General features: G+C 36.6%; 1 protein-coding gene across 2 annotated transcripts; it reads left to right on the forward strand.

Moving 5' to 3' along the window:
- Positions 1–15,130: 15,130 nt before the first annotated feature.
- LOC149807583 (uroporphyrinogen decarboxylase-like) lies at positions 15,131–50,937 on the forward strand. 2 transcript variants are annotated; one of them, XM_089968416.1, is made up of 10 exons: positions 15,131–15,224; positions 18,226–18,331; positions 19,520–19,605; positions 27,286–27,384; positions 34,636–34,797; positions 35,708–35,869; positions 40,347–40,484; positions 42,470–42,570; positions 43,968–44,034; positions 47,581–50,937. In XM_089968416.1, exons 1-10 carry the CDS (start codon positions 15,201–15,203, stop codon positions 47,743–47,745), a joined length of 1,110 nt encoding a protein of 369 aa, XP_089824542.1. In that variant the 5' UTR covers positions 15,131–15,200; the 3' UTR covers positions 47,746–50,937. The 2 variants fall into 2 exon arrangements, with proteins under 2 accessions (XP_089824542.1, XP_089824553.1); XM_089968427.1 differs by having other exon boundaries at positions 15,218–15,338.
- The last annotated feature ends 8,076 nt before the right edge of the window (positions 50,938–59,013 follow it).

A 59,013-nucleotide genomic window follows, 5' to 3' on the forward strand; every position in this document is an offset into this window, starting at 1 on the left:
CTATATTAAAGCTTTAGCCCCCTAGGTCTATTAAAATACCTTAAGTCCTCTTTAACCAGACCAGCATTTTTTGCATCATTTGTTTACACTGTAATATGTTCGGTATCTCGTTCATTCATTTGCAACCCCATATGTTACAGCTTTCTTTTTAACGTTTTTGAGATGGAGTCAAATTTTACACTGGATTAAGTTGAGTTGTCCCTTATAACTGTATCAGTGGTGTCTTTCATTTAATCAAATTACATAAAGATTTTTTTATGGGACATTCCTACAAATGTGGTGAACGCACAATCTGCCCATTATACAGGAAAGACTTATCAGTTAACAATACTCAATGACAAGGCATGGCGCATAAGTCTACCATCGAGCCAAACATTCTGAAGGATCAGCATCTAAACTTTACCACATCCTCCACACAGCCCTGATGTAACTCCAAGTAGTTTTGGACTGAATCCCGTTATTGGGTTCCCCAGAGGACATTAGTTGGTCCACCTCTTTCATTCTCTACATAAATGCCATTGCCGATAAACTACAAGCGACTGCTCGCCTCTTCGTTGATGACTGCGTAGTATGCAAACAGATCGACGACTGCAAAGATCAACTGTGGCAACATTTCGGTGTAGGAGTCCACGTTTAAATGGGACCACAATTAGTAGATGGAGTTGAACATCAAGAAATGTGCCATAACGCAGGTCGCTGTTTTTAAACATTAAAGCATCAATTTACCTAAACTATGGAAGGCCCTTGATGTTGTGTAGCATCATCCATATCATGGATTAAAAATAAGGATCCTGCCATTTAATTTGTGGGGAGGTGCATGTTTGGGCTTGACTGTGATACACGTAGCCAATTATTTTTGTCGCGCGGTTTCAAATACAATAATACACGGAGTGGTAAAAGGCATAGCGGTTAATGTTTAATTGATTATGAGCCTTTAGCAATGTAACGAGCTTGGCTTAGCTCGCTAGTCAATATCATATCTAGTTCCGGCCCAACGTCCAGTTCCGGCTCCCAAGGGTAGGGTTAAGCCTTCGGGAAAAGGCCAGTTTCGGTTACTAGCACAGGGTTGATCCCAACAGTCAGTTCTGGCGTCTAGGCTCAGGGTTGATTCGTGGGCTTTGCCAACCTTGTACAGCGGCATGGCAGAGCCAACGCGATTGTGATAGACTACCAGACAAGCACGGGCTCGAGGCAGACTCTTTGGCATTTCCTAATGTCATGGAGCCTAGTGCGCTCATGTCAGCAGTAATGAGCTAAGGAAACTGCGTGGCCTGAAGATGGAGGTAGCTGTAGCAAACCACCAGACGTCTACAATGAAGAGCCAGAAAGAAGCGTTCAGGTGATGGTCTATTTCCAGAACAACGCTACCGCAGCCATGCAAGTTGATGAAAGTGAACAGGTGGTCGCCCAAACTAGGCATGGTGTACACCCCTAGGGACCCCAAAGTATCGGTAGCACGGCATTACACACCTTCCACCTCTCCATGCACATATATTTACATAACCGTGGAATTTGTGAAAGGGCGTTAGGAATTGCCCCGCCAAGCATCACTGCAAGAGAGAGAGAGAGAGAGAGAGAGAGAGAGAGAGAGAGAGAGAGAGAGAGAGAGAGAGGCAGGGAGGGAGGGAGACAGACAGAGACATATAAAAAAAGACATACAAACAGTTATATTTATACGGGGCTTGACGATATTAGCAACGGTTGTCCCAAATGTTATTAACATAGCCTGTGTCAAACGGATTAGCGCTGTGACGGTAGCGTCTTCACAGTCTAGGATTTCAAGGTCGGCCAGTTTCGTTCTTAACAAGCACTTGACAATCATGCCTCAACCCAACATATAGGCCGCCGATTACTGTTCCGTAGCAAAAGATGTTATCGAACATTTTGGCGTGTGGTGTTATAGACATCTTGCGTTTCACTCGCTACTATCTCTTATGAAAAATAACGGGTGTGCTGACCCAGGGCAAGTAAGATGACATCGCGCTATCTTGCACACCTGTAGCCATCGCTGCACTTGCCTGAACGGCTTGAGTCTCGAAATTTTTCAAGGCCCGGCGTTGTTTCATCACAGCAGCAAATCTTAAACTAGCAGCAACACTTCCTGAGTGTTGAACAGTATTGATTTCTTTAATTTCTTGTGGTTGTTGCGTTGACACGTGAGTTTCTGCTTCGACGTCTCATCCATCTTCTAGATCGCTGTCGCACTGATAGTTTTTTTTAATATTTTTTATTCTGTTTTTATTCAACATGCCTAGTATTATCATGCATGCCTCAATTGGCGCTAGTATCGACCTATCTGAATTAGAGGTGGATTATGATGCTTGTTCCAGTGGCCCAAATAAGTGGATAATCTTCACCACTGCTGCGTACAGACCACTCAGAGACGATCACAGCGAAGCTTTCATCCTGAACCACAGCTCAGCGTCGTATGTGGCATAGATTTTTGCTACCTCTTCATCGCTCTTTGAGGCCTACAGAGGTAACAGGTCAGCATATGCATTATTTCTTCGCTCAGAAGAATCCCGCTCGTGCAGGCAGTGGCACTGATGTGCAAGTGTTTCACTAGCGGCTGTGCTCAGGTGAGGCTCCATATCCATATATTATGATCCATATATTAGTTCTTCAATATCAAGGTTATTCACAGCTTCTTCCAAGGCTCTTATAAAGTTTTGAGTATAGTTCGCTGATTGCTTGACTTCAAGTAGCGCGCAGCCTAAGACCACAACTGTAATGGCATAGCTGGTGACGCAAATAGTATGAAGTCACAATATCGCTTATCATCAAAGGTGGAAAGAAATCGAGAGAACACTGGTGGGTTTATGCGCAGATAGAGCCTAAACTATTTATTCGTCTTTGCAGTAAAATAGTTCTATCCACTTAGTTTCTTCGCCGAAATCGCGTATACAAGCGTTGCACTTTTCCTTGTTTCGGACGCCAGACAGAAAGGCACTATCGTCGAGCTAAAATAGAGCGGTGGTTTTGGCGAGCACACAAAGCAGGGATCCATATCATGACCCTCTAAGGTAGACCAGAAAAGACTCATCTCTTTTTATGCCGCGAAGGACTGTGTGGTGCCCCGAAGCTTGTAGACTGCTGACACAAACTGTCCATTTTATATGTTGAGTTGCCCTTACGCGATGACGTAAAAGTGCATATTTTATTTCCTGTCACCTGGACGGTTTGTTTTCACTTTTTAGCGTGACGCTTTCATTTGCCTTTGGGTGCACCTGCCTGACGCGTGGAACGTTAGACTCGTATTATTTTCCACCCGAATCAGTTTTCCATCTTCTACTTACATGTGGCATCGAGATCCGCAAGCTTCGCGATGTTATTCCAAACGTGACGCGTCTTAATAACTCCTTTAACATTACTTTATCAGTCTCTTCCCACTGTTGGTATCTAACCTGCACCTGAGTATAGATCTGGTTTGGGATGCCATCAATCTTTACTGCATCCTTGTCGTAAAGGGGGTTGTAGAAACAGTGTCGCGTGAGAAATCACCTCTGACTAATCCACAAAGAGCATGCCTATCGCTTTCATACTATTCGCTGACTTGTTTGGGTTGATGTTTCTCGGGGGCCTTTCTCTTGTTCGCCTCTATCCTGCCATGAGAGCTCTGCATTGGTCATGACGTCGAACTCCAGAGAGACACCGTTGCTGTTGCAGTTTGCGCATTTGTTACTGCTTTTGATAACCCCGTTGTAGTCATTAAATGTTAACTCAAATGTGAGGCGATCTGAATGGCTGGACTGATAATATGTCACGTTATCATTAATCAGTTCTAAGTCAAGTGGCAACGAGTAGTGGTTCCCAAACGAGGCTGCCATGCGTTGGGCTCGGTGTCAGGAACATCACTGTCAGCACCGACACGTAAAGCGGTAGTGTTCGTGTTCCAGATCTCCTGGTCCTCAAGGTTGACCAGAAATACTTTCGAGTGTTATTTTTTCGCGCGTTTATTACCTATCGTACGCTATGTGCTGGCAATCACATGAGGGGACGGTATAACATCATCCGAAGCAACGACACATAAACCAGAATCAGATGGTACAAAAGAATGGGTAAAATAGTCAGCTGGAGAGGCTGGCCAGAATGGTAAAAATGCTGTTAGAAAAATCGGTGACGGGTTTGCTCAGATTTTATAGACTAAAAGCGTGTCGCACATACTGAGGTCAGCAGGCAATGTCATCGGCTGTGGTAGAAATACAAGGCAACCATCATGTTGTGTCCGTGGCTGAAAGACAGGTGATATTCACCGACTCAAGTACGCTTGTAAAGCTCTTTGAGATTTCGAACAGATTAGAATGGTTTAACATTTCTGCTGAACAGGGTAACAAAGAATTTCTTGTAGACCTAGGGCCCGAACTGTCGAAGACCACCGCTCTTTATGGGTAATACAATTTTAGGAACAATAGCGCAAGATTCCATACCTGAAATTACTGCAGATTGACCAGGTAATTAAGCACAACGAGCTATTCCCACTCCACCTCCACCCCACCCATCCCACGACACTGCTAGTTATCTCGATCTTGGACTGTTTGCCTCCTTCTATGGGTTTGACTCAGATGGTACTTCTTTAGGACCAGGCACGTTCACGGCACCAAATCTCTCAGTGTTTATCAACATCTCGAGGCTGTCCAGCTCGAGCATCTACACACAACTGAGAGTATTCTTGATCTGAGAGTATTCTTGATCTGAGAGTATTCATAATTAAGAAACAGTATCCTGCTGCAAGTTATTCCTATTTGTGGTGAGTCCCAGGTCAGCATTCATAGTTTCTCCTGTGGAAAACCATACTTGTGCAGATTGTATGAAGGCACCAGCTATAAGCTCTCATTACGCTTTATAGACGATAACACACACTAGTTAATATGCTCGAATGCATTATTACGCTTGAAATTAAGCAACAGTGATTGCCGAGTGCAAATAACAAGAACGATGTGAGTCTACGTGCTTCTGGCTTCATTAGTACATTCTCTGCGGTCATCCCCATTTATCCCCGGTCTGCAGTTTCTTTCGCAAGCTTGTTTGTGCTAGTACTGCAAGCGCAAGAACCAGTCCCGTGTTAAAAGCCATGTACTTAATTCCCAACTGAATCACATCATTTGGTGGCGTTACAGAAACAAATATGTATGCTTTTTAGCACAAGACTATCAAAACATTGGTGGTTTTATACTCAACAATAACAACGGCACACCACAGTCCTGCGCGCCGCTTTTTACTTCATTAATATCAAACGTGAAGAAACGTTAGCGTCGCTTTCAATCCGTGTAAATGGAGCTTTAGTGGCATATAATGGCAGTGCGGTCGTACTCCTTCAAATGAAAGCCTTACCGCTAGCTTTGCGTATATGTTTGGCGCCCGAGACACGATAGGTTGCGAGGGTCTCAATATTAAGGTACAGACGACTGGATTTTAAACTATTCTAAACGTCTCTGGCTTTCGTAGTTTAGAGCACGCGTAGCTTTAAACAAGTGCCATGGGTGTGTAATCAGACATGGTAAGGAACACGAATCATTGGTGCCGCCTCCATATCTTGAATTATTGACGCACTCGCAAAACAAACTGACATCGACAAGGAGTACAAACAAGTGGTGGAAGTGTATATGCGTCAACATTGGGTTGACACTTACCAGTTCATATTGAGATGACATAAGAATTCAAAGCGGAGAGACACTGAGCACTGTGACCACCCGGAGCACCCTAAGCCAACCAGAGGTCAGCTGGGTGTAATTGCGCTTTTGTTGTCAGAACAAAGGCCGCAAGTACCACATCCGGAGGGTGATAGACGCGACTGCTATTGCAAAAGCAGGGTTGTATTTGATAAAACTGAATTCAAGATGATAATATTTCCTTCGAGATATGTATGGTCCATCTTAACTCCTCTTCTCATAGCAAAATGTGGCTATAATTGGAAGAAAACTCGTCTGTCGTATTACCGTCCTCGATAAAAAAAAAACAAACAAAAACAAACAGTATGTAGGTCTGCGGACATAATTAATGGTATATGTGGCTCTCAGTGAGCTTTGTAGTGAAGAAAGACATGTTATTTACAGTTCTAATGATTTTAAGGAAACTTAAATCTTCTTGGACAAGGGAGCTTCCACACCCTCTCGAGATCAATTTACCAACTGTCGCTATACACAAAGATCCAATACCTAATAGATTTTCGCCCCAAAAAGATCTGCGAAGCTCAAACATCTTAACAGGGTGAGGCTAAACATTGGCGCCCCTCTACAAAAAGTACATGCGCGGTGTAAAGTGGTGGATGGTATTGACAATGCAACGATGTTGTTTCACTGGGCACAGGTTTCACGGGGATTGGAATATTGTCAACAATCAGTCCTGTACAAACTGCAATTATTCTTGAAATCAAGGCATTAAGCTGTCGTTCCTTTGTAATATATTTTAATAAAAGACAACCAAAATCCAAGTCTTTGCCGAAAGAAAAATATAATAATAAATCAATGTCAATATATAAAGCTCAACGCGACAACGCCACCTCGGAGAAGAGTTCTAGATTATCCTCAGTAAAGTCGACAAATATACGACCATAAAGGACGATATACGGTCGAATGCGCACAGAATGCATACATTTTGATTGTAATTGACGGAGTGGCAAAACCTATAATACCGCGCAAGAGCCGACGCTCGCGAGTTAATAATGAAATATCTCGCTGGAAATTCGTAATAATCTGTGGTGTACTCATCGAAACAGCGAAAGCAACAAAACCACTGAAATAATAGCCTTCTGACTCTAGTTTTACCCTCAGCACAAATCCGTCATGCTATATTTTCGTAACAGCTAAACACGACGCCACAGAGATACATTTTTGCGCCTGCATTTTTAACACCTCTGAAAGGACAATTGTTAACATTTTCGTTCCGACGGGCTGACTTTGGTGCGCATATATGCAACCCAACCACAACCAACGCTGATACAGTTCAAGTTGTCAATTATTCGAATTCGTCAGTAAGAAAACAGTCGGTGCATAGTTTTGCTAATGAGCCTAAAATGACGCCTCTAAACTGTCGTTGTAGAACAACTAATTATTTAGTGTCTCGACAGTTTGCTATGGGACAGAGGTGCCTACACCCAATATTAACATTGCGTGGGGTCCCGACCTCGCTCTCATATTACTACTACTGTGTTCCAGCTGGTACATACACGCAAAGTAGGTTAATAAACAACTTTCTCTGTTCGGCTGTCACCCTGTACCGTGACCGACTCTAAAAGACCATCTCCGTGTCTGAAAAAGTCATACTCTTACCAGAGGGCAGAGAAGATGACCACTATGGTGGAGATAATTTTAAAGTTATTAACTTGCAGGAAATTATTGCAACCACACCAACACCCTGTTTAAGCCCGCTTTGTGAAGAAAAAAGAAACACCGAATGTCTTAAATTACTGATGAATGTTAGCGTGATCCTAAGACAACAGTTTCACTAAATAGCTGACATTCCTTTTTTTTAACAATATAAAGCCTCAACATTTCATTCAGCCCGCAAAAAATAACATTAATCTGGCGAGTGTGAACGTACCACGTACATTTCCAGTTCATGAAACCTTGAATGATCTGATGTGAAAACAGTCTTGATGTACATTTCCAGTTCATGAAACCTTGAATGATCTGATGTGAAAACAGTCTTGATGTATCACAATGATATAATCCAGAATGTCCTTGAAATGACATTAATGAAAGCAACTTTAAGGTACTTTTATCAGATTGTACCTAGGTGCGCCTAGATGCGATGACTTATGGCTGCATACTGATTAATGTTCTGCAGGCATAGTAAAATTCCTAGTTTAACTGAATAAACATCCAAGTAATTGCATACTCGTATGTTGCGCACGTGGCATTGTAAGAGCCCTAATATACCTGAACGAGTCAACATTCAATGGACTGTGTATCATAATATCGTAGTGTTATAATCATTAGGAAATTGATTTACTAAGATGTAAACCATTTTACAGTGGCTGAGTTGCAGGATTACACTGAAACATTCACAGTTTGAGCCGCCCGGGGGGGGGGTGCGGGGGGCTGGACAAATAGCGTGTTACAACAGTCTATAGGAGGATGACTGGTGCAGGCTAACACTTTAAAGGCTCCATGAGAGGGAGTGAAATCCATCGTTCTCCTTTACATCTATCTACAAGCGTTCATGTTTCACTCGGTTTGTTGATTACGGGAACCAACTCCATGAAAGTGCAGTGAGAGTCCCCAGTTTGGATGCCTTCAAATTTGCCATTCAGCACATAGGATTTAGGACCGACCCTTTATTTTGTGGGCGAGGTTGGTGTGTAGGGCCTAGTTTTTTAAAAATATATTCTGGTAATCAAATAACTTGAAGAAATAGCTCTGATCTATAGGAAAAAAAGAGACTATGATATCCATTATATTAACTGGAAAACATTAATTATTGTGAGGTAAAAGAATATTTTTTATCATGGGTGAGGAGAAACTCCACACCCGGGAAAATTAAATGATCAGCCCTTAAAGTAGATAAGATAACAAAATTATTTGTACAGTATAATGACGTTGCTTTTGTTTATGTGTTGTTGTTTTTTTTTCACCCAAGCGCAATGTTCTATCTCGGCAGTTCAAACTGATTTTTATCAAGTTTTTCTTGAAGTTGAAATAATGGTGTGTAATGTGCACACAATATCATTTGGTAAACATGATACACAATCGGACTCGGATCACAATTATTTTTCCTATAAACTTTCTACATTTGTTTCTTATTACTAAACTTTCCAATGTTTCCATCATTGGTCGATGTTTCTAACTGGGATTTTCCTGGGTTCTTCCTCCGCCAGTTATACTGGCCGCCATGCATAGCCTATGGTGTGATGCAAAATGACGTTAAACCTACAACAACAGCAGCAACAACACTGTCTAAATCCTAATAAATCATATGTAAATCTAAATTACTTTCAAAGATGAACTAAGGGTGAAGTTCTTGTCATAGGTTATCTGACATTTTTTGAGAGGTTGACTGTAAACAAAGCACCGTACAATGGGTTACAGATTTCACTTCCGGATCAACATCACTGCCTCATTACTCTTTGTGCACTGTCCCCGAAATACACAAAGACATCCACACCATAGTAATCATATTAGAATACCTAAATCTAACTCTTACATTACTACCAAAATGTGAGAAGAAAAAAAAAAAAGCTCTAATATTAGACGACAACATTCGTGTACTCAACCGGAAGTAATAATTGTGACCCGAGTCCAATTGGAACATCGCGTCCGTTTCTATCCAATTGGAATCTCCTCGGCTTTTTCCCTTAAGTCATAAGAAAACAATTAGGAAATCTGAATATTGAAAAACCTCAGATATGATCTTAGACGCCAATGCTAATGGTAAACCACAAGTTGCGATAAGCTCTCTGTTAAATTTGACACCCACGCCCTCGAGTCTGAAACAGCTTGTCCAATGAACTGAGAACAACCCCCCTTTTTAAATAATCAACAGGTGGATTCATAGATAGTTAGGTCTCTTACTGTAAATGTGATTTATGTTTTACGAGATTGCTGTCAGTGGCAATTCAGCTTTAAGTTACCAAATTTAGCTGATTTTCTCTGTTTCAAATCCTGCCCCCATCATCCTTATTTTAATTACTTAACTTCTTCGATTTATAAAATATTTTCTGCTTTAATTTTCACTTTTAGCACGTTCATCACCTGATATTTATTTTAATTAATCAATGTGATCGTTATGCATAGCTTTTACAATAAATATGTTATATTTATCTAAATGTACATACATTGTTTAAATATGTTTATCTGCATGTTATATACTATTATACTGTCGTTTGATCTGCTGTTCCTGTCTGGTCCAGAGCTAGTGTTTTCATGTTATCCAGACTAACGGCGTTAAATAAACTTTCTTGCATTTTGCAATAAGTCTAGATTGAAATCTGTATTCCGACCTTCTATTGCTCACAGAAAGGGCGGTAGAAGGAGACGAAATCTCAGTTGGAATATTCTCGGCTTCTCGTTGGAACATACATTGCTCTCCACGAGGTGAATTTACCAAACACGTCAAATTTCGGTCTTATTTCTCAAATTGACAGAACGATCGAGCGCTGTCCCGATTGATATCTGACAAGTCAAAATAGAGTCGTCTTCGATTTTACGGAAAAGGCCGAAAATATTTCGATTTAAATTTCGGATCAAGCGGAGCAAGTCTGCATTTTCCTTCAAATCTAGAAAGAACCCCTGCCAGAGCTCAAAGATATTTTTTTTTAGACACAGGCCCCGGGCTGGTGACTTAAATAAACCCACAAGCCCTGACTGAAATTCCACAAGACTAGACAGTTCTTACATGTTAACTCTCAAGCCGACAGAAAAACCTACCGATTTTGGAGGTATTTCCACACCCACCTCCCGCTCTCATATCTCCCGATTTTCGCAGATAACTCCCGATTATTGCACTATGTCTGTCAATTTTCATTTCTCAAAACAACAACAAAAACCTATACATAAATAAGATATATCATATGCAATCCTCAGATGCCATATTCTATTTATCACTTCTAAATACTGCTGTGATGAAATAATTAATATCACACTACAAAGTTGTTTTTTTTTTCTTCAGTAAATAGAATGGTAAGATAACATTTCAGATTTGTTAAACCCCTACGACAGTACTATAGTAACCAAAAAAATGAATAAATTCTTGTTCACAAATTAGTTTCAATCCCGTGAAATGATCACTGTGAATCCCGAGTAATTTCTCTGCAAACCAAATCGCATCTCCATTTCCGCCAAAGAAACTCGGCCAGTAAACACATGGCATTCCTCTACCGTATATGTAAACTCTAATGACTATGATTACGTTAAAAGAAGGAATAAAACAAAATATACCACGAAGTATATGTGCCCCCAAAGATCTAATTCAGAGTAAATATTTTATTTAATAAACAGTGTTCGTGCCTTAGGAGTTATAAAACCTAAGGAAATAAGGTGGAATATAAAATTTGCGAAAAATAGTTGCCACATGAACGATAACTTGTGACTGCAGGTTTGAACTGTTAAAATGAAGTCATATGCATCAGTTACAATTAAATATGGCATAGTTTATTTGCCAAGCAATTGCTAGTGCTTATACACACACACACACACACACACACACTATAACACATGGTTTCTTTGAAAGCATGTCCGAAGGCAGTCTTTTCACAAGATAAATGCAATGAAAACGATTAATTGTTAATTAGTCACACTGGCCAATGCTTGTGTACTTCAGTTTAACCGTTAGCTATTAATGCAGTTTAGCCACAGGTGACCAGAGTATGAAAATGGGGCATTGTCCTGCGGGGGACGCGTCACGGGGAGAAATGGCGCGTCCCATGGGCGCAATCATCGCCTCTCCCAAGTTCACATTTAAACATGTTTTGTCCTACAGCCATAAAATTTCATGGCTGACTACTACGTGTCCCCCCACCCCCGAAAAAAGTTTCTGCGGATGCCTCTGGCACGTCCTTTGAGAATGTTGCCCTTATTAGACCTGGAAGATCGGTCAATATTTATTGAAACCGGCGCTTAAAAAATGCCGCGTAAAAACCTCCCTATTTTCTGTCCCAATCTCACTATTTTATTAGTTGTTCTCCCTACAAGGCTTTTGAAAAGTTGACAGGTATGCCGGCCTCCAATTTCCACAATCTCAAAATTTTTCCGTTATTTAATATTGTCACACAACGTTGCAATAGCTACAATTCGAATATAAATTTAATACAAATTAATTACACTTGAACACTATTCCCATAACTAAAATGATCATGCTTTGCATTGTATATATGCAGTAAAATCCGACTTAAAAGAAACGCTGCCGATGTTCACAAACTTGTCAAAAATATAAAACATAGCGGCTTAAACATTCACATTCAAGGCAATAATATGTAATAACTTTTCTTCTTGTACATGCATCTATCATCTTTTTGGGTTGTTCCACTTCCAGATCCTACCAATGCAAATTAGCAGAATCGGTTCACCCACATCTCACTAGGCATTGTTAATTTGAAATTTCGATTTTATATCTGACCTCTTTTCCTTTAATTGCCGCTGTTTAAACTGCCAAACGGATAGTTTTAAATTAGTTCCAGTCATTAGAGATTAACGTTTTTACATGCTACATGTAACGGGCATAGACTGAAATTTTTTTAAAAAAATTTTATTAAGATTACTGAAAATTGTTTTCTCGAAACACGATTGTGTCAGGGGGTTTGGGAGTACAAAATCGTATTTTTGGCAAAGCTTCCGTTTAATTAAAATCAGATGTGAATTTCACGTAGGACAGTGGTAATCGGATTTAGGCGTGTTATGGCACGTATGTCAGTAGTAATGGGGGAAATTTAGCATCAATGAAACTTTAGCGTTAAAATATGGGGTTTGCACTTTGGCTTCAGTGGGAATTTAACATGGGGAATATTACCTGGAGGTCAATGGGAATTGAACATTGGGTGGCGTTATGGGGTTTATAGGGTCAAAACTTTTTATAGGGTGAAATGTATTTGTAGGGACAAAGGGTTGATAGGGACAAACATAGACATACAGAAACAAACAAATGCACATCCAAACACACAGAAAAGATGACAGAAATGTTCTAAAGAAAGACTCACAGATGGAATACTCGAAAAAGAAGAGTCTATTGTATAAAAAGGGACGACTTCCAAGAACGACACTTCATTGCGAGGACAAGCGACGAGAAAGATGAATCACTCTACGCAGAAGAAAGAAGAGAAGGAACAAACATCATTGACCTCTGTCACCATCATACCGTCACAGCAAAGTGCGTTCAAGAAGGGAAATGACTCAGTAGACCTAAAAGATTATTTTAGCATCCAAATGACTCGGACAGCGACCTCGTGAAAATTTAGGACGACAACTTTACACCTACACGGTAAAATTTAAAGACTTCGCGTCTGACGTTCCAGTCGAGGAAGTAGCAGGTTTCATTACGGACCTACTTGACTCACTGTTGGAGGAACTCAAATGCCGTTGCCAAGTCAAAGATCGAGGTCGTTTGAGCCTTTCTATGTATCACGACAGTTTGAACTCGCCTGTATGTCTTGGGTTTAGCACACCTGCAGAACTAACTTCTTCCAAACTTTTGAGGGTTATAGAAGACGTGCAAACAATGAGAGAACAATTTAACATCACCGATGGAAATATGACTATTCATATGGCATATGTTGTACCTCCATGGGAAGAAGACGATGACTGCACTTGATCTGCTTACCGATAAGTGTACCTAGCACGATGGACATAACAGCAGATTTACGAATGAAAGGGAGTAGGTGATGGGAAACATCTACGCTGGGACACAAATGGTAGCTGACCAGATTTTCAACAACGTGTGTGACGGATAAAGAGAGAAACCTGAACTTTGTCCTATTTGATTGGTTGTTACTTATTTTGTCTTAGCTTTTTCTTATAAATGAACATTAATTGTAAATACGTTGCATATGAAGTTATTTTAGAAAGGAGTGAACTTTAATTTTAAGCAGTAGTTTACTATAAACAAGAAATAAATAACTCGTAAATAGGTTTGTTTCATGTCCAAATGTTTATGTATTAAATGGATAGTGCTTAGACCAAAGCACAGGCCAGAGAGCCCACGTATATACTTGAATAAATGTTTTGAACCCATACAATAGACTCTTCTTTTTCGAGTCTCTATTCTATCTGTGAGTCTTTCTTTAGAACATTTCTGTCATCTTTTCTGTGTGTTTGGATGTGTATTTGTTTATTTCTGTATGTCTATGTTTGTCTATATCAACCCTTTGTCCCTACAAAAACAATTCACCCTATAAAAAGTTTTGACCCTATAAAACCCATAACGCCACCGAATGTTCAATTCCCATTGACCTCCGGGTAACATTCCCCATGTTAAATTCCCATCGACGTCAAAGTGCAAACCCCATATTTTAACGTTAAAGTTCCATTGACGATAAAGTGCTCCTATTGCTACTTATGTCAACATCTTGAAAGTACATTTCATCATTGCGTCAGCGTGACAAAAGTTTCATCAGGCAAACGTTGCTTTTTCGACAAGATCGACGGGCACCTCACTTGTAATAAAGACGGGCCCAAACTTAAATCAAAGGACCGTCGGGCTGTCAGAATTTTGTTTTAGCTCTGCAGGCTGAAATGTAATTCTCATTGACTGAGAACACATAAGCTTAATCTATATTTCTACAACTACATTAAAAATTATTTTTCGACTTAGTGACTATCGCTGTGTTATGTAAGTCTATTGTGTGTGTTTAAGTTTTGTCTATGATTGTAGATTGTAATGATCATTTGTAAACAACATATTACATATCTAATTTTTGTAAAAGTAGTTAGATTAAATTATTCGGTAATGATCATTTGTCGGCAGAATGTATGCTTGGATCTGTGTTCCGGACAATGTTTTTTCCCTTGAAAAAATATATGGTCTTTCTGATATTTGTTAGGTTATTTGTTAAAATTTAAGTAAAAAGATCTGACGTTTACGAATTTAATGGGAAATCGACCCCATCCTTGTCTTCTTAATTTGTCTTAGGTTTTTGTTTAAAGGTTGCGATCAACAAAATTATTCATTCCTATTTTAAAATCTATCTAGTAGAATCTTATTTATAATTTTAGAGGATTTATTTATTTATTTTTTTTTGTAATTATTTATGGGAATTACAGAGTGCTTATTGAATTTGGACTAAGTCACTATTTGGAGATTCATTCAAGGACATTCTGGATTATATCATAGTGATACATCAAGATTGTTTTCACATCGGCGCATTCAAGGTTACTTGCACCTCAGCACCTTCAATATTGGCATTCATTGGCAACACTCCACACTTTTGGACTTAGGACTTGTAGGGTTATTTGGGATTTAAATTCACAACTGGAAGTTCAGTTAAATTTTTACTTTGTGTTTTCGGGAAATGCTTTATTTATTGAATTTTACAAACCTTGCTGGTTTCAATTTGTGTCTGTTACTTAGTTTAAGACGATAGAGTCGTAACAGCTGTTCGATGTTCCGATTCATTTTCGAATCCCCCCCCCCCCCCACGATCATGTACGGAAAGACCCGAGTATGTCCCGGTAAGGAAGATAACTCTGTAAGATTTCAAACAGAGTATCTTCGACTTTTTCTGTTTCCTTGTCGTTTAAAAGAAAGGGCCGAGAGTTATCCGATTGCACTTAGAGATGTCGGCGCCCATAATCGCAGAGGTGACACGTTGATAAATAATAGATATTCAAACTATTTTGCGGAGATAAATGGGTTCAGGTGTTCAGAATCATAAAATCATGCAAGACTCGATACAACCAACACACTTTTAAGCGGTGACATTATTTACAATTTTAACTTGTGTTATGTAATACATACCGGCAAGGCTGTTGAAGTTCGGTCTCCGCACATGTGGCAAGTCTATAGTCCAATAAATTAACCCCCAAATCTGTATTGATATATTGTGTGGTTTCCGATATGATCTCACGTAAATTTCTTTTGTTTTAAATATATTGAAAACAAACAAAAACAAAACATTGCAAGGTACTGAATCAAATGTATTGAAGACTGGCTCGTCGGCAACATATCTTTCCCAAGTTTGGCACACAGAAATAATTTTAACAAATATTAAATAATAAAAAGGAAACATCTTTGTTTATTTGTAAAAAAAATAGTTTGAAAAGATAGATACGTTTCTATTTATGACGGAGCGAATAAGAATTTAGGCTTTTTTTTCTTTTTCCCAAATCAGCATATATTTTGACTGCAACTGACCATGCTAAATCCTCATGTAATTTGAATTTAATCACACACCAAAGTCAGAGAAAGAAAACATAGCTTATTGTACACTACTAGGACTGCTCCAGTAATATTTCTTTTAAGTTTTAAAAAATGCAACTGCTGAATGTTACAAAAAACGGCAATAGTCTGTGGTTGATTCATTTTGAATTGTACCCAACTTCAGTTAATGAAATTATTTACTTGGCACAAATAAAGTCTCAGACAAAATATAATGTAAGACCTTTAATGCCTTACAAAATTTCAAACCATGCCTTGTGTTATCCATGCATAGGTGACCACAGGGATGTGTGTGTGAGGCCCGTAGGGGGATATATTTATATATTGAATAACAAATTTGTAAGAAATGGGGGGGGGGGGGGCAGGGGCCACTGTGGATGCCCATGTTTATTGCACCTGGGATCTCAAGGGCTTGGGACACTATGTCTGCTAATTTTCATATTTTGGGGACACGCAACATTTTAAAGGGAAACAACTAGCGGTGGTAAGAAAATGAGTGTATGTGTTTGGATATTTAAATATTTGAGTCATATCACTATGATGTCTGCAGTGTGGCAGTTTATATTGGTGTCTTGTACTGGGGCATCATGCTTGCAGACATGTAGCATGATGTCCCACCCAGTCATATTATCCTAATACCAGGCCGACCAGTCCTAACACTAACCTATTAAAGCTGAGCAATTAATGAGGCAGCTGCTAGTACCATTTTTATTAGTCTTTGGTACAACTCTGCCAGGGTTCGAACCCCTGACCTCCTGCATTCGTGGCAGATGCTCAAACCACTAAGGCCATCCAGGTGGTTGTGCATACAAAATGATATAATCCTGTTTGCTTCAACAGTTTTGCCACCTTGACTTTGTTGTCTGCAGCATACTTTCATTTTTCTTTGGACACTTTCATTATTAAAGTAAATGTTTTATTGTGTGCACAGGTAAATCATGAATACATGAACATGTTTCAGTATCTGGTCGTGGCAGAGTGGTCTAAAGCGCTATCCGTTATGGATTACTGCCATCTCACCTCTGTCTGCATGGGTTCGAGTCTCGGATTCGGCTAATGTGGGTATGTGAGAAAGCTTGCCAGTAGTTTCTTGTGGGTCAGTTCTTTCTGGGTTCTTCCTCCACCATTAATATTGGCCGCCATGTATAGCCTATTGCGTGCTGAAAAATGGCATTAAACCCTACAACAGCAACAATAATAACAACAACAACAATATCTGGTCATGTTAATATTTCTTTTTGTCTTCTATAATAATAATAATAATAATAATAATAATAATTTATTATCATTAAATTATTTGAATGAAGTACATGCTTCAAAACTTATTTTTAACACTAGATTTGAATTTAAAAGGGGAATATAGGGCCACTTTTTTGCAGACTGCATTATTGTAGAATGTTTTGGCATATAATAAAAAAGGATTGAAAATATATATTAGTCTTTTAGAACATTACATTTTTATGATTGTGATAATATTTTCAATATGGTTTTGTCTCCCTTAATATTAATTGAAGTTGTTTTTGTGGCAAATACCTTGCATGGTGCATACAGTATTGATGTACCAACTTAATTTTGCCTGCACAAGATTCTGTGTCACAGCTGATCATTAGTCAGCTCCATCTCTGGAAAAGAGCAAGTATTTATCATTACACTTGCATTGACAACTATATTGCTACAGATTACTCGAGTTTGCGCAAAGCAAGCAAGCTGTGGTTTGAAATTTATTAGGTATGATAGGGTTACATAATTTTTGGTTAGACAGTAGTTGTGTTAGGAGGGGCCCCAAGTGGCTGAGTTGTCTAAAGCGCTCACCGTTATGGATCACTGCCATCTCACCTTTGTCTGCGCGAGTTCGAGTCTCAGGCTCGCCTAACGTGGGTACGTGAAAAAGCCTGCCAGTTGCTTCTCGTGGGTCGGTGGTTCTTCCCGGGGTTTTCCAGGGTTCTACCTCCACCAATTATACTGGCCGCCATGTATAGCCTATCTTGTGCTGAAAAATGGCGTTAAACCCTACTACAACAACAACAACAACAAAGTTGTGTTAGGTAAATACTTTTCGAAACGGATTCATAATGGATCTGCAACAGACCATAGTGTCTTTTCACTGTGCATGCCCATACAGAACAGTTCAGAATCTCAGATAGGTATTCATGGTCACCACTTAATATGGACACCAGCTTCTCTCAAAGTTCATACATTTCCTTCCCCTTTAATACGTATCAGTTCCACCATGCACTCATTGACCTCTATGAATATTTGATGAAAAAACAAAAAGAAAATAGCACTACAAGTACCTATAGTGCCATACTTACCTTTTACATTGTGTATACTTTGAGTTACTGCATAGAAATGTAATTAATACGAGTTCAGTTGGACCTTCTTGTTTTTAGATCTTTTCATTTTTTTACTTCTCCCTCTGAACAGACCTTTCCTCCTCTGAAAAATGACTTGATATTGCGGGCAGCCTGGGGACAGAAAACTGAGAGAGTTCCAGTCTGGTTGATGAGGCAGGCAGGGAGATATCTACCAGGTGATTATTCAGTCTCACTATCCTACGTGAAGTGCATGAGGAAACTTTTGTGTGATTTGCAAAGGTTTGATGTGTCGGCCAATCTCACTAATTGGTCAGAATTGAGGTGTTTAAAGAAATCTGAGCCACTGAAACTAGAAACCAACATAATTGTTTTCACAAAATGTTGCTTACATTAAAATTTTGGACGTTGATTAAATTGGATGAAAAACATGTTCAATGAGGGTAAGTTTTTGCCTTAGATTTTGCTGTAAGCAAAGTTGTGTGAAAACTGCAGTGCACGAAAGACACTGAAGTCATAGCTATTTATTCCAGCTGGTTTCTTGTCTAAGCAGCTGTGAGTTTTGCATACTCTTTGATCAGATGTTCATTTAGTAGAGATTTAATGTACCTTCATAAAAGCTCAAAGTTGTTCAGATGACATAGGCTGCTGAGATTGTAATTTGATTAAGCTTCATCTTTTTCATTTTACATTTCTTGCTTATATCACAAGTTCATGTGGCAACTGCTTTTCTTTGCTCATACATTATTGAACAAGGAATAGAATGCTAGTGTCTCTTACCGTATATACTTGGTTACAGGTTGAGTGTTACTGCAAACTGCACAGACCTGACATTATGTCATAATGTCATTTCCATTTTAAAGAAAGAAAAATCTGATATGTCATCTACAAACTGCAGACCTCACATTATGGATTTTTTATCTTTATCAACCAATTTTTCATCTTGCAGATATTTTGTGATAATTTCTGAGAAGGTGGATTTTCAGAACTTATTATCAATGTCAATTATATTTGGTCTTGCTTTTTCATTTTTATAGCTACCAAATTTAATCACTGATAAGTCCAGTCCAACTGCAAACAACATAGACCCTGAGCTTCTGTTGTTTGATGTGCTGGCAGATCAAGGTCTATGTTGTTTGTTCTACTGATGGGCTTCTCACAAACTGCATAGACCTAGATCTGCCAGTGTGTTATGCTTTGGCAAGTCTAGGTCTGTGCAGTTTGCAGTAAGCATGTCTGTATATTATACTTTTAATTTCAGTGTAATTTTGGGAATAGTTTTGTATCAACCAGATTATAAGTGCTGGTTAATTTATTAAATAGACTCAATAAAGAGCCATGAATTTCTATCAAGTCCCAAAGCCCTCCTGATATTTGCTGACTTTGAATTTCATTTCCTTCTTCAGAGTATGGAGAATTTAAAGAGAAAAACAAAGTCTCCTTTTTTGACATGGTGAAGACTCCTAGTATGGCTTGTGACATAACATTACAGGTAGGATTTCTCAGACATTCCAGCAAGACGAGAATGTTGATAGGTTTTCTGTTTATGATAGACAGAGTAGAGCATAGATACACTAAAGAACAGAATATATTTGGGATGCTGGAACATTGGTAACAGTGGGAGACAGTTGCCTTTTTCATGCTTTTGCCTACAGGGCTAGTGATCAGTAAGTTACTTTAGTATTCACACAAGCATCAAGGATTAAAAAAATGCACAAAACTTCTAATTTCTAACCTGATTGTTGCCAGGAGATACTTAACGCTGTCAGCTTATTCACATTTCATACGAAATGGAAACTCAAAATGTAAACAAGCAGACAGACTGGTCACTGTTCTTTTCTGGTTTGTAGAATAGTCTAGTGCAGTACAATCTGTGTTGTCTGTGTCAAATATTTGCAATGTCTAGCTTTAATATTTTTAAATAAAAAATTGAACAATTAAAAAGAAATTCCTGTATAATTGTGTTGAAAGCAATGTTAACTCTAAAATGTACAGAATTATTGAGGTTATTAAAAGTGGAGTACTATATTGCATCTGTTGCTTGAAAACATATACCCACCCATGCAGATATGGTAACCATATTGTGAAAGAACCTCCCATTTGATTTGAAATGCCATCAAGTTGCCAGTGCTTGGGACCTCATGGCAACAATCAGGTTAGAACTTATAAACTGATGAATGAAAGACTAATTTTTTTGCATTTTTTATATCATTGATGCCATATATTTTTTAAATTGGTAGGGGGTACAAATAAATGGTTCAGTATACGAATACTATAGCCCAGCAGAATTCTTGGTTAACCCAGATTATGAGTGATGTCAAGCACAGATTGGAGAACAGACTGAAAGATACTGCTCCAATTATGCAGGTCATTAGTAAGATCAAAACTTGACTGTGGCTTAGTTGTGTTTGGATCAGCTTGGAAATCTTACTTGCTGATGCTTGATTCAGTATGCAGTCGGGGACATAGCCTTTGTCTGGGCGCATGTTTTCTATGTTGAGGCAAATTAAATATCACTTTACCTCAGATGAATGACCGCTCATGTGGCGTAGTGGTTGGAGCATCTGCCTTGGATGCGGGTGGTTGCAGGTTCGAACCCAGGTCATCATACCATAGACATAAAAATGGTACTAACAGCTACCTCGCTAGGCGCTCAGCATAAAGTGGTTAGTGTTAGGACTGGTCAGCCTGGTGTCAGGATAATGTGACTGGGTGGGACATCATGCTACATATTTGCAGCATGATACCCCAGTGCTAGACATCACTTTAAACTGCCACACTGCAGACATCGTAGCAATATGACTGAAGTTTTGTTAAAGCTACACATCAAACATCAAAATCACACACACACACACTTCTCAGATGAATGAAATTTGGCTGGTCAGTGTATTTCCAAATTATCCATCTAACCCTGCATATTGCTCAAATACCAAACTTTGTACATACCAAAAATCAATTTCATTCATCATTTCCACAATCAAATTCATCCTGGCCTAGAAGCAGCAAAGGCATTGTTGCAAATACAGCAGAATCCTTTGCTCCCAAATCAACACCATGATCCTCAAAACCTCCCAAAATAATATTCTTTGCCAATTCAAAATGTCCATAACAAATCCTATAGTTTTTTCAAATTAAATTCATTGAAATGAGAGCCTCTTATCATCCAGTCATCTCTGTAAACAGGTGATTTCAGACGATGGACACGATTGAAGTTTCTGCTGCACCACCCTTTGGCATGCTGTTTACCTGATAAAGCCTAAAGTTTTGCTACAGATATTACAACCAAATTAAAGTATTTGAAAGCTCTAAAAAAACAAATTTCATCAAATTTTTGATTTCCCATTGCACATTGAAAGCTCTCCAGTACCTTAAATTTTACAACCCGTTAATATCCCAGATTTTACAGAAATATGAATTGCTCATGCAATCTGGAAAAGGTATGTTGTACTCATGGCTATCTGGTCACACTGGTATTAAAGGTAATAAAAAGGTAGATAAAGCAGCCAAAGCTACCCTGCAGGCACCTGTTACAGAATGGAAGATTTTACTTATTGGTTTAAAATATATAAATCTGCAGGTTGTATATTCATGGCAAATTGAGGACTTAAAACTCCATAAATAACGTCAAAGTCATCAGCAGAGAGTGACATCATTCCTATAGAAAAAAATCTCAAAGATAGGTGGTATTTGTGCTGTTTGCATATAGGACACAAATACCAGACTCATCCATGCCAGAATCCAGTGATAGTGGAACACATTCTTGTAAGTGTATCAAAGCGAGACTTCCACCCTGTGAGACAGGTTTTCTGATGTGAATTTAAGAACTTTGTGATCATATACCAAGAAAAAAAATCTTGGACTTTTGGAGGGAATGTGGTTTCAAAAGCAATTTAACCTTCTGTTTTAAAGATTGTATATTTTTCACCTTAATCTCATAAAGTTTAGATAAGTTTAACAACTTTATCTTTTTATCTTGTATCTTCCAATACTTCATGTTTATGGTCTTTTGGAAGAATATGTTTTTCTAAAGTTTTATGTGCAATTTTTTAGTTCTACTCGTAAACTAGAAGAGCTTATGGATGGCCTGTTGTCCGTCAGCTGTCTACCAATGGTCAGCCATTTGTTAGCACAATTTTGTTATAATTACTCATCATAAGGGACTTTGAGGATTGCAGTGAAACTTAACACACGCTCATTTCAAAGTATAGTTGGTCCCAAAGGAAAATGATATTGCTTGGACATCAGTATGTCAAGCAGCGCATCTAGCTTACAGATCTTATTATTTCTGTTTCTCCTGAATGAATCGTCGTGTCAAGATGTTTCAGTAAAAGACTTTTATGACCTCTTACAATTGTCAACCTGAACGGAAAGTCATAATGGCATTAGGTTTTCACTGGAAGTCTTATTATGATGTCTCTGCTTGGTCCTAAAAGAAAATGATACCATTATAATATCCAATGTGGCCACCAAGGTGTCCATTTTGAAAATCTTATAAGTACTCCACCAGAATGGAAGGTCATATTAAGATGGTTTTTTTTACTAAAAGACTTCATATCATGTCAGATGATCCTAAGTGAAAGATGGTGTTCATCTGACATTTAGTATGGCTGCCACAACAGCCAACTTGAAAAGTATGTTATTGCTACTTTGCCAGAATAGGGTTCCGCTGAAAGATTTATAAATAGTTGGCCTTAAATAAAATTATGCCATTCTGATCTCCAAAATGGCTGCTACAGTGGTCATCTTAAAAATCTTATTGGTAGTCCTTCCAAAAGGAAAGTCATATTGACTTTATTTATTCACCTGATGACATCTTATGATATCTGGTTTGTCTTATAATATGGTAAAGTTGCCAATCTTGTATCCAATATGGCTTCCATAGTGGCTGATTTGAGAACCTTGTCTTTCAAAGAAGTACATTACCTACCATTATCATATTGATTACTTTTCCAGGAGACTGCTCTGGTGGCTTAGTGGTTAGAGCATCCGCCTAAGATGCGGTAGGTCATGGGTTTGATCCCTGGCTGAGTCATACCAAAGACTTACAAAAATGGTACTAATAGCTGCCTCACTAGGCGCTCAGCATAAAGAGGTTAGTGTTAGGACTGCTCAGCCTGGTGTCAGGATAATGTGACTGGGTGGGACATCATGCTACATATCTGCAGCATGATACCCCAGTGCTAGACGTCACTATAAACTGCCACACTGCAGACATCGTAGCAGTATGACTGAAAAATTGTTAAAGCTACGTTAAAAATCCAGATCACACACACACACACATACTTTTCCAGGATGCTGTGTCCCATGTCCAAACTACATCATATACATGATCATATCTGATACCTTTCTCTGGTTAGTATGGAAGGTTCTAGAACTGAGAAAAGAACCCAGTCCCAGTCTGAGGCACACATTCTATATCAGGATCAGAGGTATGCAATTTCGCTTGATGAAAGTTGACTTTGCTGTTCGTATCTAAACATATTTTGGCAATCCATATAATTTATTTGAGTGTTAATCCCAATAGTCCTTGTTACATTTGAGTGCTATTCTTGCATTAATTGTTATTATCAGAATATTTTAAATTGAGAATAGCACTTTTGCAGATAAGGTGGCATTACTGTAAATTATATTCTCCTTTGTACTGAGTAAATATTTCCTTTCTAATTTTAGTTCTGCATTTTGTTCAGCTTGCATAAGTTGTGTATGAATGAACATTTGTCCATTCTGTTGTTTATGGATTTATGATTGGTGTGTCTTTGACCTTTTTGTCGTTCTTGCTTCAGATTTCTTTTTATTGATTGTTGCATAGGGTAAGTATTGATTCCATTTTGTTGTTCCAGAATTTCACTTTTTCATATAATTATTTCATTAGAATATTTTTAAAAGTACTTGTTTCTGCTGTACATGGAATAATTGCCTCATTAGAATATGTTTATAAATACTTGCTTTAGCAGTACATATTCTAAATTAGAATATTTTTATAACATTTTCATTTCAGAATTATGTGCCTAAGTTTGGTACCTTGCTGAGAGACATTATACTTATACGGGGAGAAAGAAATGCTATCTTTTTCCCCATCTTCTCAATCTGAGGGTAGGGGATCCTTATGTCCTTGAAACCACGAGGGTATGGAATCTATTCTTTCCAATAGAAAAGTACTGCCCATAGGGGTAGGAATGTTTTGAATCCTATTCGAATCAGAATAAGACTTCTTGATTCCAGGAAAGTATGGGATCTATCTGTTCGATGTAAAAAAGTACTGCTCCTCAGTCCCAGGACAGTATGGGATCTCTAGCTCCTCAAAGTTGTGGGATCTTTTTGCTCATCAGTTCATGGAGGGTATGGGATTTTTCTCTATGTTAGAGAAAAGTTATGGGCCTGTAAGGCTGGATTTAATAAGAATCTATTTGACTTGTATCCCTGTTGATCATATCAATGTAGTCAGTACCAACAGGGATCAATATTATATGTCACTACCAAGTGAAGAAAAACACTGCATATCCCTGACTCGGGCATAGCAGTACCCTCTCTGGGTTGGAGATCTGGTTTGGCAAAGAGCAGATCACACCACCATAAAGGAAAGCAGCAGTCTCACTCTGTATCCTCTGTTATGAGTTCTACCATCCGATCATCAATGCCTGGCCAGTCATTTACCATGTACCAGTCTTCAAACACTGATCACCAATTGTTAGAGTTCCATCATTGATTTGGGTACATGGATCAGGTCAGTACCTTCCCCAGTCTATATGCTATTGATCAATTCCAATGAAGACAGATTGGATTGGAATCCTACCCCCATGTTCCCTTTTAGTCTGCTCATGATGTGGGGTAATGAATCTTCCCGCCTAATGATTGTGCAGCCATAGATGTCCATTGTCTCAGTCTTAGAGCAGATTAGATGTTGCAGGACTATGGGCCTGCTTTGTCCGCACAGGTGGAGCCAAGTGAAGGATTGTTGGGTGCTGGTTCTCTCCCAAGATGACCTAGAAACATAGCTTCTGACCCTCATGAATTTGGCGTGAATTTCATGGCTTTTTCAGCGATTCACGGATTCACACGGCAAGCCAAAAATTCACGAGTTCTCCAATTCTCAGTTATTTTAAATCTTTAATCAAATAACCAATTTTTCGTTAAGTGCTAGTTGTGATATTGGCAGTTGCCGAAACGGTCCGGTACTGCTGGACATGATATTAGTAGAACTACAGCCGATTAGTACAGTTGGCCCGGTAACAAGCATTTTAGCCTATTTTAATCTATATGTATAAGATTAGTTTTACAAATGCTTTTGAGAGAAACTGGGGCTTAACCGGAATTTTGCTCCGCGCATGCGTCACCAACACTGATTTGAGTTACCGTTTGGCATCGCATGTAAGATCTCGAACATGTCTTCACCACCAAGGAAAAAGAAATATATTGCTCAAAAAGTAAAGTTTAATTTGGAATATATCAAAAATTGGCCGTGCATTCTGCCATTAAACATTGATATACATCATGCTTTTTGCACAGTGTGCCACAAATTTTAGTATTGGGCATGGTGGCAGAGATGATTGGAGGAAGCAGATCAGTTGCAAAAAACACATAAAAGTTGGGAAAATTAAGAACTTGAAGATTTAAGCTCTGGAATATTTTAAACCTTCGGCGGAAGACCTGCAAGCTACCAATGCTGAAGCATTATTTGTGAGTTGTTGAACACAATTTACCTTTATCAGCTGGAGATCATGCTAAACATTTGTTCCGACAAATGTTCCCAGACTCGAAAATTGCTTCCAAATTTTCCTGTCAAAGAACCAGAAGTGCTGCAGCTCCTGTGCATACCTCACAACAACAGTGACAGCAAAAGAGTATTTTCTCTAGTGAGGAAAAATAAGACAGACTTTAGGGCCTCCTTAGCTGCAGAAAATTTGTCAGCAATTTTAGTCACCAAGATCAACCAGCAGGCAAGAAGTCTGAACTGTTTAGAAAAAAATTTATGATCAAGCAGTTGAGGAAGTTCAAGTCTGCCACAGTATCATGTCTTGATAAATAACCACAAGAACAAATGAAGTTTATGAATACCATAATAAAAAGAAATGCGGATATATTTCAGCATGTATGTAGTGTTTTAGTTTTATATAGAGATCTTGATATAGTGTAGTATTGATGGTCAGAGTGGATGGAGGTATTGTCATAGTATTTTTCACTAATTCATGTCCAAATTCACAACTTTTTATCCCTATTTTCACTAATTGCGAGCCTGGAAGGTTGGGGCAGCTCTGTAGAAATCAGGGATGAGAGGTGTCTTCTAATAAGGGCAGCCCCATCATTCCCTGTTAAGAATTGAGAGCTGAGGATACCCTCATTCCTAAGCCTCCCTTTCAGCAGAGAGACATTTAATTGAAAAGTCCTTCATACCCAAAGGACCAAGTGCTGGATGACAATGTCCTTTCTGTGTTGGTGAATGCTGTGAGGTTGATCTAGGTGAGACAGTCCATCCCCCTCCCTTCAGGTCCCCTGACTTGTTGACCTATACATTAGAGGGGAACAAATGGGAATATTGGAGAAGGTGCTAATTTAGGTTTGCCACTTTTCCCCCCAGAATTATGCCCAAAGTCTTTGGGTTCCAAAGACAATAAAATCCATTCCAGTTGCAGAGACTTTGGGGAAGGCAGCATAAGTGGTGGTCTCTCCTTCTGTTCACTGTCACCACTGGTTTCAAGTTTTTTTAGTAATGTTTTGATCATGGGGTCAGTATGTGGGCCTTGACCTTTTAATTTTTGCCATATAATTATGCTTATCTCTTGATAAGCACATGCTTACTGATAAACCAACACAAATTTCTCTTAATTTTGGAAATTATATTTTGAGAATATCTTTGACAATAAGCCTCCCCCATTTTTAACAAATATATCTGGCTGAATACTTGTCTTATCATGGAAGAAAAAACTGTAATACACTTATTTTGGGATTCAGCAGACAACTCATTAACAGGGTAGTGACCGTGGTGAGAGGGGTAAAATGTGGCCTACTACACTTCCAAGTTCATTATGGGATAACTGGGTTGTGGGGGTTGGGTTAGAAGATACTTAATTTTAATTATACAAGGTGGCATTGGGTGATCCAGGTTAAATGTTCTTTGTATCTTTTATCAATTAGATATATAGATTCTAATGGCTAACCTTTGATTGCCTTTCAGCCAATCAAGAGATTTGATCTCGATGCAGCCATTATTTTCTCTGATATTCTTGTAATTCCACAAGTGTTGGGAATGGGAGTTGATATTACAGAAGGAAAGGTAAGACATTGATTCTTATGGAAGGCTTTCTCAGAGATTGGTAACATTTTAATAAGAACATAAAGAGTCGTAGAGAGTTCTTCAGATAAGGCAGTGTTTTATTTATTTAATGACATACAGCCACTGATTACATTTACATCATATGGGTACATTTAAAAAAGCTATCCATCCCATACCCATGAAGTTGCATGTGCCTGACTTAAATTGTCAACTGGCCAGAATATGTCCTGGGGTTTTGTTCAAGGTAAATATGTGATGCTTTAGACTTGAACATTAAGGTTATGAAATCAAGTCTGATTGTGGTCACTGTGCAGGCCACTTCAAGTATCAATCCAGTTTTGTAAATAGTCACTCAGATCAGATGAGGGGCTAACCAGAAATGGACAAAGTATCCCACTCAAAGTAAGTTATGGAATTGGTTGGAGGTTGATGATTTGTTGATCAGAACCAGCCAGTCATTGATTTTAATTGGTGGAAGACATTGTACAAGTGAACCAAACCTACCTATAGGTATTGTTGACTTTGATTTGACGCCTTTTTTATACCATGTTGACTTTTCTTTGACCCCTGGTATATGCCATGTTGTGTTTGATTTAACCCTATTATATACCATGTTGACATTGATTTGACCCCTGTTTAATGTCATGTTTTGATTCAACCCCTATTATATGCCATGTTGATTTTGAGTTAACCCCTTTTTTATGCCATGTTTCCTTTGGTTTGACCCCTATTATATGCCATGTTTACTTTGATTTGACCCATTTTATGCCATGTTGACAATGAGTTGACCCATTTTATGCCATGTTGACTTTGATTTGAACCCTGTTATATACCATGTTTCCTTTGATTTGACCCCTGTTATATACCATGTTGAAATTGAGTTGACCCCTGTTTTATGCCATGTTTCCTTGGATTTGAACTCTGATATGTTGACTTTGATTTGACCCATTAAATACCATGTTCTTTATCAACTTGCCATATTACATCTTACCTTTTTGACCACTCTGGTGGCCTAGTGGTTAGAGCATCTGCCCCAGATGCAGAAGGTCATGGGTTCGAACCCCAGCTGAGCCATACCAAAGACTTCTAAAAAAATGGTGCTAACAGCTGCCTCACTAGGTGCTCAGCATTAAGAGGTTAGTGTTAGGACTTGTTGGCCTGGTGTCAAGATAATGTGACTGGGTGGGAGATCATGCTACATGTCTACAGCATGATGCCCAAGTGCTAGACATCACTATAAACTGCCACACTCCAGACATTGTAACAGTATGACTGGAATATTGTAGCAATATGATTTGAAAATTGTTAAAGCTACATTAAAAATCTTAATCATACACACACACATGTTACCTTTTTAAGAGTCCCTGAATGGCAGTGAATAAAATTGGAGATATTGAGTTTGATTTGACCCATGTTCTTTACCAACTTTCTGTATTAAATATTGTCATTTCAAGAGTGTCTGAAAGACTCTGAATGGAAATGGCAATGTGAGAAATGTGACTATCCTAAATTTTGACAATAGGTATTCATTGGTGGGAGTTTGAATTTTGACAATAGGTATTCATTAGTGGGAGTTTGAATTCTGACAATAGGTATTCGTACAGTTGAATTTATTCCTTTGCTGACTAATTCAGCATTGGATAGTTTACATTTAGCTTTGTTTTTTCTTGTGTAAATAGTAAATAAATGAGTATTCAAATAACAATTTTCTGTTAGAATAATTTGGAACCGCAGTAACTCATTTGGTTGAGCATTGGACTTGTAATTCAAGGGTTGCAAGTTTGATAGCCACCAGGCAGTTGGTGTTGGTTGTTTTGGTATATCCTTGAGAAATGCAGTTATCTCGTATTTCCTTTACATGATGTAGCTAAAACTGTGTTAAATGTGCCATTAAAACAACAAATTGCTTTTTATTTATATTAAATATTCACAAAAAAGTATTATAATTTGAAAGTTTAAATTGTTCATTTCAGTTCAGCTATCATCTTCATTTAATTTGGATCACTTAATCTGTTCATATAGTAAGTTTGAAGACATTTAAAAGTAAAAGAAATAATATTTGTGTGTTGATAAGGACAATGGTAATGATTATGGCAATGATGCTGATTACCATTAAAATGAAAGCAAAGAACAGAATAATCCTGATTGTGCATTCTATTAAGTCTTGTATTCATGTTTATTTTTCATTTCAGTAATTTCTGCATTTGTAAATTTCATATTGTGTATTACTGATTTTGTTAGTTTCTTGTGTTAAATTGAAAATAAATTTATGGTATATTTTGGTTACTGGAGTTTCCCCTTCAAATATGTTCCCAAAAACATCAATATTAGGAATATACCTGCTATGTTTCTGTGATTTCCAACCATCTAACCTGGATTTTGGATTTTTATTGTGTAAAAACAATTCTCCTAAATGTAGTAAACATGGTAAGGTTCAAAACAGATCACTACATTAGATGACATTATGAATTTTTGTTGGTTTCACTAAAGATTTCTAAAATGTGTCAGATAAAAATCTTTATCAGGACCAATGAAAATTCTGAAGCAAAGTCAATTTAAATTTAAAAAGACAATTTTTTATTTCTCTGAAATATTTTAAAGAAATTCAGTTATGCTGTGAGCCCCCAATATGACTCTTTGTTATTAAACTAACAAAAAACCAAAACCAACAAGTTTTTAAAAATCTAACAAATAATTTATTTCTCTAATTTATGAAATGAAAATTTAAGAGGAATTTTTAGTATTATGAATTAAATCCCAAATAATTTTAAAAGTTGTATCACACGTCCAAAAGTGTATAATATTCCAAATGAATTCCACATCTTGAATGTGCTGGAATTCCACGTCTTGAATGTGCTGATGTGCCATTGGTCTTGAATGTGCAGATGTACCAATATTCTTGCTGTATCACAATGCTGTAATCCAGAATGTCTTTAAATGAATTCACAGTAACCACAAAATAGTGTTTTTGTCCAAAAGTTAATAGCAATTTGTAATTCCAGTGAAAAATTTGAAGAATAATTCCTCTTAAGTTAGAACACAACTAATATAGATTCCACATACAGTGATGTTAAGAAAGGAATTAATAATTTTGTTGATCACAACCTTGATATAAAAATCTAAGAACAATAAGATGGTCAGGATGTGGGTAATTTTTCCATCAAATTCATAAACAGATTCATTTCTAGAACCTTCTAGGTCATAATCAAGGCTTGATCTTGAACTAAAATTCAAGTGAACGTCTGTTTGTAACTTCCAAACAAGACATAAATCAGGTATACATTAAAACAGAGACAGGTCAAGGACACGATACAAACTAACTATAAATAACTTTAATGTCTTCACACTCACTGCCTGTTGTTCACTCAGTCAGTAACGGATGTTGTTTTTGCAAGCACGTTGAGTTGTTAATTTATAAATGTTTTAGTTCTTGCCTTTCTAGTGCAACACTACAACAAAATGAATAAAGTTCAAGAAATTCAAGGCAAACAAGGATACACATGAACTGCACTAAAAGTATTTCAGCACTGCGATGTAGTATATGCACCATGTGGTCAGAAAATGTCTGGGTGACCGTTCTGTGGAAGAGTATACAAAACAGAAAAAAAAAGTGTTAAATCTCACAATTACCAGACAGATGTGTTGAGCATTTACCCTAAAGACATAAAAATGGTACTAACAGCTGCCTCATTCATGAAGCTTTGTATTTTTGAGACCTTAAATGGGCTTTATGTATATATCCTTCAGGGATGGTTCTGGCTTTTAAAAAGCTGTCGCCAAAAAAATCACCAACCTCAATATTTTGTCGCCAATTTTCAAAAAGTGTCGCCAGAACAAGTAGTGTACATTTTTCCAAGTGTTAATTTAGTCTATTAATGTAACAGGCAATGAAAATTACAAAAGATGGGTTACTTAATTCTTTAATTACAACATGCATTAACAAAATGTTACAAAGTGTTACATGAAGATCCGTCGCAATTTTAGGGCTGCCCACTTGTTGAATGCAGTTTCAAAGTCTAATTTTTCACATCTGTACGTGCTGATTCTCATGAAATTCTCGAGAGACGAGATGCAGAGTTTATTTCTGATGTCAGTTTTTATGAGGTTCGTCTTACTGAATCCACGTTCACAGTCCACAGCACTGACAGGTGACACCAGTAGTCTATCAGCAGCCCCCCCCCCAATGGCTAGCTTCACAAAGCTTGTAGTGAATTGCTTCCTAAATCCCAAAAATGATCACTGAATGCTGTATAAATTTTCTCGACAAGCAAAATATGATCTCCATTCCCACGAATGAAACTTACACGAGTCAACACCTGGCAATATTGGACCGTATATATAAGCATAAATTCACACCCAATTTAGAGATTCTTTCACTCTTGTATTTTGAGAAATAAATAATTATTATTAATTATGCAAAACTGGTTGTTGTTTTTTTTGTGCTATTTCTTGTTTCGGAGTTAAAGTCTCAGCAGCCGTAACATGGATTGATGGCAAAAGGAAAAGATCAATGAGTAAAATGCTGCACTGGCGACAGGCATAATTGTGATTGAGATTTTTCCATTTGCTTTGTATTTGTACACAGTAGTCGGTACTTCAAAGGTTATCGGTTTTCTATGAAGGTTCAGCAAAACTATTGTACTGGTATATGTAAAAAAAAAAAACAGAAGATTTAGCCATTCAGTTAATTGTATCTGTTCTATTCACGTCTTCAGAAGTCGGTCAGTTGTAGGTATAGTGCGGTAGCATGATTGACTGTATCGCAGCATACAGTACTCAGCCCAGATGTCAGCATAAGCAGATTATGATGTAACAATGCACTGTAAAGATGGGGTTGTCAATACGAACAAAGGATTGTTTGTGTAACAGATTGATTCCAATGCATTGCTTAGTCAAGTTTGTGGCTTCCTTTCGTTCTCCCTTTTAATTTATCCAGTCCAAATCTATGATTGTTATGTACAAATTAAATAACCAAAAAGTCTGTCGCCAAAAAAATCGCCAGATGGGATATTTTTGTCGCCAATAAGGAAAAAAAATCGCAATTTGCGACATTGGCGAAGCCCAGGACGATCCCTGATCCTTCCATTACATAATTTCCATCCTCTTGACATTGGTTTCTGCAGCAATACTTTGCCAAGGATCATTGAATTTTAGTACAATATGACTAGTGCTTTATATTGACCTTGAATGAGTTTGAGTTATGGCCCCTTACTGTCTGCAGCTTTATATTGAACTTGAATGAGTTTGAGTTATGGCCCCTTACTGTCTGCAGCTTTATATTGAACTTAAATGAGTTTGAGTTATGGACCCTTACTATCTGCAGCTTTATATTGAACTTGAATGAGTTTGAGTTATGGACCCTTACTATCTGCAGCTTTATATTGACATTGAATGAGTTTGAATTACAACTTTCCATTTTATGGCCCCTTTTTTCTGACCATCTAACTCTGGTTTCTGCAGCATAACTTTAATAAGGGATTTTGGATTTTAACCACATTTGGCACACTTTTATACTGAAAAGACCTTGAGCAAATTAGATTTCCAGGATTCCAGATCATTTTGGGGAGTTATGACTCTTTGTTGCCCAATCTCCTAGCTAAATTTTGGTTATCCAATGCAAGTTCCTTTTATTTAAGGTTCTGCTGAATACATTTCATTGAGTGACCCATTGTGATTTAACTTAACCAGTAGCTCTTGTTATGTTTATAAAGTTTTTGGTATCTATTTTAGTGTGTTATTTCTGTTGAATATAAAAGAATAACAGTAATGTAGTTTGATGTATGTAAATGGTTGCTGGATTACCTTGGAAAGACTTCTTGGACAGTTGTTCTCAAACTTTTCCATCTTGCTTCAGCTGAAATATGCACATTGCCAATAGTATATGATCCCCATATTAAATGTAATTCACCCATATTAATATCAATATGAAATAGGACCTAGTTAGATTTTCACTGGGGAGCCACAGTAAGGAATCAACTGACTGCCTAAAACAGAAGGCTGATTGAAATGATCATGTGCTTGAGAAATGAAGTTAAACTGAGGAAAATTAATTGTGCTAGAGTAAACAATACTAATGATGGAGCAATAAATGAATTGTAAAATATTCGAAAAATAAATCTTCAAAAAATGTTATCAGCTAGTTTTTTCCAATTTACCTCTGAAATCCAGGAAGTGAAAATGACCAAGTGGAGCTGGCAGTCATTTGGGAGGTGTACACTTGGAGCAAGGCCAAGCTGTATACTCTAGAACCCAAGCTGCATCCATCAATTATGCACCAAAACTAAAGGGAATTAAAAATTATTTTAACGGTACCTTAGATATACATGGTCTCCTTTTGAATTACCAGGATAGCCAGTGAGGAAAACCTAGAGAATTTATTTTCTTTAAAGATCAATCCTTGTGCAAAATATGAAACGGTAGAGCCAGACCATTAACAAGTGCTGACCTTTGACTTAGATATAGCCAATAAAGGAATTCAATCAAGAAAGCAGAACTTATATCCTTTGATTGTCCAATTTTGCACACAAGATATCCATGGAATTTACTCACAGGATATCCAGGGATAAATAAATTTACTACAAAACAAAACAACTTTGCAAAAGCCATGCTAACTTGACCCATTGCAGTGCAACCCAATACTAAATATTTCAACAGTAAATGATGTCAGCACATGTTGTATTTAGTTTTCAGAGCCTGAGTAATGTTTCTATTTTTGTTTTGAGTGGACCACATTGACAGCAGATAATTGCATAGTTTATGTACCTTGAAGTGTACTCCAAGAAAAGCTATTAGGATCTTAAATAGAAGCACTCTCCTCATTTATTGCTACATGCCGGGTACATTTTTTTTTTTGCAGTACCTGATAATAAATGTCATTTTTAATCATTCTGGTATATCAAATCAATACTTCATGAACATTTTTTTGAAAAAGACAAAAAAAGGAAAATACTTTGCTTTCATTTATTCACAAATTTAGCATGTAATAAAATGGATTTATGCAATGGTGCAATTTTACAAACAAATATTCACTTGTATATTTTTCAGTTTAATTATGAATGCAATACTGTCATGATACATAGCATATAGGAGATGTTTAATATGATATGTATCATAAAACAACATGGCTGGCAATACAGCTGTTCACATGTGTAATATGCAAAAGATATAAATCTAAATGGCACAGTTGTCATATGATATAAAGTAATCAGACATGCACAGACAATATATTCCAACTGTCTGACATTCTTGCAGGGTGTTGTATTTGACTTTCTTTTGGAAACTCCAGAGGATATGAAAAAATTGTATGCAGATACGGACGTATTTAGAGAACTGAATTATGTAATGGAGGCAATTACACTTACCAGACATCAGCTACAAGGAAAAGTTCCCCTCTTTGGGTTCTCTGGAGCACCAGTAAGTATTGAATTCTGAGAATATAACATGCTACATTGTAAATTGATTTATTCAATTTTAAAGTCGATCCAACATAAGCTGTAATAATTTCAATTACATTTGGATTGCCATCTTCTCTTAATTGTGATGTAAATACAGAAATTTTAGTGCCTTGCAAAACTTATCAGTGCCTGGAAATGCACCCTACAAGATAAGGGTCTGTTCTGAAAAAAATAGCTTGAATTTTGGTCCTGTTTTGCTTGAATACAGTATTTTGAGACAAAAATATTGGTGCTTGATTGATCTGCAATTGTATCAAATATTTCCATACCACTGATGTCAGTTTTGTGTCTGTGGGGACCCATTTTTACCATGTAATTAGCTTTGCATCTTTACCATCCAGTTGTGATCCCCAAATTTTAACATGTGCATGGGTATGTAGTTCTCCATCCACAACTCTAAAGCCCCTGCAGTTTACTGCTGCCCCTATTATAACATGGGCATGGATCCTGTTTGTTAGGTCAAATTGTGTTGTTTTTTTATCAACATTAATATATTTCACTTTATTGTAATTTTCAGCTCACAAGAACCAATTATATGTTGGTTTGCCATCATTCAACAGTCATATTTGTTAAAATCTTTTACTGCACTATCAGGACACATCCTTGTCGGACTCGTTCTAAGGCTGTCTCACACATATCATGTGACTTTTATGGCTCGCATAAACAGCTTTATTAATGTGGAACATTAGTTGGTTTTCTCTTGGTTCCTTGTTTCTACGATGTCAAAGACAATTTACTCCAACAGAGAATAAACTTGTGAAAACTTTGCTTCACAAACAACATACAGTAAACAGAGTTCAAATTTAAGATGTTAAAATTAAATTTTAAAGCTTATGGCAAGTTTAGGCAGAATCCTTTTTTCATTCCAGTGGACTCTGATGAAGTACATGATTGATGGCAGTGCATCAGCACCACTTCCAAAGGCCCGAAAATGGCTTGTAACCTATCCAGATGCAAGTCACCAGCTACTGAAATTACTAACAGACAAGATTGTGGACTACCTTACTGGTCAGATAAAAGCTGGAGCACAGGTAAACTATGGTAACATAGATGTTTTGTTTCTTAAAAATAACAGCGAGTACATGCAACATGTTAAATACTACAGATTCAGATTGATTGTAGAAATTACATTCCCATGCTAAAACAGAACACATTTCTGCAGCTTTGACAAAATTAGTTTTATATAATAAACTACAAAGAGAGTCATCTTTCAATGCTGGAATGGTTAGAGTACTGTTTTTGTTCAACTGAGTCAGAATTACCCTGTAAAGCAGATGGTATGCCCCATGATGTATTTGATGAACAGCAAGTCAGTATACATAAATGCATACTTGTCAACTTGTATGGATTACCTGTAATTTGTACAGGTTTTTATCATTTTGTCAGTGTATGGCCATACAACCATTTTGTATGTTTTTTTTCTTACAAAAATGTCTAGTTTTTTTTTGTAAATCCCAGGAGAGTCTGTACATATATTTTTTTTTTTAAGTCGAGCGCATTCCAGGATCTTTTTACCTATGCACAAGCAGAGTGGGAATAACTTTAATATGCTTTGGAAAATTAACATTTTGCCCGGAGAGCTAAACAAGTAATTTTTTGCACCATTTTTTTTTGTTAAAGTGATAATGTCTTGCACAGAATTATTGGTTTTTATGTAAAGTAAAACCCCAAATCTTGCATATCTCATATTATTTAATTTTAATGCGCTTTTTAAGGTGAGTAATGGCACAATGAAATATTCAAATTACATTTTATCCTTTTATTCTGCCAAATAAGCCATCTACACATATATTTTTAGAAAGAGCGACGATTTAACCATTTTGAGTTGAGTTGGTCAGATTTGTAATCCAAACAGGAAGATGCATTGCCAGCATGACAGAAGTAGTACAGATACTTAGTGACGTTATTCTCATGGCTCAAGAATATGTTTCACTGCAAATTTATATAACTTTTCAAACACAAGATATGCTATTTTAATAGAACTGATCACCAGCTTACGAGATATAAACTTCTGGACTGCTACTTTGGCATTTTTTGTTATTTTTAGATTTTAATTTATGGACAGCACCTGGCGTAATATCTTAGGGTTTATGGGGGAAAATTATAATTATGTAATAATGAGACCACAATAAATCCAAAGAAGTTAATATTACACCTTGAAAAGTTGCTCCACACCTGGATCATGAAATGCATAAAGATGGGTTTGAGGATTATTGCATGCTGCCTGATGAGTGTGTGCCTGTATTAACAGATGATGGCCAGAAAAGGAGCTGTTGTCACTACTGGTTGGATATTATCAGACAGAGAATGTCTACTGGTGGCATCTGCTTCCCAAATCTGAACGTAGTTATCCATTGACTAATTGCCTGACCTATCAACAATACAGACTGTGAGAGATCTTTTTCTATGATGAAAAAAATACATACAGATTTTAAGAAGTCCCTGAATGCAGATGTACTAACATAATTTTTACAGTGTAAAATAAACATTGACACCTGCTGCTTAGACTTTAAAACCCCTGATTACATTTTGAAAAGTGCAAAGGGTACATGTGTTTCATATAATAATGTGAGTGTTACAACACACTCAAAATCAAAAGAATAAAATAAAGTTTAAGAGATGTAAATAATTATGTTATTAACATAAACTGTTATCTTGTATACTGTATGAATACATATTTTGTGTTAGGTTTGTTTGGTCTTTGTAAGGTTTTTATTGGTCTGTCATACAGGTTTTCATTTCAAGGTGTTGACAGGTATGGAAATGAAGACCTCAGTTCTGTTTTGGTGCATGCAGCTTCTTGTGATAAGTTATATTTGAGACTTCTGCTCTCTTTGAAATGTGTTGTCCTCAATAGTTACACTACAAGGGTTTGACAATGGTAGCTGCTGATAAGCTCAATCCAAAATGATAGTAAACTTAAGGGTTCAAGGGAGGTAATTGCTAGCACTAGCATGCTGTTTGTATTCAATTGTCTACACATCCAGCAGTAGTAGTTAGTGGATTCTCTCGTGTTATTCTTCCAAAAGTTTACATAATTTTCATGTTTTAATAAATTTGTGTTATAACTATTTTGAACCCCCCCCCACATACACCTTTTACCTAGGGATTATGGTTTTCAGGATAGTCGTAACATTACATACACCATAATGAACTAACATACAACTAATAACACTACATGCCATTGTGTTAACCAATAGTCAATGTTTACTGTTGGTTCTATTTGAAATTGTTGAATTTCAGCAAAATCTTGACTTATCTTAAAATATTATGTTCAATAAACACAAAACTAATTAATACTGTAACAGCCATTTTCTATATGAGTCAGTCAGTCACAAATTATTGAAAGTAAATAGAATTGACTCTGTCAAGCTGCATGCTTAGTCATAGTTTCACATCTATTTGTGCAACTGATGGTGCACCTAGTTTGTACTTGTAACCTTGATAAATGGAACATTTTAATGTTATATGGCTTATGTTTAGTGAACACAGCAAGACTTTTTTCAGGTCAACATGCTTGAATGGCATTAGATTTGTATCCTCAGTATATAGTGAGTATTAGAGTGTGTATCAGAGGTTGGCTGCCAATACCAAGCCCTAACTTGTTGTATATCATGATAAATATTGTATCAGAGGTTGGCTGCCAATACCTAGCCCAAAATTGTTGTGTATCATGATACATATTGTATCATAGGCTGGCTGCTGATACCCAGCCCTAAATTGTTGTATGTCATGGTACCTATTGTATCAAAAGTTGGCTGTCAGTACACAGCCAGAAATTATTGTATATCATGGTACATACTGTGTCAGAGGTTGGCTGCAGATGCCCAGCCCTAAATTGTTACATACCCAGCATGCATCATGTATTTATACCACTACCCTTTTCTCAAGTAGACAATGTTCTGCTGTCTATTCTAATGAAAGGTGAAGTACACAACATCCTATTATCCTAATGAAAGGTCAGGTGGACAATGTCCTGTTATCTATTCTAATGAAAGGTCAGGTGGACAATGTCCTGTTATCTGTTCTAATGAAAGGTCAGGTGGGCAATGTCCTGTTATCTATTCTAATGAACGGTCATGTGAACAATGACCTGTTATCTATTCTAATGAGAGGTCAGGTGTTCAGTGTCCTGTTATCTATTTTAATGACAGGTCAGGTGGACAATATCTATTCTAATAAAAGGTTAAGTGGCATTTTAGTTTTTTTAAATAGCTATAATGACAAATCTTGAGTAAAAGAGTCTAGGTTTGACTTAATGGCCTAATTTCTAATTGGTTAAGGCAGTGAATTGGTGATATACATATGTTGGAGATACTGAAATTAATAATATACAACCATAAATGATTTTGTTTATTAAATGTTAGAAGTATAAAAATGTAAAAATCTGTTAAATGGCACTGCACCCCACCCCCCATACTTGATTTGAAGCCAGGATGAGGGAATGTTAAAATATTTGCTCTGCACTTATGAAAACCTAGGTTTTGATCCATTGTTCCGCCAGTGCTGGAGTAACTGGTTAATTGTTCTGCACCTCAGAGACCACCCCTGGCCCCTTCATCATAAAACTTGACTAGACTAAAATCATGCTTGAATATTTTCTGGCCCTTTTTGAAAAAGATTTCCTAAGTCTAGAGTAAAGTCCATTACTCAAAATATTGAGTAAAGTTTTATGACAAAGGGATCTGTTGTCACTGTCTTAATGGTGATGAGTTAATGGTATAAGATTTTAGAAATAATTGCAAAGTTAATGTGCAGTAAGGTTCATTAACACAATACATTAGGGAGGGGATCCTATGATAACTCCAATCTTGTTCATCAATCTGTCTGTTTCCACATATGCTTAATCTCTGAAAGAAAATTTATGAAACTTGGTATTTATCTGGTCTATTTCATGACCTTGTGCAGCAATAGAGATATCATCATTGGATCCTTCCTCTCTGAGGGGGTCAATTAATTTTCATTTGGCATTTATAAAATATTTTTTTCTTGTATATATATATGTGATGCATTTTCAGTGATGACTCCCATTTTACCATACCCTGTGTGTGTGGTATGTGTACCATCTATACTCTTGTGTAAGTTGAGTCCAATTGCAAAGACCCAGATCTCCTGTCTCATAATGTACTGGCTGATCTGGATCTATGCTGTTTGTTAGGAGAAGAACAAATAACACAGACCCTGATCTGCTGGCACATTATAGGAAGGTACATCAGGGTCTGTATTGTTTGGACTCAACTTATATGCAGGTGTGTATGATAATATATAATAAACAAGAGACCTCATTTTTGTCAAGCTGACTTTTATATAGGAAAACAACTAAGCTTAATTTAGGATTTGGACATGTGTACAGACAGACAGACCAATTTACAGACACTGTAAAACTTATGGCTTGGCAAGCTCGACATAAAGTTGTGGATTTGTGAACACAAGCTAATGAAGTTGCTGTATTTCATTTTTTTTTAACATGCCTGCTGTTGATAATGATTTTCTGTTTTTACCAATCAGATTCTTCAGGTTTTTGACTCGTGTGCGGGTGAACTTGGACCAAATTTGTTCCACAAATTTGCCCTTCCCTACCTCAAAGATATTGCTTACAGATTAAAAGAACAGATGTCGGCGCAAAAGCTAGAGCGTGTACCACTGGTAAGACCTCATGTATATAGCATCTCCTTGAATTTTACTAAACTTGGAAGTTAAAAAAATACTGGGCAGTCATGTCATATTTGTATTAAAATGTATGTATGACATGTCAGATGTTAGCTGTATTTTTTGTAATTTGCATTGAGCTTTTCAGTCTGCAAGTAAAAGTCTTAGAACAGAATTTGGCATTCTAGTATGTTTTCTTGGTTCCCTTAATGTGGCATTCTAGTATGCATGTGTTTTGGCCCCACATTTAAATATTGCTGTCTCTGTTTGTTTTTGTTTTTAAAGAATGACCCTACTTTTGATAAAATCATTATTTCTAGACTTAAATGTAGTTGCATTCTCTGTAGGAATTACTTTCTAGGCTTCTTTTTATAAGATGCATACATCTGTGATAATAAACTAGTATGAACTGGAAGAAAATGGTCAGTGAGCCAAGCAGTGGACCAGGCAGAGAGCTGGCAAAGGCATAGGGACATTGTAGGTTTAACAGACATTTGGAGGGAAGAACTAGGGTTAAGAACAATACAGAGATGGAAGAATGCAAACAAAGTTGACAGGAGAAATATGGTCAAAGGGGAAATCCATAGAGCACAGGAGGAATCAACATCAGCAAAGGCGGTCCAAATGGGGATCCAAGCTAATTGGACAAAGTGGTCACTGCCAGAAAGGTAACTTAAATGGGCAGATATATGGCAATATGAATCAGTGCAGCTGCAGTTTCTGCTTTGATCGGTGTATGACCTCCTACCATCACCAGCCATCCTAGTTAGGGGGAAGCTTTTAGAAGACCCATCATGTCAACTGTATGAAGAAAGAGGAACACTCGCTCACATATTGTCAGGATGCCAGGTTGCCCTGGCCCAAGGATGCTTCAGATGGAGAATTGACAAAGTATTGAGAGAGATGGCTGATATCTTTGAAAGAGAAAGTCAGAAATAGAGAATCCCATGAAAACAGATCACCACTTTATCAAGTTTGTTAAAGCTGTACAACAGTTAAAGACTGCAACAGCAGAGAATTCTGGACTGTTGGAGGTAAAGTCATGGGAGATGTTGGTTGATGTGACAGGAAACGTATTACCTGATGTCGTTAGACATCTTTCCACTCAGACATTTTACATCTGGTCACCAGCTGCAAGAAATGATCTTGGTGGAGCTTACTGTGCCATGGGAAGAGAGGACAGAAGAGGCTTACTAAAGAAAGAGATTGAAGTACCAAGAGTTGAATGAGTATTGCAGGGTCAGAGGATGGAAGTTGTAGAGGTTTTCCAGTCCAGTCAGTCTGGATGATGTTCAATGCACGGAATAAAAAGAAGGAAATGCAAGATGGCTGTGTAAGCACTGGGCAGGGCCACAGAGAAAGTGTCTAATTGGCTGTGGCTCAGATATGAAGGCACAATATGGCAGCCATCACAGACAACAGTACTTGATGACATCTGGCTCCCAGCCATCTGGAGGGTATTCTGAAATAAGGTATGAAACATCCATAGAGAGATGGGCACTCGGCTGATGACACCTGTGGAAAGCAGTTTCACCAACTGTGTATCTACACACTAATGTTTATTTTGGTTTGAGGGAAGGTGATCAAGAAGGGGTTTAAAACTTAACTGTCATTTACCATTTCAAAATGTAGTCATTTATCATTAGTTTGATCAGAGATTATATTGGTCATCATCAGTAAGAATTTTATGTATTTTACTAAACTCATTTTAAATAATATTTACTACGTAGGGTGCCAGAATACATTTGACTGTCATTGCTATTTGTAATGATCTTCATCTTTGTCTAAACTTTTGCAGAACCAGAGCAACCTTTAAAATTGTTTACAATTGTAAAAGGATTTTTTTAAAACCCCACATACTCTAATACTTCACAAGTGACCATTGTTATGAGTCTTGATATGGTACTGTGTTGTCTTTTCCCATTCAATGCTGGGTGTGTTATAGTTTTCATTAATGACATGTTTTTCTATATTACTTTCAGGTAATATTCGCTAAAGATGCTCACTTTGCTGCAGAAGAGTTGACTAACAGTGGTTATGATGTGGTTTCTCTTGACTGGACACAAAAGCCCACACATGTTAGGTCAGTTCATTTTTTTTTTTAGTTCTTTCATGCACTATGTAACATGATCACATGAATCACCAACCCCGGGTGATGGGATTACATAGCCTCAGTGGGGATAAGAGTTATTATTGCATAAATTTATTAAACACAGCAAAATGTTCAGTTTGTCAGATGAAATGAAACAATGTTTAATTAAATATTTTCATTTCAGAACATGGTAAAATATGAGAACATTCTGAACTTTTTAAATTATTGAATTTAACTCGTCACTCATGGTTTCTTTTTGTACCATTGACTGTGATAGTGCCATATGTTCATCTAGGTCATTTGTGAAAGGCAAGACACAAAAAACAACCTAAGTAAAGTTCAGATATTCAGCAGCTTTATCTGGTAAAACATGCCCGTATTGTTGTTGTTGTCGAGTTTAATTATAGTGGCGTGCGCACAATTGTGCATGTGCCACTTTTTTCTGACTGCACCACTGCTTGCTAGTTGTTCCTGGGGAAGGGAATGGTGCCAACTCCCCCAGGCTTTTATGGATTCAAGGAACATGATAGTTTGGCCTCAATCTGGGGGTCCTTATAGTTGAATGGTGGGAAGGAGAGCTCGGGAACGGTCCTGCTTGCTTTACATCGCTGGTTTCTTATTGCATTTGCCTGGTGTTTCTTGCGGAAAAAAAATTCAAATTTTTTCTTCTTCTTCAAAATGTCTAAAATGGGGGGGGGGGATGTTCTATGCTGTTTATAGAGGTTCTTAGTAGAAATCATGTATGAAGAGAGATTTTCACGAGATTTATGAAACAACTTACATTTACATCAAAAACTGAATCACAGCTGCTTCATAAAGAGCTTAGTTAAACTTAAAAGCATTATAAGTTGTTGACTATAATTGTCCATTCAGTCTTTATTATGACTACAGTACATATTTTAATTAGAAGCAATTTTCTTCTTTTTATTTGACAGAAAGTAGTTTTTCATTTATTAATTCTCAACACTAATGTCACTGAAATACATAGAACTGTGATGTTGTCTCTGTGTGTATGATTTGGATTTTTAACGTCGTATCACTATGATGTCTGCAGCGTGGTAATTTATAGTTTATGTCCAGCACAGGGCATCATGCTGCAGACATGTACCATCACATCCCACCCATTCACATTATCCTGACAGCAGGCCAGCCAGTTCGAAAACTAACCTCTTAATGTTGAGCAACTAGCTAGGCTGTTGCTTGTACTTTTTTTAGAAGCCTTTAGTATGACTCGGCCAGGATTTCAACCTGAGATCTCCCGTATGACCACTACAAAATAATATAACAAAATCTACACCTTCCTACTTGATTGCTAGATCTTGACATCATATTTTGCAAAGTAAGTAGTAATAATGTACATTTACAAGATTGTTATTGTTTATTTTTAGGAAACTTGCTGGAGGCAAGGTAACTTTGCAAGGTAACCTGGACCCCTGTATGTTATATGCACCAAAGGTAATTAACTCATCTTCAAGAGATTGATATAAAAAAATCCACATATATTAGTAATCATGAAAATTTGAAATTTGTGGAAAGAATTTATTATTATCTTGTGGCAAGAGTTATTTGCTACAATTGATATAAAACATTGGTCTCTTAATGAATGTTTGTAGTGTGTGTGATGGATGCAAACATGCCCCTGTAGAAGGGTATCTTTTGGATCTACCTTTGGACTTTGCTCAGGTGGCCTCAAAGGCATCTAAATAATGTGGTTAATTTTGGGTTTTAATTTCACATATAGCCAATGAATTTCTGGCATTTCTAATCATTAAAATTAAGACAAACTTGACTGCAGGCATAACACATTGTTTTCTTTCTGCCTTCCTAACTGAAGGAGAAATTGATAATACAAAAACAGTAGACATTTTTACTACAGTTATAAATGCACTGTATTGAAATGAATGGGGTGGGGAACTGACATGAAATCATGGCATGGCAAATTGAACTTTACTTTCTGGGCATGTTTAGGTGAAACAACAGACTAGAGGGCAGACTTGACCAGAATCATTTCATTTCATGAACCCTGGTGCTATTTGGGATTTATACATTTACATGCGAACATCATGTTTTGCAAGTGGATAACTAAATGTACATTAGTGTGCTCAAAGAACCACAACTGATACTGTATAGCACATCCTATAATTGTCAAAATAATTTTGGAATGCCCACTTTCAGGCCTAGAATCTGACCATTTTGACCAGAAAGACTAGGGGATTAAGAAATGTATTAGTCCTACTGAATAATCACTAGTCCTTCCCAAAAACTGCTGACTGACTACAGCTGAAACTTTAGTAGTCATCAGGTTATTAAACTTATGAATGCTGCTATTCTGATAGTCAAGTAATTCATTTACCTCTTAGATAATATTTATAAATGTTATGAAAAAGTGTGGTAATATACACATACATGAATTAAATAAATAACAAGGCCTAATAAATATAAAGGCTGAATGAGTGTAGGAATGGCAATTTATTTCTATAAATCCATAATATTAACATAATGGCTAGACCCAAGTTACCAGTTGCTGAAAACATTTGGTTTACTTTGGTCTTATCCATCATCCTGCCTTTTAAATTCACCAATCAGTTATTGGGGAATTTATAAAAGTTTATCATGGAAAAAAGTTTTAGTCCCTAAACAAACGTGGCAGTCTAGAAAGATTATTTTCACCATCAAAGTCAACTGCTTAAAGGGATAAAATCTGAGTCAGTCACCACTTCAAGTGAGCATAATAATGCATTTTGGTTAGTTTAATGCCAGTGATGCCATAATAGTAAAACTGTGGATTTTAATAGTTAAATAAGCCCTAATATGGTGGAAAGACAAAATATCTACAAGACTATATATGAAACAAAGAAAACAAATCTGACTCGTCATTTATTTATTTATAGTAGTGAAAATGTTCATTGAAAGGCAAAACATTTTGAAAAATGCTCTTTAAAAATAAGATTTTGATTTTGTATACTAGTGATACCACAAGCAATATACACCACTCCCCTGATAACTCGCACCCTGATAACTCACGAACCACCTTATAATGCGGGGTCAGGCATGGATCTCATTTTTTAAACCAGAAAATATTTTGTTTATATATCCCTATTTATTGAACTTTGAAGAAAATTGTGACCAAAATTGGTAATGGAAACTTTGATATATCACTCGTTTGATTGTCAATAAGAATTAATATAACTTGTTAATTTTCTTTCCAAACCACATTCTTAGTACACCATAATTAACGATATTAAAGGAAATTTAGATCAATGAAAATGTCACGCATTGTGGAGGCAGTACTTTAATAAATACATACCAATTAAATAATTTTTGTATCAATTAAAATTTGTGTTCTAGTTCTAGCTTTCAGTTCCTTTTAAGTGTAATCATCATAAATGCAATGTCCTCTTGTAATTAAATGTAAAATGTGTCAATCTACCGTAACAGCTATGTCTGCAAGCGTTTTCTCTGAGAACCTAATTAAGTGCTGACCGTGTTTTGATATCGGACTAGCGGAAGCATTTGTTGTATTGTTGCACTAAATAAAACGCTGGCCTCCTTTTCCATTATCACATTAATTACATCTTTTGAATTAAATAAAGGATGTGGAATAAAAAAAGGTTAAAAGGCATACAAATCCTACTTGCTTAAGAACCAGTGGCCCTGGTCATATGTTGGTTACCTCATTTCATTTGATCAATCAGACAGTGTTATAAATGTTATTGTGTACATAATCAAATTAAACTACCTTAAAATAACCGACCCATTCATAACTGTGGTCAAAGAAAGCATGGCAACCAAGTGAAATGAGAACTTCACAAAATAAAGAACTTTGTTTCACAGATACAGACCATTGTGGGGAAAATGAGTTTCAGAGAATTCCTGAATTCGCACTTAGAGATATCTTCAAGGATGATAAGAAGTTGCACTGTTACTTGCAATGAAATCATTGCAGAATATTTTACTAATTGAACATTACAAAAATTGAGTTTCGACATAGACGATTGTCTAATAAAATAAATGTTGCGTGTTTTTTATGAAAAGGTATCTTGTTTGGTAGTGTATCTACAGTTAGTCTGGTTCCCTGCTTAGCAGACTCCTTGTCTCACAAAAAAATTAAACACCACTCCGGGACCCAGACTGTTTAACAAAACAAAAAGCTGTGACATAATACACAAAAATATTCATGTACTGTGTTGGTTGTTGAAACCAGGTGGAATCATGTTATTGATCTTTCAGATGTTGGACATTTTTAAAATAAATTTCATTTATACAAAATAACGAACAACTTCATCAGAAAAAGCGCTTTATTGACAATTATTCTTGACACGATTATAAAATGAGGATTCAGTCATTAAACAGCCCAGTTCCCCAACCCCCACCCCGCAGTTCTCTGGATGTCTAGAAGATTTTTGGGAGGCCCCTCGGTAACTCACGCCCTCGCTTATGGTCTATGTTTTTTAACCCCGATGTATGTGAGTTATCAAGGGAGAGGTGTATCAAGCTTTCATTTACATATTTTTTATTGCAGTATTGTAACGTTAAGCAAAAATAGGAGCCTATGGGTATATTTTTCTTTTCTGTGAAAAAAAGGCAAGAAAAAAAAGATCCACATCTGCTTCAACATTATAATTGGGTTCGCAAATTATCTAGGCACATTAAAACAAGAACAGTGTTAAGTGGTAAGCTTGCATTTTTAGTGTATCACCTTAAAATATTTGTTATCCTGAATTTGGAAGGAGGAGGGGGAGCAAAACAGGATTTTTTTTCTAAAATTTAATTTTTTATAAAAAAATTAAAAACTACAGGTGAAGCAACAATGGGTTTAATTTTTGGGTTTTTAATAAATTGTTATTATCAACCACTTAGCATTAAAGGAACAAGCATGTGCGTGTGTTTATATATATATATATATATATATATATATATATATATATATATATATATATATATATATATATATATATATATCTTGAAGGAGATTTAACTCTAGTGCTTTTTCTTTTTCAGGATGAGTTGATAAAAGAAGTGCAAAATATGTTAAAGAAATTTGGGACACAGCGGTATATAGCAAACCTTGGCCATGGTGTTCACAAGGATGTAGATCCTGAAAATGTCAAGGTTTTTGTTGATGCAGTTCACAAGTACTCAGAAGAAATCAATGAAAGCATGTGATGACAGTGTCACCTTATAAAGAACATTTAGTTATAGGAGAATAGTATACTTTAAATTAAAATGGTCATGACGGTATAAATTTCTGAATTGTACTTAATTAAAATTTGTACTACTGCCTTAACAACAGTAAAATCAAACTATTTTAGTTAATATGAATCTAGGCAAAAATATTAAAAGTTTCCAGAATTTTTTTTATATAGTCGTAATCATTGTCTGATTATCACTATTGGATTGAACAGTAGTTATGTTTGGACTGTTTTAGTGCTAAAATTTGATAACAGGGCACTTAGGTTGCAGGTCAGTTCTATCAGATCTAGTCAGACTGGGTACCAAGGTCTTTAATTGGGCAGCGTACTTTACTCTGCCTGCCTTGGCACTATTTCAACAAGTGTTGCTGTGTCATAAGACAGAAAACCCAACAAGGAAATATAACCATTATGACTCATACTCTCTCTCTGCCTCTCTCTCTCTATATATATATTGTTCCTGATATACATGTAGAAGTTTATTGCTCTTTGTTAAGCAAACTGTAAAAAACTCGGGTATATCATCTGATCAGGTGAAAGAAATGTATCGCCTTCGCGAGTCTGGTAATGGCTGTTATAATAAACATGGCCAAAATTATCACAGGATGTGCAGATTGTATGCATTTTATATTTTATCATTTGTTATAAATATAACATTGAAATATCTGAAGGCAAATGTTTTGTATTCATGCTGTGTATGGAAACGTCTCAGGGCAGATGTTTTGTATTAATACTGTTTATTGAAACATATCAAGGCAGATTTTTTGTATTCAGGCTTTGTATGGAAACGTATCAAGGCAGATGTTTTGTGTTCATGTTATTTATGGGAACATCTCAAGACATGTTTTGTATTCATGATGTGTGTGAGAACATCTCAAGACATGTTTTGTGTTCATGTTATATATGGGAACATCTCAAGACATGTTTTGTATTCATGTTATATATGGGAACATCTCATGACATGTTATGAATCAAAACATCTCAAGGCAGATGATTCAGAATTCATGCATTGTATGGAAATATCTTATGGCAGATGTTTTGTATTCATGCTGTCTGTGAAAACATAGCAAGGTAGATGTTTTGTGTTCATGTTGTGTATAGAAACATCTCAAGCGATGTTTTATATTCATGCTGTGTGTGAAAACATCTTACGGCAGATGCTTTGTATTTATGCTGCATATGGAAACATATCAAGGCAGATGTTTTGTATTCATGTCATGTATGGAATAATTTCTGCAATATGATAAAGCAAAGTAGAATTCAGAGGTAACTTAACTTTTTTAAAAATCCATCAAATCCACAGATTTTATCTGTTCTTTCTTAGCCATTGAACTTCCCACGAGAGGAATACCTTGCATGGGCAGCTGTAATTTTTTTTTACTTTAATGGGTTTTGTTTTTACTTTCAATTAACATTTTCTGAGATGCAAAATGTTGTTTACGCTAATGTAATAGGGTGTTTGTTTTTTCTTCTTCAAAGACTGTTTGTAATTAACTGTTTTGGTAATGTATTTAAGGATTTGACCCCAATTAATTTCCAGTAATTTCTGAATTAGATTGGAATACAAACCACACATGGTTTAATTCATTAGAGTTAGAGAGGAGAAAAAAAGTCATCAGTTTTTTTAGCATCTTGCTGCTAAACAGGATTCCCATGTTTCATACCTAGCAACATAGCCTCAAACCAATGATCTATATATGTTATCAGCAGGAAATCAAATACTGGACGTCAAAAGAAAAGTAAATATTTAATTATTAACTATGGTACATAAATTGAAGTTTATGAAATGTATAATGGAAGAAAATCAGATCCATTTACTAGTGAGTGGGTGCATCTCAGACTATTCAGTGTTTAATCTTCATTATCCATTTACTAGCCAATGGGTGCATCTCAGACTATTCAGTGCTTAATCTTCATTCTCCATTTACTAGCCAATGGGTGCATCTCAGACTATTCAGTGCTTAATCTTCACTCTCCATTTACTAGCCAATGGGTGCATCTCAGACTATTTAGTGCTTAATCTTCACTCCCCATTTACTAGCCAATGGGTGTATCTCAGACTATTCAGTGCCTAATCTTCATTCTCTGGCTGTAAAGTAAATGATGGTTTGATACCTTATGTATATATATCAACACAGAAAGCATTGGAAATTTAAGATGTTCTATGATATTTTGATAATTATGTACAGATTGTCAACCTTTGATAGGTGTCGATTTTTTTAAATGATCTCACTGCCCATTCAGAACACTTTAATTTAACGCATGAAATGCAAAGTGTCAGACCTCCTTGGCTATAAAAACTGCTATTCTAAATGGAATAGTGACTGTTTTGTTTTACATGGGTAATAACATTTTGTCAACAAAGGTTTGTGACAAAGTTTTACACTTCTCTAAATATATTGCTGCTGTAATGATGTTTTGACCTCCAGGTTTACTATACCTTAGTTTGTATCCTCTGCTGATTAGCACACAAGAACCTTGACTGGTTCCTTTTGTTATAACCTATGCAAGCATAAATCTTATCAAGAATGAGGGTAATGGAACCAGACTAAATATTCTTGCCGAGACGTGTTGCTTGTAATGTCTACTTAAGTGCTGTGTTAGAGCATCACTGATCTTGTACTTTATCACTAAAAGTAAAGAATCCTTGATGTTTTTCCCCTGGAATATTATACACAATCTTGAGATTCCTCACCAAAGGCACATAACAGCAAAGATAAGTCTGAATTAAGTGTCACCAAGTTGCATTTTACCACCGAATTTACAGTATTCTAGCAGGGGTGGGGGGTGTATCATACCATGGGGAAGTACGTTAAAGATTTTGCAACTCAAATGCAGGGATGGGGGAATATATCAAAACATTAGATAAAGGCGAGACATGTTCCTTGGAACAATTGTATTATTTCCTCAGAGGTATGCAAGCACTTTCTAAACTGCACTTGGATTGTGATAAATTCCATTAAGAAATCTTGCATACTATATCATAACAAAATCTATGGTATTTTTTCTTATATTGTACATGTCAGATGAAAATAAAATAATGGAAATCTTTTCAGTCTCATGGCTTATTGTAATCATAATTTATTGAGTTCATTCCTATATAAAATGATTTTTATTCCTGTTACAATTGATGACTTTTGTAGCAAATAAATTTAATCTTCTTTTGGCTTTTCTAGATATTGTGTATTCAGAGTTTAGCAGTGAAATTGAAAATTTAAGGCAACCCATGCTGTGCATTTTTTTTTAGTATACTGTTTGAGAGAGTGATTCTTAAAATGCCAAAGACTGATAACAGCAAGTGGTACATGCCTGTGTTTGAAATAACTGAAAGGGTTCACAAGCAAGTATATTGGCTGATGCTAAGAATAAAATGTACATAATCTGATTCATAGCATGATATTGACAATGCATGGGAACAGTACCTGCAAAAAAACAGGGTTCTTCCCAGGATTTTCTATACGCTCATCACGTGAAGACAGCCTATGAAGTATGGTCCATGATGGCTTTTGTCCAAAACGTGCTTTTAAGATTTAATTTTTTTATTATTTAAACGACTTATTTTCAGTCTCCTGTTTTAATTCCTGATCAACAAGAAAAGGAAATAAACTATACTATTCAATGTGGAATAAAAACCTTTCAAAATTGTATTATATTTCAAAGTTTAGAATACCACTTTGTTTTTATATACCATCAACGAAAGTTGCAGGGTATTATGGTTGACTGGTTAGCTGAGGCATGTGGGCGGACATCCAGTTTGGTCACCAAATGATTCAGTGCAACTTGGTAGATGCATTTCCTATAGCTAGAGAAAAACTTTTTATGTTGGGATCAGTAGCTCCAAGGCTGAACTCATCTGTTGGTTTAAATATATTTTGTCTATGCATATCAATTTTTTTCGATAAACTAAAGTTCTATGTAACAGAATTCACCAAAGTTTTCTATTGATTTGCGAATAAGTAGCTTCAAGGTCAAGGTTGCTGGCACATAAATTGATTGTGTTGCATTTCCAGATTTAACTTGAACTACATACTTTGTATATGTGTTCCCCTCCGCCTAAGAATGATCCCCATTGATTTGGGAGTGTTCCTTCAAGGTCGCCATTACTGAAAATGGATTTGGGCTGTGAATTTCATTCCAGCTAAATCTCAACAAACCTTGGTACAAGTATTATAATCTTTAGACCTACGTATGTCTGAATGTATGTGTGTATGTATGTAATGGCAGTTTAGCACAATAGTGGCTATTAATGCCAACTGAAAGTAAACTTTGAAAAATATACAAGTGGAAAATTGTGCAAAATCATAGAAAAATAAATCCATACAAGATCTTTGTAACTGATTTGAAGGAACATATCCCTTTACCCCCCAAAAGAACCCCGAAACAGCTAAATTCTTGGAAAATTTTAGGCCAGGAACAAATCCCAAATGGGATTACGAGGAATACTCTTGGAACCATGTCTGTAGACTTGGGTCTTTCAGCGTGTATGTAGAGTATACTATAAATAATAACAAGGATCTAGCTTTATATTTTGGCTTAAGGCTTTGGGATTTGTTCTTTTTATTGCTATATATATATATTTATTGATATTGAAGCGACTATATTTTGGGTTTGTTATATTTTTAAATTTAGACATCACCTGTTCTGTTTGTCCATTCTCAGTACAACCCAATTTTCATTGTGCACTCATCAAATAGATAACTGAATTTTTTTTTAATCATAAAAAAATTGCAGATTTCCTCAAGAGGTTTCAACTTAATTATTCCAAACATTTCAGTATAGGTGGCATGTGCTGTTTGATTAGGAAATAAAGTTACAAGTAGTACAATCCCAGACAAACATTAATAGGGCCATTCATTTAGTAGGTACTCATGGAGGGGTAACCCAAATGCATATGCTTGCATGGGGGGGTTTGGTTTACTAATAAGGTACATACACATAGGAAACGGGGGGGGCTGTGAAACCTCAATAATAATTTGTCTAATACGTAACCTATTTGACTAGGTTCAGTGGGCGTTTGAATTTTAGTGGACACTAGACATACTGTTTAAAGTTACGCAGCTTATTTCTTTGATGCAGCCAAACAGTCAACGTGGGTGGACTGTTTTATTAAACATTCTAATATTATTAATCCTTTATGGTTTCTGCATGGATTAAATATAGGCCATTCTATAAAATGCGGGGTGGGTGGGTGTGTCAAGCATATATACGCAGGTGGGGGAGGGTGTAAGAAAGTATGCATGTGTACAGGGAGGGGTCAAGCTTTGCCACATTTTTGCGTACATACTAAATGGATGGCCCCTTACTGGTTATTTTCTAACAACCCTAATGAACACCTGAAAGTGATGGCTACCTATTTTATCTGCAAATTATAACCTTGGTACATCATTATTTTAACTGTCTTTTTACACTGATTGAATGCATGCATAACATTAAAGACCATGCACCAGAAATGCCATGGGCAATTCAAATATGCTGTATGTACATTCACAGAAATTGCCAGGGGATCATTCAATTTGGGTGTATGTACATTCATAGCAATGTCAATGGGCAGTTCATATGGGGTGTATACACATTAATAGCAATGTCAATGGGCAGTTCATATGGGGTGTATACACATTAACAGCAATGTCAATGGTCAGTTCATATGGGGTGTATACACATTAATAGAAATGCCCAGGGTACAGTTCACTTGGGGTGCATGTACATTCACCAAAATGCCCAGGGGACAGTTCATATGGGGTGTATGTACATTCATGGGAATGCCCTGTGGACAGTTTACTTGGGGGAGGGTAGGTTGAATCATATGAATGTTGCTATTTCAGTCAAAGTTTGTTAAAGGAATTTAGAGTTGTTGCTTATGGAGATGCATTTTTGAAGCATGTCAAGCCCAATAACCAATTAGGACCGGGTGAGAACAAAAACAGGAATGGCATTACAGATTATTTTATTTCAGAACAGTTTTTTAAACAGGTTGTAGCGTACGAGTGAACGTTGTACTCCATGGCAGAGATAAAGGTAAGCTCAGTACGAATTAGTAGTATGGTACACTCAGTTCGAATTAGTAGTATGGTACACTCGGTCCAAATTAGTAGTAAGGTACACTCAGTCCAAATTAGTAGTAAGGTACACTCAATCCGAATTAGTAGTATGGTACACTCAATAAGAATTTGTTGTATGGTACACTCAGTTTGAATTAGTAGTATGGTACACTCAATCCAAATTAGTAGTAAGGTACAATCAATCCAAATTAGTAGCATGGTACACTCAGTCTAAATTAGTAGTAAGGTACACTCAATCCAAATTAGTAGCATGGTACACTCAATCCAAATTAGTAGCATGGTACACTCAATCCAAATTAGTAGCATGGTACACTCAGTCCAAATTGATAGTATGGTACACTCAATCCAAATTAGTAGTATGGTACACTCAGTCCAAATTAATAGCATGGTACACTCAATCCAAATTAGTAGCATGGTACACTCAATCCAAATTAGTAGTATGGTACACTCAATCCAAATTAGTAGTAAGGTACAATCAATCCAAATTAGTAGCATGGTACACTCAATCTAAATTAGTAGCATGGTACACTCAATCCAAATTAGTAGTATGGTACACTCAGTCTAAATTAGTTGCATGGTACACTCAATCCAAATTAGTAGTAAGGAACAATCAATCCAAATTAATAGCATGGTACACTCAATCCAAATTAGTAGCAAGGTACAATCAATCCAAATTAATAGCATGGTACACTCAATCCAAATTAGTAGCATGGTACACTCAATCCAAATTAGTAGTATGGTACACTCAATCCAAATTAGTAGTAAGGTACAATCAACCCAAATTAGTAGCATGGTACACTCAATCTAAATTAGTAGCATGGTACACTCAATCCAAATTAGTAGCATGGTACACTCAGTCTAAATTAGTAGTAAGGTACACTCAATCTAAATTAGTAGCATGGTACACTCAATCCAAATTAGTAGCATGGTACACTCAATCCAAATTAGTAGCATGGTACACTCAGTCCAAATTGATAGTATGGTACACTCAATCCAAATTAGTAGTATGGTACACTCAATCCAAATTAGTAGTAAGGTACAATCAATCCAAATTAGTAGCATGGTACACTCAATCTAAATTAGTAGCATGGTACACTCAATCCAAATTAGTAGTATGGTACACTCAGTCCAAATTAGTTGCATGGTACACTCAATCCAAATTAGTAGTAAGGTACAATCAATCCAAATTAATAGCATGGTACACTCAATCCAAATTAGTAGCAAGGTACAATCAATCCAAATTAATAGCATGGTACACTCAATCCAAATTAGTAGCATGGTACACTCAATCCAAATTAGTAGTATGGTACACTCAATCCAAATTAGTAGTAAGGTACAATCAACCCAAATTAGTAGCATGGTACACTCAATCTAAATTAGTAGCATGGTACACTCAATCCAAATTAGTAGTATGGTACACTCAGTCCAAATTAATAGTATGGTACACTCAATCCAAATTAGTAGTATGGTACACTCAATCCAAATTAGTTGCATGGTACACTCAATCTAAATTAGTAGCATGGTACACTCAATCCAAATTAGTAGTATGGTACACTCAATCCAAATGAGTTGTATGGTACACTCAATCCAAAATTAGTAGTATGGTACACTCAATCCAAATTAGTTGCATGGTACACTCAATTTGAATTTAGTAGTATGGTACACTCAATCCAAATTAGTAGTAAGGTACACTCAATCCAAATTAGTAGTATGGTACACTCAATCCAAATTAGTAGCATGGTACACTCAATTCAAATTAGTAGTAAGGTACACTCAATCCAAATTAGTAGTAAGGTACACTCAATTCGAAATTAGTAGTATGGTACACTCAATCCGAATTAGTAGTATGGTACACTCAATCTGAGTCGTTAGTATGGTACAGTCACATGTCATCACGACAATGCTTAAAATTCACGATGCTTTGTGAAACAAACCATTCCAATATCATCATGGTCTGTCACCAACTTAATCCATACACAATTAACAACTTTGGTTTAGAGTTCACTTATAAAATAAATAGTTAAAGTCTTTCCATGCTTGGTGTGAGTGTAAGCCTCCAATTTCAGCAAGGCTATATCACGTGACTTATTATCATCTATAAATAGATACCGGCAAAATTCCAAACCAAGCTGGTACCCACCCACCTCAACAAATGCCTGGTTATTAATTTGTTTTGAACAAGCAAAGCAAAAATGGTAATGTCAAAAATCAATAGCACCCAGTTCTTTTTAAAAAAATGAAATTGCCCATCACTGTGCTATGATTACAGATTCTTAAATGCAAATGGAATGAAGCAAAAAGTGACGGATAGGAGTAACATCTGTGAAATAGAAAGAGTAGTGCTTGGTAAAAACCAGAATACCAGTGTAAAGGAACATCTGATGATCAAGAAAAGCAGTAAATTTTCATGTCCAATTTTGGTCAGTTACATTTTGTTACTAGTTAAAATCATCACTAACAAAAGAAAATACTTTTTAAAAAAAGTACAGTTCTACACGTACTTAAACTTGCCTAAATTTTGGTCAGTGTGAGAAAACTTGCCTTGCTAAGGCTATGTACAGGGAAATAAACTTTAAACCACTGACACTGTTACAGTAACTTAAGTGTTGTAAAAATGTGTGACTTGTTACTTACTCTCATTTAAAAGACCTCCAATCTTTTTTCTGCAACCTGGCACGCGCCTTAACTATTTTTATTGTGCATTAGAAATCCCATTTATTTTTAAAAACAAACTCATTTTTGGTGCTTCAGATGCTTAATCATTGTTTTGCAGTAGATTTGTCAACTAATCCCGGATATCTTGGGACCATGTTTTGTTGTTGAATTTTTGGCACCCCTGACCTATTGAGATGACCTGGTTTGACTGTACTATTAAAAACTAATTCTGTACATATTGTCAGCATGCAACCCTCTGTAATATAATATACTTAAATGAGATTATAAAAAATGTTTAGTGATCCATTATATTCAAATATAGATATGAAACGAGAAATTTAGACAAAATTTTGTAACAATGTATATTACAGTTTTTGAGGATGTTTTAAACCATTGTTGATCAACATGTTTATGTTTCAAGATTAGCCTATTTCGGAATAAGAGTATGACAGGTACTTCATGTAAATCAGGTTGACAAAGATATGAATTTTTTCACATGGTCTCTATGCCACTATAAAAGTAGTTATGGGTTACATAAAGCATAGTGACCCAGGCATTTGTTACATGTGTATGTATGTGCACATGAATTGTAGGTCACATATTTCATCTGTTTTACCTGTGATGAGTGAAGCAGTCCTGTAGGCATGTCTACAGATCCTTTGAGAGCTATACTTTTAGCGTAACTGTAAACTGGCTGTACCTAATCAAATTAGGTTACAGTGCTCTCAGTCTTTCACATCTTTGCCAAAGTTTGATCCTTCAGTTTTTTTTTGCACATTACTGCCCAAAGTTAATTATTTCTTTTAACAAATATTTGATATAAAGACAAAATAATTAAATACAAAAAATAGCAAAAGGTGCATCACAAAGGGCCATAAAATGAAAAACTTGTGTTGGAAACCAGGGGCTCATAACTCTTCTAAATGATGAAACGGAATGCTAACAAATCCAACTCATTTACAAGGCATCATCAATATATTGGGTCCATACCACTGCAAAATGACAATATACCTGTCAAATGATAATACAGAAACACTTAAAATGAATCTCATTCAAGGATTTGTCCACATAAAGCAGCACAGCTAATTTGATTGAGATACGTAAATTTATGATGAACAAACTGAAGTCAAGAGGATCAGTAATCAGAGACATAATTCTTGTAAATGATCAGGTACACTGGACATCAATCAATCTGCAACATGCCAAAGTTGGTTAAAATCCAACAACTTTTTGGTGAAGAAACCAAAGTCAGAAGGAGAAGTGATCAGAAGGTCCTTAATTCTAAATCCATATCAGACACATGTACGTCTATAAGACATTCAATAAAATCATATCAGAATACATTAAATAGTTCTTTTTCTCAGCTATGCCAATAATAAACATGTCATGGGTTATAAATATAATTTTACAAGACAAAAACCCATTAGATAATGCAAATACCAACAATGGCATCAGAATATGTTGCACATTTCTTGATCTATACTGGTTAAAAAGATCTGTTGTAGTGGAGATTATACACGAACAGAAATGGGCATCAAAATTTTAACTTAAAAGACAAAACCTCTGAAAGATATCTACATATAATAGGCAATTCACCTGCCAAATGACATCCCTGGATGTTTATGGATTGGAGAGCTATGTGGATTACAAGCAACATTCCAAGGGCCATAACTCTATGCAAAATGGAACTGATGAGACAAAACCCATAAAAGGTCCCACCAGATCTCTGAGACAATGTGCACACCAAGGTGAATCATAATAGTTCCAGGGCTATGATGATCACAATTATCCCCTGTAGTCACGTAATATTGATGGTGAATGGGCAATTACTCCACCAAAATTTGAGCAGAAAAAGAGGAAACCATTAAAGGACACGTATACATGTAATATATTTTGTGGCAATTCCTACTGGATAGTCACACAAAATTACCTATCTTGAACAAGCATTCTGGGGAACACGGTAATTGGCATATGTTTAGTATTAAGATGTAGTCCCATTGCTGACATTAAAAAAAGTTTGCCACAGAATCTTAAGGGCAACTCTACTACCACTGCAGTCACTGATACTGGCTGCACCCTACCCCACCATGATAGAATTATCTGTAATGGCCAGCACCTTAAACCTCTCAGTAATCTGGAGCCCCCTCTGCAGCATAAATGGAGTCATCTTGATAATAATACCAAATAACCCACATGCAAAGCTGATCAGGAAATGCAGTGTTTTATAAACAACACTGAAGCAATTTAACTTCTTTCAGGGCATGGGCCAGATAGCAATTTTTAAAGTCACACCATATGATGTAAAATGTAACCAGATAAAACTAGGTCATGGGCCAGATGCAGCCTGCAGGCCACAGGTTGCACGTGCTTACTCAAAAGTTGGACTTCACTTTCACATGAAATTCATGCTTAAAAAACACCCAACAGAAATAGTGACCTTCCATGGAACCTTATTTGAAATGGTTTGAAACCTTTCTCGTGTATCCTAGCCAGAGTTTTCCTGACTGCCATTATAGAGTACTTTCCCC

Source organism: Sinohyriopsis cumingii, chromosome 1, assembly GCF_028554795.1.
Source record: "Sinohyriopsis cumingii isolate HCF-2022 chromosome 1, ASM2855479v2, whole genome shotgun sequence".
NCBI lineage: Eukaryota > Metazoa > Mollusca > Bivalvia > Unionida > Unionidae > Sinohyriopsis > Sinohyriopsis cumingii.

Bases quoted from the DNA above. Each gene is read 5' to 3' on its own strand.
- LOC149807583 (XM_089968416.1), top strand. From the start codon at position 15,201: ATGTCGGCGCCCATAATCGCAGAG. The intron at 19,606-27,285 runs GTAGGATTTCTC...ATTGCCTTTCAG, and splicing joins CTTGTGACATAACATTACAG to CCAATCAAGAGATTTGATCT. The intron at 34,798-35,707 runs GTAAGTATTGAA...TTTTCATTCCAG, and splicing joins TTGGGTTCTCTGGAGCACCA to TGGACTCTGATGAAGTACAT.